Source organism: Rhamphochromis longiceps, linkage group LG10 (assembly GCF_057381845.1).
Source record: "Rhamphochromis longiceps isolate RC_006_pf linkage group LG10, R_longiceps_female_GT1.1, whole genome shotgun sequence".
In the NCBI taxonomy this organism is placed as follows: domain Eukaryota; kingdom Metazoa; phylum Chordata; class Actinopteri; order Cichliformes; family Cichlidae; genus Rhamphochromis; species Rhamphochromis longiceps.
Window position 1 is genome coordinate 35,625,054 of NC_140566.1, and position 69,433 is coordinate 35,694,486.

Here is a 69,433-nt window from a genome sequence, read left to right on the forward strand (position 1 = left end):
GAGCTCTGGCCTGTCTGTGATGTTTCTACACCAGCAGAGAGCACAAAGACAGCTGCAGGTGTTTGCGTCGTGCGATCTCCTGCGAGTGGATCAGGAAACATGCAGGCAGGGATTGTTAACGTTACCGTGGTGTTGGGGTTGCTGAGCTTCCTCTGTCAGGCGGACAAACACAGAAACTGCTGGTGTGTAAAGTTCTCGTGAGGACGTCCCGACCCGAGGAGGCACGCTGAGACACGAGCACGGCGTCATGGGGGTAATAACTGCTGCAAACAATAACAACGTGTCCCGCAGCTCCTGCAGACGCACACGTGGACAGGTGATTTATTAATGCAGCCGTTCAAAAGGAGCATCAAGACTCAGAGAGGGACGAAACAACGCTCCGCAGAGAGTCAGGCTGAAACAGAAACCAAAGGAGCGCCTGCCGTCATCGAGCCAATTCAATTCAATTCATAGTCGCCTGAAGGCACTTTATATTGTACAGTTGATCGTACAATAATAGATACAGAGATGAGTCCACTGTCAGAGGCCATAAGAAGATCATTTGTAACCTTCACTAAAGCTGTTTCTGTGCTGTGATGAGCTCTGAAACCTGACTGAAACTCTTCAAATAAACCTCTGCAGATGATCTGTTAGCTGTTTGACAACTACTCTTTCAAGGATGTTTGATATAAAGGAAGGTTGGAGATTGGCCTATAATTAGCTAAGACTGCTGGGTCTAGAGATGCTTTTTGAGTAAAGGTTTAACTACAGCCAGCTTGAAGGCCTGTGGTACATAGCCGATCATTAGAGATAGGTTGATCATATTTAAGATCGAAGAATTAATTAATGGCAGGACTTCTTTGAGCAGTTTTGTAGGAATGGGGTCTAAAAGACACGTTGATGGTTTGGAGGAAGTAATTATTGAAGTTAACTCAGAAAGATCAATTAGAGAAAAAGAGTCTAACTTAACATCAATGGTACTAAGAGTAGCTGTAGATAATATTACATCTGTGGGATGATTATTGGTCATTTTTTCTGTAATGATAAAAATTTTATTTGTGAAGAAGTTCATGAAGTCATTACTAGTTAAGGTTAAAGGGATGGTTGGCTCACAAGAGCTCTGACTGTTTGTCAGCCTGGCTACAGAGCTGAAGAGAAACCTGGGGTTGTTCTTATTTTCTTCAATCAGTGATGAATAGTAAGATGTTCTGGCTTTGTGGAGGGCTTTCTTATAAAGCAGCAAACTATTTCTCCAGGCTAAATGATGATCCTCTAAATTTGTGACACGCCATTTCCTCTCCAGATTACGAGTCATCTGCTTTAGGGTACGTGTTTGAGAATTATACCACGGAGTCAGGTACTTCTGATTAGAGACCTTAGAACTGACCTCCCAGCCCATTGTTCCTTCAGTGGGCTGGTTTCAGTCATTATGCAAATGTCCTGTTTATAAGGTTGGAACCTGCAGGGTTCTTTTACACTTTGACAGAAGCCGGTTGAGTCTAATAACAGATTAAATGCTGTGTTGAGGCACGTTGAGCTGACCGAGCGTGAAAACATTCCTGACAGTAATCAGCGATGATGTGGGGAAAAACAAAACGCTAATAATGAAACTGCTCCTGGTTTTAGCAGCCTCACTGGGTCATGACCATCTTTTATATACAGTCTGTGGCCACACTGACCCCACCGTGCTGGACGACCCCGGAGACGTGTCCGTCCTCCTGTTTCAGACCCGGCACGTGGCTCCGGGTCCAGCTCGCAGGTTAGATGCTGCAGGGTCACTGATGATGTAACAGCTGTGACATCATTTCCTGTCTCACCCTTTAATGTTTGTGCTTTTTAAACTTCAAATATTCATTTGATTCTTTCTTCAATTTCGATCAAATTTATTTGTATTTTTACTCATTTTTGGTCCTTTTGCTCGTTTCTGTGGATCAATGAGTGTGTTTATTGATTATTGGTGAGACGAGTCACTCATGTTGCTTCGCTGTCGCTCATCATCGATCTGCTGTAACAAACCAGGGCTGCATAAATAAGCAAAGCTGCTCCATATTGAACACAAACACTGTCTCTGTGCTGCAGTAACAGCCTCTGTGTGGCGCTGCTGCCCCCGTGTGGCTGCACCGCAGACCTGCAGCAGCTGAAACTGAGCCACATGTTCCAGATGTTTTCCCTGCACAGCTGTTTCACACTCAGCCTTAATTTACTGATTCATCAGATCGAAATATGACTGATCAATCGAGGTGATCGGATTTGTTTGTTTACCTTCAGCCGAATCACATCTCCATTTCTGACTAAGTGAAATCAAGCTCTGGTTTACTCACAACTTTCTTAAACTTAATGGCAATAAAACAGAATTCATTTTAACAGGCACCAGATCAAAACTGACCAAAGTCCCGACCAGAAGTCACTGATCACTCTGCTGTCACACCCTCCCCGCAGGTCCTGGTGTCATCCTCGACAGCACAGAAAAAACATCACTCAGCCTTCCTACTTTCATCTCCATAACATTGACCTCCTCCAATCAGTACACTATAAACATCTGGTCTGGATTTCTGTGATTTATGGTCCGTCTCATGAATCCCTCCATAAACTGCAGTTGGTTCAAAAACAGCTGCTCGTAATGTTTCCAGAGCTAGATCCACTGAACATAGAACAGCTGTTCATTGGTTCACCTCCGTGTCAATTCCAACATCCTCCATATTTATCTGATCTTCTCCACCCACCCCCTCGTACACGCCGCTCTTCTCCAGCCTTCTGTCTGCTCCACCTGCTCGCCTGAGCACCGCGGGACTCTTTGGCTGGTCTCCAGACCACAAACTCTCTCTCACCTTTAAATCACGTCTCAAACTCATCTGTTCAGAGCAGCGTACAGCTGATCTGTCTCGGTCCATCTTTACCATAGTTGTTGTTGTTTTGACCTTATGGCTAAATTTTATTTTGCCATGTTTATTATATTTTATTGCTGCTATTGTAAAATGACCTTGAGGTCTTAAAGGCGCCTGTGAATAACATGTGTTATTATTATTATAACAAAAACTGATTTTTGATCAGCACAGATCATCATCATCAGTATTCTTCTTGTTACACTTTAGCAGGTAAATAATACCTTAAAAAATGTCATAAAATTAGAAATTTTAACTATTACGAAGCTTTTATAACCTTTACATTTGATATTGTTTACATAATCAAACATGTTGTAATAATTTAACAATTAGAGAAAATATGTTGAACAATATAATTTTCAGTCCAGATTTTATGTAAAAAATAAAAATGTTGTAATAAATAATTTTTCGATCCTTTTGTTCAGCACGTATGTAAATATAATAACGACCTGTTTCGTTAAAGCTCCCGTTCGTGTTTCACAGGTAACGTTTCAAACAGCTGTTGTCAGGTCAGTGCATCCTTCATTGCCTCCTTTACCTGAGGAGACACTGAAGCCTCCTTTATGAAGGGGAGGAGGCGACGCGACCATCAAGATGTTTGTGCGGCTGCAGGAACGAGTTCAGACGCGTCACAGCGTTAACGACTTTAATAAGAAAAAACAAAAACATCTGTGAAACATCTGCCTTCACAGTCCTGATCACAGATCAATACATCGATCATACAGAAACATTTTTCACTCAAACATCAACATCGTTCTTTATCTGAAGTCTGGATTTAAAATTCTCCTGCTGGATTAGCCTAGCTTAGCACAAACACTGGCAGTGGATGGAAACTGTTAGCGCAGCTGGAGGAAGAACTGTTCCTTTGGGGGTGGGGCTTATGAAGGGGAGGCCGGGTGGGCTTCAGAGGGGTTTGGGCAGGCTGGAAACTTCCTGCAAGCACTCGTCATACGCTTCCTGGTACTCTTCATGAGGTTTGATGAGGATGACGCAGGTCGGCCTCTTCGAGCCCGCAGAGGAACCCAGATCCTGGAACAGAGTTTCACAATAAGAGTCAGGAAATGAAAAACACTTTAAAGCCAGAACTTTCACTGCTATGCTGATGACACCCAGCTCTATCTGTCCATGAAGCCAGATAACACACACCAATGAGTTAAACTGCAGGAATGTCTTAAAGACATAAAGACCTGGATGGCCGCTAACTTTCTGCTTCTTAATTCAGATAAAACTGAGGTTATTGTACTCGGCCCTGAAAAGCTTAGAAATATGGTATCTAACCAGATTCTTACTCTGGATGGCATTACCTTGGCCTCCAGTAACACTGTGAGGAACCTTGGAGTCATGTTTGACCAGGACATGTCCTTCAACGCACATATTAAACAAATATGTAAGACTGCTTTCTTCCATTTGTGCAACATCTCTAAAGTTAGAAATATCCTGTCTCAGAGTGACGCTGAAAAACTAGTTCATGCATTTATTACTTCCAGGCTGGACGACTGCAATTCATTATTATCAGGAAGTCCTAAAAACTCACTGAAACACCTGTTGTTGTGATTTGTTGCTGTATAAATAAAACTGAATTGGAAGCACACAGACTTTTCAAAATAAGAGAAATTATCCCAACACTAAAAGTCAGGAAATCACAAAAGATTTGAAAATAAGAGTCTGAAGCTGACGTGTGCTCACGTGTCACATGATCAGACGTTTGATTTGATTGATTGGCTGAAGCTCAGCCGGTCATCGACTAATCAGAAGGTTGGTGGTTTGATCTGCATGCAAGAAAGCTTTTCTACTGAAAACGTCTCGATGCACACTCGATCATCCAGGGAAGTAAATCTGCAAAAGTTGATTCTGTTCATCTGGATGTTTTCAATGGTGCTCATGGCCACTGATCAGCGGTCATGAGAATCTGCATAATTAAGATTAAGGAGCTGACCCCCCAGCCCGTTGTTCCTTCAGTGGGCTGGTTTCAGTCATTATGCAAATGTCCTGTTTATAAGATTGAAATCTGCAGTCAGCTGAGACTGAAGAAGCAGGGTTCATACGCCTTTTTCAGGGTCAAATTCAAGCACTTTTCAAGCACTTTCAAGGTCCCTTTTCAAGCTTTTCCAGCACCCCCCCCCCAAAAAAAAAGAATGCATGTTTCGATTCGCGTCACCTCAGTAAGACCATGTGAAAATGAAAACAAATCATCCCAGGTGAACTTAAACATCTTTGTTCACCTTTTGTTAAGAAACAGAAAAACAAACCACTGCAAAAGGAAACGGCCTTCTATACATCGTGTATAAACTCAAAATGCACCTTTCACTTAAAATTAAGTCAAATCAACTCGTTAGATATTCTTCTCCTGTTGACCCCCCCAAAAATAAATAAGTAAGTCTTCTCATCAGATATTGATGCTTCTTTCCTGTAGGAGACAGATGTTTGTTTGTTTTTTAAGTTAATTCCCAATAAAACCTTTTGCTAACTACGTCGCTGTCTGTATCATTGCTGAAGGCCTAAACGTCACCTTTGAAGTGTTTGTGCTGATAACATCATGCACAGTCAGACTGGAGAACAGCACTGACTGGGAGGCTCTGAACACATCACATACTTCAATTCAACATATAAGACTTTAAGGATGCACAAGCATCCACTTAAAATATTTAATTTATCATCTGTCATATTATTATGTACAAGTCCAGTGTATTTTGTTCATCTGCCTTAAATAAACAGGCAGCCTTACAGTATGAAATATTCATGTACAAACACACATAACTGTGTGAACTGTCTCAGCAGCTGATTGTGCCCCACAGGCCTCAGTGTGAGCTTAAAGACATTTATAATGTTGAAGTGGTTTAATGTGTCGGTGCTGACGATAAACACAGTTTGAATGAAACTGTGGTCGCACAGAAACAAGAGGCTATTCTTTGGATCAGTCATATCACCATCACTTCACCCAAAAGCACCAAGTTAATACTCAAAGAAGCTGCAGCTATACACACAAATATAAAGAGTACTTTTAGCCTCTGACCCTCTGGGTCCAGGGTTGATCTGTTCTCTATCTTTCACCTTTAAAAACTGTTTATCTTGCCAATCTGTTATTTTCTCATTTTGACAAACTGTTTCAGCACAATTGATCTAAATTCAGACAAAATTTAAAATACGAGTAGAAAGAGATATTACTGACTGCAAAACCCACAAACATGTTTACACTGCAGTCTGCTGTTGGTGGCTTTTTTGCAGCAACTGTGACGTTCACTACTAGAACTGACACACAAAACAACGACTACACACTAACTACAAAATGCAACACACTAACTTGAGACTCCAAACATGGCAAACGTCACAAACCTCCCTCTCTCTCTCGCTCACTCCTAAAACCTCCTCCTCTTCCCAAACAACCAGATGCCACATGTTGCCGTATCATTTTTTGATTGGTCCACACGTTAACATTTTTCCACCAATAGGGATGGAGTGTTTTTTCTTTTTCTTTTTTCACTCACAAGCAAAGCGTGCTTGCTGGCGCTCTCCTTAGAAAACGCTGTTTTTACCGTTTCTTCCCGGAGGAAACGCCACTGTTGTAACAAACAAACAAACATCGGTTTTACGTGGCCTATCAACACAGTTTAAACACTGATACATAGTTTGAAATCTGCACATTCGACCCAAGTTGAAATGGAGACTCTGGTCCCAGAGGGTTAACCAGAAAGCCTACGTTAGCTAGTTATGTATCAGGCTAATGTTTAAAGCTTTCACTGGAGTAAATGAACTCATATCACTGCTCAGTAATGTTAGCTAAGCTCACAGCATATCCCATAACAGCGCTGCCATACTGCATCACACTCAGTGCATCTCAATCATGTCTCCAGCGAGTTTGATAGCAAAATAATAATCACAATTTAAAAACAGCGTGTGTAACGTACACGTACTGGAAAATATTTACTAGCACTCACCTATCATGACTGGAGAGCACAAACTCCGCCATTGTTGTTTTCCATCAAACACTCATTAAAACAGCGACCTACAGGTATGTTAGCGCACTCATCCCCGACTGTCCGAGGGAGGGGCGGGGCCACACGGTGAAACAGATGCAAGGCAGCCAGGCGGGGAAAATTCGCGACTCATTTTATTTCTATCTGATAAGAAAACGATTCAATCAGTTATTTGTGGTGAATGAAACACAGCTACACTTTCAAGCACTTTTAAGCACCACATCTGAAATTCAAGCACTTTTCAAACCTTGAAAAGACAACATTAAAATTCAAGCATTTTCAAGGATTTCAAGCGAACGAACCCTGAAGGAGTCAGCTGATGATGACGAAACGTTTCTCCCACTGAAAACGTCCAGATGAACAGAATCGACTTTTGGAGCTTCAGCTGAAAAGTTTGTTTTGTGAGTCGTACAAAGTGTTGTACAAGAACCAATCAGCTTCTCCGACATCCTCACCAACTGTTTTCTACAAGACGTGAGGTCAAATGAGCGCCACAGCCACAGACGGTGCACGCTGTCCAAAGACAGAGTAAGAGCTGAACTCCTGATTGTATAATCTGCTGCCTGGGGAGCGCGGGCAGCCGGAGCGCGGGCAGCCGTGTCCACATGGTCAGAAACAGCAGGCAGAGACACGGACGCCTGCACACTCGTACGGACCGTCTGAGACGTCACATTCACACAGCGCTCTGAGACACACTCGTGTCGACTGTAACGTTTTCCTGCTGCGCTGAGGAAAGTGCAGCGAGCAGTGCACACACATGCTGTGTGAGCGGCGCTCTGCAAGCACAGACTGAGTTTCAGCCACGCCCATGACGCCTCCATCCAACCTTGACAGAGCGACGCGTTCAGAGCCCGCCCCCATCAGGTGACAGACCTTCAGCACACCTGTCCACTGTCACTCACCACTTTAGACGGGATGTAGGCGTACGGCAGGCTTCTGTCCTCACACATGACGGGCAGGTGGGAGTAGACGTCGATGGGCAGCGTGTCGCCCGCCATCACCACGATGCTGCAGACACATCAGAAACACATAAACACACCTGTGATCGTCACGAACACCTGGACACACCTGAGGACGCGCTGGAAGGTGCAGCAGCGGCTCACCCTTTCTCTCCTTTGTTGATGAACTTCTGAACTTCTTTGACTCCTCGTCGGATGTTCTTCACTTTGGCAGCTGGACGATAGAAACAGAGACACATTGAACCAGACTCCAGTCAAAAACCTGCAGTTTTAAGCTCAAGTGCAACATGAAGGATCTGCGCCTCCTTCAAGCCCAGTCCAGCTGCAAACTGCATTTAAAGTGAGGAGGAGCACATCTGGATGTTTAAAGCTCTAACATCTGCAGTGTGAACACATCGTTCACATGATTCCCGACAACAAAAGTTCCCTCACAAACCAAACTGTGAAGGAGATTTTCTCACATACTAAAAACACTTCAAAATAAAAGCACATGCTGCTGCCTTTTAAAACGCCCAGTGTAACCGGAAGCGGTTCTGACTGAACCTTTCACTGAGGATGACGCTGTACAAACAGCCGCTGATTTCTCACAGAAAATTACCAATAGATTAGAAACTGCATCTATAAACGACGTGTTTACGGCCGAATTAACCAGAAGCTTTAGACGACTCGAACACTTTCTTATTTAAAGTCCTACATCGACTCTAACAACTGCAGAGCAGAAAGAAACCGTTAAATTCGTGAATTTTTAAACAGAGTTCGGCGCCACCTCCACGAGAACAGCAATCTCCAACATTTCCCGGCCGTTATTCTTCTTCTTCTCACCTTTTTTCACGCATTTGTAGAGCTTCTTGCTGAGTTTTTTGGAGGCCAGCGGCTGAGCGATCGGGTTCAGGTGAGCGATCAGCTCCTGGTACGACCTGTCGGTGCCCCCGGTACCGGCTTCTTCACCCTCCTCCGAAACTTTCTCCTTCTTCACCTTCGTCATTTCTGATCGATAATCACTGGTGATCGATACCCGTTTAATTGTTTTCTGCTCGGACTCCTGCCTGCTGATCACAACACGCACACAGAAAAGACCCCACACGTGTTTCAAGACTCTTTCTCTGCCGTTTATGAAAATGCTGAACCACAGCGCCACCAGCGGCCCGGAGGGCAGCGGCAGCACCACCCTTCAAAATAAAATACCAAACTTCCTTTTTTAGGTTTAGTCAGAATTTTACTGACACGTCAGAAAATTTCCTCGTAAATATATATCTATATCTATGTCTATAAAGAGATAAATAATAACATTAAAAAAAGTGAAAGTTTAAGTGAAGAGTTTTGGATTCAGTAAGAAGGAAATAATTTCCCCCTAAAATCTAAAAACCAGCTTCACTGTGTGGACACTCGAATTTTCTTTCATTACAAGAAGCTAACAAACAAATTAATTACTGCTCATCAGAATAATCTGAAGAGAGTATGTTATTAATATTTTTCTTATAAACGTAATGATCAAGTTTTATTGCAAAGTGACACGACAGTAAAATGAAAAACTGCTAAATGAAAAGTAATGAACAGTATAAGACCTTTGATTCCACATACACATTACTCATAGTGTTTATTTCATTACATTTGATCGGGAAGAAATAAAAAAAAAGTTTAAATACAATTTCCATTTTTAAAGGTTTTTATTTTGTCAGTATTGAATTTGGCTAGAAGCCAAACCTGAATTGTGTAAAAACATTTAAATGATTTCATGTGAATTGGGAATCCTGAAATCACCTTCAAAGCTCACACAGACTGAATATTTGTGCAATGATTAAATATCAGATCTGAGCTTCTCTCCAGTCTCGATTCATCTTTAAGCTCAGTCACAAGCATGAATTTAATTTTAATGAATTTAAGCTAACAAACATCTAAATCGAGTAAACAGATGAGCAACATAACAAAAACTGGTTTGTTAAAAACAAATAACTGATAAACACAGTAAACACTGATGATTATTGATTTGTCCTGGTGCGGAGCTGGGCCACGACGGCCGGTCTGGAGCAATGACTTCACGCTGATGACATCATCACTGGCGGATGATGTCACTGCATGGTGGGGAGCTTCTGCTTCTTCATCTCGGTGGCCATTTGACACCAAACGCAGGGCAGACAGAAGGTGGAGCACAAACAGTCGGTGCAGAGGTTCCCCTGAAACAGGCAGAGTGAGCCACACTGACTAATGTTAGCTTAGCGGCTGCTAACTACAACCAAACGAGCGTCTCAGCGCCACCTCGTGGTCCTACTTTGATGCCGTAGCGCTGACGCAGCGACACCCTGATGGACATCGTGATGGGACGGACGCAGCCGAACACGTCCAGCAGGGGGAGACAGAGACACTGACCGAACTGTTGGGTGGTTCGACAGACGAAGCAGGGGCAGCACCAGAAGGCGAAGCAGCCTGAACGACAGACGACGACAAACAAACTGAATAACGACATGAAACAAAGTAACACAAAAAACTGAAAAAAACAAGAGCAACAAACTGCAAACTCTAAATAAAAATAAAAACAGCATCTTTATATTTGATTTAAAAAAAGTTCAATCATAAAATATGAATTGTTTCCTTTTGTTTAACAAATAAACGTATTGTTTACACTGTAGATGCTGCTTAGGTTCAGACCATGTTTTTGTTTTTTTAAAGATGCGAGTAAAACCAAACCTCAGCTGATGTTGTTAGCCTTTGGATGGATTCACACACTGATGATAATTTGACGCTTTTTGAATGGAGTTTGGTGCAGAGCCTCAGCATCTGCTCTGAATATGAACTCATCAAAGAACCAAAGAAGCTTTGTGTCTGATTCTGAACTTTGGGACATTTTTAGATTCAAACTGATTCAGTGTGAATGAACGAACATGTGACCTCAGTGCTGTTTATATTCTGATCTATTTAAAATGATAAACTTATTTAAAATCAAAGGAAAACAGATGACAGCTGATGTTTGTCTCTGTGGAAGCTGATAAATTAAAGAACGAGTGTTTGTTTATGTTCAATTAGATTCTTATAATAATTCTTATGAGCTGTTAAAGCGTCGGCTGCATGCCCGTGTCCAGCTGTTAGTCTGGTCCCGAGTGTCAGCGTGGGATCAGTGAAGTCCGCTCTGATTGAAGCGTGGTTGTTACTCTACATTGCTTCTTGTCGTCGCAGCAGTCGCAGATCCCTGAAGCCCAGTCAGCTTCCACCGAGGAAACGAAGAGCTGAGGCTGCGTCATCACCGGCCGGCTCATCGTTCACCTGACGACACACAAACACCTGCACTCAGTCACACCTGTGGTACCCAGTCGTTAGTGATCATTTATTAACAGATTCCATAATCATCACAAGTGTGCGTTAGAACAAGTTATTCACACGGGTCACTGCCTCCCTGAGTTAGCAGGGCAAAGGTCAAAGTTCATGACAGGACATGAGAAAAAGATTGAACCCTCTCCTAGAGTTAGGGTGAGGAGCTCCAACCTGAACCGCTGCGCCACATCGAGAGGAGCCAGTCGAGGAGGTTTGGGCTCCTGCTGGGCGTTTGAAGCATGTCGTACTGACGGAGGCCCCGGGACAGAGCCGGGACTCACGGACAGATCGCAGCTCCTGACTGGTGTGAGTGAGGGACCCTGGGCTTACAGCTGCTGGAAGAGTATAGCCTGGTTGGAAGAGCCGCCAGGCAGCTTGACTTAGGTTTGCAAAGCTGCACCTGAACTAACCACAAGAACCAAAGATCAGAGAGCTGTGCATGGATGCTGCGAGCCTCAATGACCTGCAGCTGTAAAGAAGAGTGGACCAAAACTCGCCCACAGAGATGTGACCCACAGAAACCAGCACCGAGACTTTATCTACAAACTGCACTGTCACAGGAATGCAGAGAGCCGTGTGAGCAACGGGAGAAACAATAACAAGAAACATCCGAGAACGTCGGCACTAACAGCACGACGCAGCCACAGAGGAGAGAAGACAAACCTCCACGGTCCAAAGAGTCAGGTCCACTTCCTGTGATCTTGAAAGGATCATGCAGCTGTCACGAGTTCAAGCTTTTACTTTGATATTTTACAAACAGGAAATATGAGGTTACATTAAACTATGTACACAAGTCACACAAACCACATTAAAAAGTCTTATCAAATCCAAATGTTGCTGATGATTTTTGAAAAAATATGAAGCTCGAGGTGAAACAGTTCTCATCACCGTCTACACCAGGACTCGAGTGTCCGTGATCCAGCACAGCTGATTTAAATGACTAAATTATCTCCTCAACATGTCCTGAGGTTCTCCAGAGGCCTGGTAATGAACTAATCATGTGATTCAGGTGTGTTGACCCAGGGTGAGCTCTATAGAGAATCCCCCATGTTTGTATCCTGTGGACGCAGTGAGGATGAATGAAAATACCAAATATTTCGTCACACGCTGTACAAGACTGTGATCAGTGGATATACACAGACACGGGTAAAATAAGACAATATTTGCATGGAGTTTGGTGTGGAGTTCTACCAGCTGCTCAGGGAACATTTTAAAGGTATAACAACAACATTCATGTGAGACAACGTGACAGGAATGTTAGAATAACTGTTTCAAACCATCGAAGAAGCAAAGAGCAGCAGACACACAAACCCACAATCCCAGCTGCTGCGACTAAAACCTGAACAATAATGAGATGATATAAAAGTGGGATCGTCTTACCTGTGTGACTGATGTGGTCGCTCTGATTGGAGAGGTGAAGGTTTCGGATAAACCTGATGGAGTTCAGGTGGGCGGAGCCTGCTGAACTCAGCTGCATACGAGGTCTCATCTCGTTCATTTAAAATGTGTTAAAAACAAGTTTGATTATTTATTTAAACTGGTTTCATTCAACTTTATAAAAATATATAAATGAAAATAAAACACTTTATATGTTCCAGTTTTTTTTTTTACCTGTATGTCAGATTGAGACATTTGCAATGCAGTTTAACATAAACTGGCTCATTTACAGTCAGTGCTGAGTGTAACGTGTTATCATCACTTGCTACGTTACTATAATCACATTACATTCTCAGTAATGCAGTAAAGTAATGCATTTAATCACTGCAGGACGGACAGCAGAGCAGCCACACAGCTGTGAACGTGACTTTTATGTCATTGCACAAAAGGATGAGAGCGTGACGGTAAAGTGGAGACGGCTCCAGGACAGAAGCAGCAGCACTGCTAACACAACTCGTGCTGTCCGATGGCTCTTCAGTCCAACACTGTATTTTAGTGTAATTTATCAATTCTGAATGTTTTGGGAAAACATTTTATTAAAAGCTTCGTTTGAATGTTTTTACTATGGAGAACACACCCGGACAAAAGTTTCAAATCTTTTGTCCTCCAGGCCTGCAGCTGTACACTCGCTGTCTTTGGATCTGTCCCCCCCCTTCCATATTTGACATAATAGTATGATCCTAGTGTGTCTTTGCATGTGATTGGCTGCATGGTGTGCCCGTCAGTACAAAGTACCGCCTGCCTGGACTCTCATCAGGGCTGAGCAGCAGGTGCTGAATAGCGATGATAAATTTGATTCTTTTTACTGAATCGAGTTTTAATGACTCACTCACCAAAGTGAATCGAATTTTTGAGTCATTTGAGTCACTGAGTCAGTTGACCAGAGAGTGCAAAAATGTACATTTTCACTCAAACTTAATTTGCTAAGATGAGTGATTGTAAAAGAAAACAACTATTTTATAGAGCAAAAAATAGCAAAAAAAATCTAAAGGGAACATTTATTTATTTTTCCTCAAATGTGTCAAATATATATTTTCTCATCTAAATGTCCACTGAGCTGTGAGCCAGGGGGCGGTAATGGACCTTAACATTGGTCGCCAACCAAGAAGAAGAAGAAGCTGTGAGCCAGGAGGGAGGGGGTGAGTAGCTCAGATGTGCTGTTAGCATGTTAGCAGAGCGATGCTACTGTGAACCGAGGAGCTATTGTCTTGATGTGAGCTTCTACTCAGGGTTTTTTCTTCCAGTTCAGAGCAGAAACGTTGTTGTTAAGATACTGGATGTTGTGTTTTTCTCCACAATTTTAATTATAAGCTAGACATATTTCTACTAATGGAATTAGTTTGCTAACAGCAACAGGGATGAGTCAGTGAGTCAGTTGGGCTTGTGAATCATGATTCACGAGTCAGTAAAATGATTCTCGAGTATTGAACGATTCGTTCATGATTCGCGCATCACTAGTGCTGAACATTCGGCTCTCCCTGAGGAGTCTGCTGTTATGAGCGACACATCACCATGCTAATGCTAAGCTAACGGTAAGCTAGCCACAGACTCAGTGATGTATGCAGACTCCAGCACAGCAGCCAGAGCCTGAACTTCACCAGGTAACAGTCAGGCTGCTGTTTCTACCTGCTCATGTCTCTACAGTAGAATCACCGTGGCGACCGCCTCTCTGTGCTGAGACATCCGGTGTGTCCTCACGAGGAGTTCATGACGGTGTGCTTAGCCTCAGGTTTACAGTATATTATGAGACCGTGTGTTTCAGGTCATTTTACAGAGACGTGAAAGTAACAAACATACTGCATTACATTTAAGAAAAGGAACAAGTAATGTGTAATAGATTACTTTTCTTTATAGTCACTCTGTAGTTTGAGTAAATGTGGAGTATGCAGTGGAAGGATCTGAATAATTGTAAGACATATTTAGATTTTAATGCATAAAACACAATAATATAATAAAGTTTTGTTATATTTGAGGAGCGAGGGAGAGCCAACATGTCAAAAACAACAAGAATGTTGTACTTTATACGAGATGTGCCACAAATTATTACTATGATTATAGTGATTAAGTCACTAACGGGCAGAGATGGGCAGTAACGCGTTACAAGTAACGCATTACTGTAATCCGATTACTTTTTCAATTAATGAGTAAAATAAGAGATTACCTTAGCAAAAGTGGTAATTAGATTACCGTTACTTTCCCGTAGGAACGCTGCGTTACTGCGTTACTAAAACTGTGATTTTTTGCGAGAATGTCTCATGACAGTGACGTAAGCGAGTGCGCCGTTCGTGACAACAGCTGTGTGCAGATCAATAATGGATCATATATCGAGAGAGTATGAGCGTGCAGCGTTTAAAGCGTGGAAGTACTGACCTTACTTTGAGTTTGATTCCATAAAAAGTGACAAAAACATTAGTGTCCGCTGTGCGTGGGAAGAAAACTTCTTTTTACAGCGAAAAAACCCCTAAACTTCCAACAAGCACCGAGTAGCTACGACGTAATGGGAAACTCACAGAGAAACTCGCGGCTTCTTCAACTGACCGCCACGGCACACCTGCACCAGGGTAAACCTCCGCCTACCCCACTCCTGCTTTACAGGTGAAAATAGAGCAACAGGACCGCTGAGTCTTTGACTTTATTTATTTTCTGCTGTGTTTTACTTGATTTTTAGAATAGAATAGAATAGAATAGAATAATCCTTTAATTGTCCCACAAGGGGAAATTTGTTTTGTGCATAAACACAAAAAAATATTTTATTTTATGTGCAGAAAATAGGTTTAAATGTTCAACAAACAGAGAAAATGTTTAAAGGATGAAAAACTAATAGCTATAAAAACTCTGATCAAAGAAGTTCAAAAAAATTTTCAAATATTTTATTAAATCTGAGAAAAACCTGAAATCATACCAGATCTTTCACAATAAGAGCTCATTTGTATTTACATGTTAGTCTGTTAACCACCTGCTGCCTACAGACCCTCCCACCTGAGGGAGATTTACCACCTGAAGCTCTCTGATTGGACAGAAATGAAGGCACAGCTCTGGCTCAAACTCCAGAAAGCCTGTTGTTATTCGTTATATCGTCTTCAGCCCCGGCAGCTGAGTGGGCGGAGCCTCAGAGCTGCAGAGGTAGTTCTCGTATACGCCTTCGCTGCCGCTGATGTGGTACACGGCGTCCCCGGCGGAGCTTTTGCTGTGAAGCTGCACAGCAGACGACGTGGAGCTGAAGCGGGCCGAGGTGTCGAACTGCTGAAACTTCTGAGGGCTGAGACACGAGAGCCGAGAGTCAGCAGCTTTAATTATTATTAAATGTCTTCATAGTTACTTCCTGTACAGAATAAAAGACTTCCTGTGGAGACGTTCTAGACTCATTTGTAGGATTCTTTAAAGCTGCTGAACTTTCAGGGAAATTTGTAGAAACTATGTTGACTTGAAATTGGAAAATAAACTGCAGATAAATGATCAGCGGAGTGACCGTTAAAATAACGAGCGGGCTGCAGCTTCATGAGGATGCTTAAAGGGTCTGAAGCTCGCTGCTCAGTTTCCGCTCGTTTGAAATTGGCTGTGTGGTTTGTGGTTTTGGACACATCTGGTTTCAGTCTGAGCGTGTGTGAAGACGTTATGATGAAGCTGTATCGACAGACTGAAGGCTGAGAAATCGTGAAAAGCTCATAGATGTCGTCCTTCAGTGCCGTCGATGATCGAGGCGCTGAGCCGCGTCATTTATTCAGGAGACACAAAGAAGAAGTCCATGATCATACTCACCGTCTGCAGAGCAGCTTCAGGCCTCCTGCTGCAGAGACACAGAGGACAGACAGACGTGAGCTGTGGGCGACCTCGTGCCCCTGTAAACATTTGAAACCCTGTTGCAGCCGCCATCTACAAACCACAGAGCTGCCGGGACACGCACACCGTGACCGAGCTTCAGCTGGGCGAGCTGCTCTGCAGATATGAGCTTCTGATCATTACAGTTACTTTGATGGGAAGTTAGAAGGCGTCATAAATGGAGTCACGAGTGCTGAAACTGAACAGGATGGATGTTTATCTGGATCCCATCCTGGCACCAAACGAAGGTGGAAACACATCAGGCTCAGTGCAGAACTAAAGCTTTGTTTTGGCTTCAGAGTTTCACACTCACTGGATGTGAAACTTCAGACAATAACAGAACTGAAAGGTTTTCCATCTCTGATCATCTGAAGTTAGGTCGTGACTGCGTGAGGGCGTCACTCGCAGCATTCAGTGTGGAGGTGAGGTTCTGACAGTCGTCTTTGATCAGTAACATGAGAAACAGCAGTGGGTCAAACATGTAACGCAGCTGTGGCGAGCTGAAGAACTCACCGATGAGGAGCAGCAACACCGAACCCAGCAGCACGTAGAACACAACGCCCGTCAGAGCTCCGCCCTCCTGCTTCTGCAGACACACAAACACACAGCGGCGGTTTAACACGTCACACGTCTGTGCAGATTAGCAACACGTGAGCAGCAGACTGAGCTGATCCAAGACAACAAAAAGGCAAAGAAACAAAATCCAGAGCAGGAACTGAGGGGCGGGACTATTTATACACACACCGGGTAATCAGGACGTTCACGCTAATAATATAATCACATGGGAGTAAAAGCAACCATTAGACCAGGCTACGTCCATAATGAAGTCTCTGGAGATCGACCGTCGGTGGCTCGTACCGCGGGGGGTGACGGGCAGTACTAACGGTAACATCGATAACAAAATTATAACCAGAACCAAAGACTCAAAGCACTGAACGTCCAAACCCAACCAATCAAAAGCATCAAACAATCAACGAGCACCAAACTCTTAGCCTGCCGTCCTCTGCCTCCGTTTTCCAGCCCCTGATGACAGGATGCGAAAGGATTCAGTGCTGCTGTTTCATTTAAGGACCTTTCATTAGTGCATGTGTAGTTGGACCACAGACACCCTGAAGCCACAGCTGTTTGTGCACATCACTCCGTCCTTTGGGGACGCTCACATGGATCCTGCTGCTGGTACTCAGAGGAGAGACTTCTACAAACAGCTTCAGTCTCCAACATTAGACACGCCTGACATCAATAGAACAGGTTACTCATTGTGTTTCTCACAGGATCTCTCACCTCACTGCTGCTCGTCACACTGTGGGAGGAAGTCAGCAGGCTTTCTGTGGAGGTCAGGTGACCTGCAGGATGAGGAAGTGAAAGCAACCGCTTTAAAGGGAGTTTCATCAGCAGCCCGACGCTCTAGCGCAGGGGTGTCAAACTCAAATACACAGTGGGCCAAAATTCAAAACTGGAACAAAGTCGCGGGCTAACGTTAATATTTATTGAAATATATTTATTCCTCCAGATATAAGAATGAATCTTTTCTTATGGACACGTTTTGCTGGAAAACTGAATATGGAACAAGCAAAGCTTAATACTAAACAATACATATATTAGCTGTATAATAGCAGTAGGCCAGCTCTGATAGTCATTTGGTGTGGCTTCGCGGGCCAGAGTCTGACACCTACGCTCTAGAGCTTCACTTTAACCTGCTGATGCTGTATCGCAGACACACTGGGAGCCTGATGTCACAGCATCACTGGGACCATCAATCTGACAAATCAGGAGCTGCTGCTGTAAATATGTGACGACTAATAAAGTTTACTCCACAGAAATGCTGTTGTTTGTTTGTGTGTCACTGAGGAAATGATGGGTTTAAGCTGAAAGACCTGGTTTCATGTGCAGATTTGCTGTGAGCAGGACGAGTGTGCAGCGCGTTATAAACTACACACAGCTTTGGATCGGTCACCTGCAGTCTGAGAGGCCGCGGTGGTCTTTGTCGTCCAGGCTGTTGATGTGTGAATTTGTGGAGCTGAAACAAACACGAACTCGTTACCATCATGAACATAAAAGTTCAGGCAGACAGTTTAAACGCACGAGTGGATTCTGCTGTTTGATCCTCAGCTGCAGACTCACCTGGGACAACGGTCAGGTCGATGTGATGCTTCTCATCGTTGAACGGCCCGGGTATATGCACCCTGCAGCCGTATCGTCCAGCGTCTCCCTCTGTCAGGCTCTTTATGGTCAGAGACACGTCTCCGTCCTCCAGTCGGCCCAGCAGCTCATACCTGCTGGAAGCTCTGGTTAACACTTTGTCTCCATCTGTGGAGATCAGCTGATTGGAGCACTTGTTGAGCGGTATTTCTTCTCGCTGCCAGCACACTTCCACGGCGCCGTGATATTTCCTGTCATATTTACAGGGCAGAGTGACGTCCTGACCTGTGTGACCTTTGACCCTGCTGTCACATTCACAGACTGGAAACAGAAACACAGGAAAACGTTGTTACATCAGATCCAAACTCTGCTCAGGTCAGCGTCTCGTCATCTTCACTGGTTTCACTGGTTCCAGTAGACTCAGCTGTGCAGCCTGGGACATCTCACACAGCTCCATGAAGTCGTCCCATCAAACACTTACAAACCCTCCCAGACCAGTTCAGGCTGCAGACTGGGATGAAACCAGGTTTGATGTGTGTGTTCATGTACAGGTGACCCGGGTCTGTCCAAGTCACAACATGACCACACGCTTGTGTCTATAACCCAGCTGTGCAGCTGAGACTGAACAACTAAACTCCAACAGCAGACTGACCTCTGACCCTAACACGCTCTGCAGCCGTGTTTGTCCTGACAGACACATCAGCAGGCGAGACTCGCGCTCGTTTCTGTAAAAGCATTTTCATTCAGACTGAGCTCGACCGCTCTGCACACAGAGTCACGTAGCGAGCGCTCCTCTGTGGTGCCAGCCCCCCGTCAGCTTCACTGACCTACACAGAGCAGAGAGCAGCACAGACCTGATGATGGGCTCTGCTTTAATGCTGCTCACAGTCAGAGACTCTTAGAGATCTGCTCATCTGGATTTAAGGTTTTACAGACAAAACTGAAGCAGAGGAAAGACACACACACACACACACACACACACACACACACAGCAGTTACCTGAGAGCAGAGCGAGCAGCAGCCTGAGCTTCATGACGGAGCTGAATGCGCCTCAGAGCAGCTCCAACAGCTGCTGACAGCCACCACAGCTGCACGCTGCAAGAAATGAAGTGACGCGTAAAAACCAGCACCACACGCCCTGCTGCTGCGGCAGGAGCATCACACACACACACACACACACACAGCAGGCAGGGACCAATCAGAGAGCAGCTCTCTGTTTACACGCACACAATAATGTCACGAAAGTACATTTTAAAAAGGGCTCTGTAAACATGGCCGATCACTTTCATTCTGATGATCTGCAGAAAAATCTGGACACGAAAAGCTGCAGACGTGACTACATACAGTGCAGACAGCCTGGACCCTCTGTGGGATCTGATCTCTGAATAGCTGCAGACCAAACTGTGGTTTGTTTACTTCCACAGCACGTCTCGTAGACATAGAGCAGAGAGCAGTCCTATCTCAGGTCTGAGAACAGAAGACAGGAAAAGATCAGGAAAGAAACAACTTCCCCAAACCAAAGCACCAATGAAACGAACGGTAACACAGGCTGATCGAGAGTAGCCTGATTAATATAAATGTGACTGACAAAAGCCAAAATAATTCCCGCTGATGTCTTTGTGTCCATCAGCTCCTTTTCTAGACATTTCTATCCAACCAAATTTGTCGCAGTCTGTGGTGGCAGACCGTGGGTGTGTGGGGAAGTAGGACCCAAAATGCAGGACTCTTCAATGCAAGCAATGCGTTGTGCCTCAGCTGCACGCTGCAAGAAATGAAGTGACGTGATAGGGTTGGGTAGGTTTGACAACGAGCTCACCCGAAACCTTGGCTGATTGTGACCCACACCTGTGTTCACACCTTGGCTCATGTGATTGGTCTGGGCTCTTATCGAGTAACTGCTAGTGATGATAAATTTGATTCTTTTTACTGAATCGAGTTTTAATGAGTCACTCACCGAAGTGAATCGGGTTTTTTGAGTCACTGTGTCAGTTATCCAGAGAGTGCAAAAATGTACATTTTCACTCAAACTTAATTTGCTTCTCTTTTCATGTAAATCCTACTGCTAAGACGAGTGATTGTAAAAGAAAACAACTATTTTATAGAGCAAAAACATTAAAACATTCTAAAGGAAATATTTATTTTTATTTTTTTTATTAGTATTTTCCTCAAATGTGTCAAATATATATTTTCTCATCTAAATGTCCACTGAGCTGTGAGCCAGGGGGCGGTAATGGACCTTAACATTGGTCGCCAACCAAGAAGAAGAAGCTGTGAGCCAGGAGGGAGGGGGTGAGTGAGTCAAATGCAGTGTTGCCAACTTAGCAACTTTGTCGCTATATTTAGCGAGTTTTCAGACCCCTTAGCGACTTTTTTTTAAAAAAAGACGTGAAAGCTCGTATCGCTTTTACTCTCAACAAGCAGCGGGTGCTGTAACGCAGTCAGTTCTTCTTTTACTCTTATGCTGTTTTGTGGATCACAAGGTTTAAAACTACTTATACACACACACACACAAAGTAACTCCACCAGAGCGCCTATTTCGGGTCACTTTTGCCGGTCCAAGCCCGGGTAAAGGAGCAGGGTTGGAATTGTGTCATTAAAAAAACAATAATTGCTAAAAGAAATTTAATTTGTAGTTCTAAATAAACTCTAAATGCATTTAGGACGTTTTTTACTGACTTTATGTCTCTTCCACGATGTTATTTCTCTCTCCAACAACATAGGTTACAATTACATTAGCATGACCAATTATGCAAATTAGGCGATGACGTCATTTAGCGACTTTTAGGACAACCAATAGCGATTTTCCTTACTGAGGAGTTTGCAACACTGGTCAAATGTGCTGTTAGCAGAGCGATGCTACTGTGAACCGAGGAGCTATTGTCTTGATGTGAGCTTCTACTCAGGGTTTTTTCTTCCAGTTCAGAGCAGAAACGTTTTTGTTGAGATACTGGATGTTGTGTTTTTTTCTCCACAATTTTAATTATAAGCTAGACATATTTCTACTAATGGAATTAGTTTGCTAATTTCAGTTGACCCTAGAACTGAAGAAGCTTCTCGGATGAGAGGTGAAACGTCTTCAAGTAACTTAAAGGAGTCCATCGGCCTCAGTGATTGCGATGGTTCCAGTACTCACTGACAGGTTCTGGGCACTTTTTGCGTGTCTCTGGCCAGCCTGACTGGATGATGCGTTTGAGGGTAGAGAGTTGTTCGTTTTGGGCCGTGGCGGTTTTGATGCATTCCAGTTTCTCTGTGCTCACTGGTGCTGTCTGGATGATTGTGTGTACTTGTGTTTCCATTTCCTCACTTAGTGAGCTGTTACTGTCGTCTATTGACTTTCTTGATAGCGTGTCTGCTACTGGGATCTCTTTTCCAGGCCTGTGGACAAGTGTTATGCTGTACTTCTGAAGCGCAAGCAGCGTACGTTGTAGTCCAGGCGGTGCAGTGATGTAGTGATGAAATCTTTTACAGCCATAGAGGACGGCGTAGAGTTCTTTCTCTCTTTGGGCGTAGTTTTGCTCTGTTTTGTTGAGCGGTTTCGACGCGTATGTGACCGGCCTTCCTTCTTTTTTTTTAGAAGCGTCTATTTGTAGTGTTACCTCCTTTTGAGGGTTGAAATATGCAAGCACTGGCCCTGGTTCGGCAGTAAGGGTGTCTTGGATTTGCTGGAAAGCACGCACGTGTTCTTCTTCCCATTTGAACAGCATGTCTTGGCGCAGCAGCAGTCTGAGTGGTGCGCTCATTTCTGCCAGGTGAATTAATCTGGCGAGATAATTCACCATATCTAGGATTGTCTCCAGCTCTGCAGCGTTTTCTGGAGGTTTCATGTTTTTGATAGCTTTTACCTTGAGTGGGTCTGGTTTCAGCCCGTTGTTTGTGGGCTTATGTCCGGAAAAGCTCACCTCTGTAACACAGATGCGGCACTAAACCTCTCTCTCTTGTGCGGTTGAGCATGGCTTTGAGGTTCTTGTCGTGTTCCTCTTTTGTTTTCCCGAACACAATGATGTCGTCCACGATGCCTGCCACTCCTTCCAGGCCTTCATACGTCTCGTCAATCCTCCTCTGGAACTCATCTTGAGCAGACACAATGTCAAAGGGGAGTCTGAGGAAACGGTGTCTGCCGAAGATTGTGTTGAAAGTAGTCAGAAAGGACGACTCTTCACTTAGCTTGATGGGCCAATAGCCGGAACGTGTGTCGAGGATGCTGAAAAACTTTGCACCTGTAGGCTTGTATGTCACATCCTCAAGAGTGGGGAGTGGATAGTGTGGTCTCATTATGGCTTTGTTTAGAGGTCTTGGGTCCAGGCACAGCCGGAGTTTGGGTCTTTTCGGGTTCTCGCAGATTACAAGAACGTTGACCCATTTGGTGGCCTCTGTCACTTTCTGGACAATCTTGTCTCTTCCCATATTGTTCAGCTCTGATTTGACCCGATCTGTGAGGACAAAAGGCACTATTTTTGGTGGGCACACGACTGGTGCGACAGTCGGGTCCACTGTGAAGCTGCACTCACCTTGGAATTCCTCAATGCCTTTGAAAACGTCAGAATATTCGCCCATGATGTCTGGTGCTTTGGTGGGCTGCTCTGCTTCCATGCTCTCCGTTACTGCGTACTACAGATGGCACGATACCACTTTTTTATGTCCGATACCGATATGAATCCGATATAGTGTGTTTTAATAAATAAAACTGTTTTTTAAATATCTTTCTGCATTTTGTATAAGTTCAAACTCAACTTTAAATAAACAACAACACTAAAGCTATCCTGTTATACCTGTATGCAAAAAATACACTGCACCCAAAATATTTCATAGTTCAGCAAAACTGATCAATCTAATAAACTTAAACCTGCTCAATCCTCCTATTCTGGTATTTTAAAGAGTAAGCAACCAAACTAATAGGTTTGCCAACTCCCAGCAAAAAAGGTTTATGTGGAACATAAACAAGCGGACACGCGATGGTCTTACCATCGTTGTTGCTAATGACAACGCATAAAAACAGGCGCTTGTCCGTCCGTAGTGTGGTTATATTAAATATAAGAGAAAGAGAGAACTTTAATAAATGAACATAGCCACTACAGCGACCATCAGAACGATGAAAAACATTATCGTAAACAGTTTATTTTACGACACCACGAAACAAACGATAGCGTAAAATGAAACGATAGATGTTTTTATATCGTCATCCGATATATATGGTTATATGAACAGCCCTACTATAACCTAGTAAAGTATAAAGAGTAAATGTACTTAGTTACCTTCCACCACTGAAAAGCTTAATTTCCAGGTTACTTAGTTCTTCTAATTTAAGCAACTCAAGTTTAGTCTGCTTAATTTTTCTAACTAAGCAGAAGTTCGTTATTGATGTAAACAGCAGTGCAGGTGAGGGTGCTGAGCCTGAGCTCCAAACAGATAAACAAGCTTCATCCTTACACGACCGCCACGTGTCACAGTCAGGAGGGCGTGCTGAGCCAACCAGAGGAGAAGAGAGCCATTGTTACCACATCAGGTATGCACGGTCAATTGCTGGGTGCCGAACAGCACGCAAGTAGTTTCAGTGACAACTTTTATTTTCACCACAAGTGTTCACAACTGGAATGTGAGTTTCACAAATGCTAAATACAACAACTAAACCATAGAGGTTTATGCAGCCTGAGCTAAGTGAGCAATCTGGTCATTCGTCAGTGGAAAACAGCTGCTCCGAGGATTGGGCTGGAGGGAGAGTCAACCTGGGTCCGGGGAAAGGGTCAGAGTCACTGAATATAGACGTTCAGGTAGGGTTCGGGAGGAATATGGGCAAGCTGTGAGTTAGCGCAGGTGGTCTGTAGTGGCGTGGGGGGGTGAGTGGTCTGGGTTAGTGGTCCGAAATTCCTGGCGTTGAGGCAGGCAGGTGAACGGGGTGAACAACCCGTGGGACTGGCAGGTGGTCCAGCGTCCAGATGGGAGCTCTTCGGCAGAGATTTGCGTCCAGCAACTTGATGCATGGAAGGGTTAGCTGAGAATCTGCCGAAGAGAGGTTGCGTACGCTGGCCTTATGAGTCCCCGGCTTAATCACCCACAGGTGCGAGCAATCAGCAGAACACAGAGGCCCCTCCCAGCGGTGGAGATGCCGGCTCAGAGGGAGACGCACTAGCACACCCCCGGACCATGACACGCACAAAACACACCTGCACCTGCAGCACAGAGTCCTCCAGCCGGGGTGTAGCTTTGAGCCTGTGGCCTGATGGGAGTTGTAGTTCTTTCACAGGGTCTTCTCTCTTAATCAGAGAATCAGTGATCTGAGGAGGAGGCTCCATCTGTGAAGATAGCTGATCACTAAGGTGGTGGAGGAAAAAATCCAGCAGTACAGAGCCGTTCTCCTCCTGCAGGGGGTGCTGTGGTGTCTTCAGCCTGAGCGGGTGGAGCAGGAGAGCTGGAGATGAACTTCCTGAGTGAGCTGCTGGGCATGAAGGTGGTGCTGCTGCTGGAGCAGAGAGTCTTTACAGGAGAGACAGGGGGAGGGCGCCGCCATGATGGTGATGTTGGTGTAACGCCATCATGGATGAAATAAAGCTCGTGTGCTTTTTTCTGACATGTCAACTTTTTTTCCCCTTTCAGAAACAAAGACGTCACATCTGAGCTGGATCAAAGGAACAAATAACATTTATTACTGTCGTCATAGCGATCTTACAAAATTGCATCTTTACCCTAGTACAGGTGTGGGGTTCTCACGCGTAACTCCGCCCCCATGGCTGTGATTAGAGATATTACAGAGTCTTTTTTAATCATAGTCAGTCCATCAAACAGCCTGAGCTCACAGCACAGCTGAGTCTGTGTAGCTGCAGGTCATCTGTCCGGCCAGCAGGTGGAAGCAGCGTGCAGAAGAAGAACTGAGCGCCCAGGTTACCAGTCAGAGGTAAACGTGTTTCAAGGAACAGAAGAAGAGTTCAAACCAACCTTTAAAAGTCCTCCAAACATTTTATTAAATTAAATCTGAAAAGCCAGGAAACCTCACCAAACCTTTCACAATAAAAGCTCTTTACATCTTTATTTACATGTTAGCACCTGCTGTCTGCAAACCTTCAGCCTGAAGGCGGGGTTAGTCACCTGGGACCACAGCTGTAGCTCTCTGATTGGACGCTTTCAAAGCAAAGCGTGAGAGCAAGGCTATCTTCCTAAAATACTGGAGGCTTCTCAGGGCAAAGCTGTTGTCTCGTCTGTCCGCGACAGAGCTCGTCATCGTCCTGCCTCCAGACTCTGCGGATGAGTGGGTGGAGCCTCAGAGCTCAGGGGCAATTCTCGTATACGCCTCCCTCACCACCATCCATCTGGTAGATGTTGTCCACGGCGGCGGGCTGAGCGTGCAGCTGCAGAGTCGACGACGTGGGGTTGAACCGCACCGAGTCGCTGATATGCCGATGCTGCCGAGGACTGAGACATGAGAGCGAGAGTGTTAGTCAGCTGACCTTTGGCTATAGAAACATTAATGAGATTACTCTGACTGCAGGAGATTATAACATCCTGCAGAGAAGCTCCAAAATAAAACGATTTGCTGCTTCTGTCACATTTTATTATAAACCAAATATTAAAAAATATGATTTAATTTTATCCACACATCTAAAACTCTAAGCTGCTGATTGAATCTGTTTCCTGCTTCCATCCTCATCATGACTCAGATTTTCCAAAGTAAAAGCCTCAGACTTGACTCAAAGCAGTGTGAAAGGTCACTTCCTGTTCGTGACTCTGATTATGCTGCAGTTCAAATGAAGCATTAACGAGCAGTCGTGTTAATGATGATGATGAAGGACCTTCCTCCCCATGCTCTGAGGCTCCAGTGCAGCAGTGATGGAGCTGGAAACACTGAGGCTGTGGATCACCCACACCCACTCGTGCTGGAGCAGCTCTGATGGACTCGGCTCACAGTCGCTGAATCACAAACCAAAGATCGAGACAACCCGTCCCTGTAAACGGCAGAGCTTTGGTAGTGTCGCGCTTGTTCTTGAGTTTGGACGCCATAATGGCGGACTGTGTTCAGGGCTTTTATGGACGGTGTTTCTAGTAGCGGAGGGGTGGAGGGTGTGGTGCTGCTGTGGGTGAACATGAGGCTCTGACACAGGCGTCAGCTCTAAATGATTCCACTCTGATGGGCCTTAAAGGTCGAGCGAGCCGCCGTTGGCTGGTTTGAACTCTGTGGTTGTCTCACCTCTCAGTTTCAGTCTGAACACGCGATGAAGGCTGAGAGATGATGAGTCACGACTTCTCAGCAGCGTCCGCGATGGTCGAGGTGCGGAGACACGTTAGTTACTCAGAAACACAAAGATAAGGATCGTGCACTCACACTGTGTGGAGGAGCTTCAGTCTTCTCACTGCAGAGACACAAAACAGCAGAAACATGTTAATGACGAGACGTTTGTGACATAAAAAGAACAAAGCACACAAATCAGCACCAAGCCGAGCGACCGAGCCCGACGCGACAAACACAAAGACCAACGCACTGAGACACGCTCCTGATGATCGATGACCTCGCCTGAAACATCCAGACACCGTCGCTCTGTGAGGGCGGCGAGGTCAACGCTGCAGACGCCATGTTGGGTCCAGATCACAGCTCACGAAGAGCTGAATGAGCGCAGAACGTCGTTCAGTTTCTTTATTTTAACGTTGTTTCCTGTCTTACATGCGCACACAGCAGCAGACTGCAGCTAGCTTCATGCATGCAGCAGATGCTTCGGCCCCGTGGGAGGACCAGAGGAGGCCCTGACACGCACCTTCATCTGGACTTTAACATGATTCACTGCAGAAATGATGAGTCACGTCACACGGACGTGTTCGCTAATGCAGCTCAGCGTTTCCATCAGAGCTGCTGCTACAGAGCGGGGGCGCTGACGTCAGCACGAGGGTCTACCGCACGATTCTCAGTAATGATGAGCGATCCAGCCCACGCGCTCGCTCTGCGGCGACACAGACCCGAACATCTGGTTCTCAGGAGAAGGCGGAGCTCCTCGGGCGTGTCTGCAGAGGTGAAGCTCGGGAACAAACTGTTGAAATGTTCACACCTTCAGCTCGGCCTCCGCACCATTTCAGCGGTCTCGCCTCCTGCAGGGGGCGCTGTGGTGTCTCTAAGCTTCCCTCTCACTGGAGCTCAATGTTTGTGTTAAACAGTCTGGTTTCAGCGCACTCTCTTGTCTCCGAGACATCTCCACGCCTTCACAGGTGTGCAACACCTGTCCACTCCTCATCCTCTTGTCCTTTTGCAAGGCTCCATTAAATATCCAACGATTATTGTACAAAAATAAAAACAATCAGCTGATCTGAGAGGACCTGACCAGGATGCGTCCCTGTTTATTAAACCGCGCTGCGTCACATGACCTCCATGTTTCCTGTCTGGCTCAGCTAAAAACACCAGATCATGGACGGGGAACTTCCTCTTTGTCCTCCTTTACTTTGTGCTTCTCTGCTCTGGCTTCCAGTTTCCTACAGGATCAAACTTTTAGCCGAGCCCCTTCATACCTGTCTGAGCTCCTTTCATGCTCCAGAAAAAGCAGGAGGTCCAGCTCAGGATGAATTAGTCTGTCCCTCGGACTAAACTCAAATCTCGTGGCGATAGAGCCTTCTCTCTGGCAGGTCCCAGACTTTGGAGTAGTTTCCCCCTGAATATTTAAATCACTTCTAAAGACACATTTTTATACTCTGTTCTTTAACACACTATGACCATTTGGTCTTATTCAGTAGTCTTAGGTTTTGTTTTATTCTCTTATTGTCCCTTTATGTTTATTGTTTTACATTGTTTCTGTTTTAATGGCATCATTGTTGGGCACTTTGTGCAGCACGAGCTGTCTGGAAATGTGTATAGACAAACTTGACCTTGTCACTGTGAGGACAGTTTGACTAAACTCACCCAGGAGTCCTACGATGGCGAGCAGAGACACCAGCCCCAGCAGGACGCAGACGACCACCACCATCAGCTGACCGCCGTCCTCGCCCTGTAAACCCAGAAAAACACCACATGACTCTGTCACAGGGAAGCTTCACCTTCTGTAATGCAATCAGCAGAGAGTTCGTCTGTTTGACTGACTACTCTTTGGTCTCACAGCATTTATTCAGATAACACTTTTATATTTGGTGCCTTCTTTCCCAGCATGCATTTGGCTGCCACAGTGAAGTCAGTGCGATGGCTTTAAAAAGCTCAACAACACAATGAACTCGTATTGATCCACACAAAGTTCAGTGTATTTCCCATTTAGCCTCCTTACCCCTCAGAGACTGAGCACAAAATCACTACAAGCTCATGTCCACCTGCTGCCCCTGGACAGGTGTGGTAAAAGGTGTGACTCCACCTGTGTCGTGTTATTCAGTATCTGTGGTGTATAAATAGCCCTGCTGCTTCTCTGATTATCAGGTGGTCAGTGGGTTGGTCTTGTTTGTGGTTTTCTGGTCTCACTCTCTTGTTGTCTAAACTGCTTTTGTTTCCTCTTGTTCTTGTTGCAATTATAATCATTGCATATTAGGACCATATCACCCTATTAGAGACCTTGTAGTACCATATCACCCTATTAGAGCACTTCGCTCTCGCTCTGCAGGCCTACTTGTTGTTCCTAGAGTATTTAAAAGTAGAATGGGAGGCAGAGCCTTCAGTTTTCAGGCCCCTCTTCTGTGGAACCAGCTTCCAGTTTGGATTCAGGAGACAGACACTATCTCTACTTTCAAGATTAGGCTTCAAACTTTCCTTTTTGCTAAAGCATATAGTTAGGGCTGGACCAGGTGACCCTGAATCCTCCCTTAGTTATGCTGCAATAGACGTAGGCTGCCGGGGATTCCCATGATGCATTGAGTTTTTCCTTTCCAGTCACCTTTCTCACTCACTATGTATTAACAGACCTCTCTGCACTGAATCATATCTGTTATTAACCTCTGTCTCTCTTCCACAGCATGTCTTTATCCTGTCTTCCTTCTCTCACCCCAACCAATCACAGCAGATGGCCCCGCCCCTCCCTGAGCCTGGTTCTGCTGGAGGTTTGTTCCTGTTAAAAGGGAGTTTTTCCTTCCCACTGTCGCCAAAGTGCTTGTTCATAGGGGGTCATATGATTGTTGGGTTTATCTCTGTGCGTATTATTGTACGATCTACTGTATGATTAAAGCGCCTTGAGGCGACTGTTGTTGTGATTTGAGGCTGTATAAATAGTTTTTATCAGCTTGTCAGTTATCTTTAAGTCGCTCTAATCTTTACAAATACTGTGTGTGTGTGAAAAAATAATTAATTTTATATATAAAGAACCAAGAAATACTTTTTTATCTCAGGTTCTGGTTTGGACTGTCCAATCACACGAGGCCGCGTTAGCAGCAGTGTGAGGTGCAGACAATCCAAATAACGTGATCAGAAACATTTAACACACAAGCTGACATGAATACAATTTACTGCTTTTTAAGATATAATGTGAGACGTAAGGACCCACAGACACCTGGGAGCTGTTTATTCATGTAACTCGATGAGGGTCGCTCACATGGATCCTGCTGCTGGATGTAACTCTGTGAACCTGCAGGGATTTCATACACTCAGAGGAAAGACTTCTACAAACAGCTGGAAGCGTGCAGGATTATTGTTAGGATGATTCTCACTGTTCACATCCTCAGTATGAAATATGTGGGGTGATGGTAACAGCAGCAGGTTTGACACAGCTAAGGGAGGACGTAACTCCATTAGGTTTAGCGGTTATAGATCGCAGTGACTGCAGTGTTTTTAATGTGAAACTGTCTTTAAGGATGTGAAAGTCCCGACACCCTGACTTTGGTCGTTCTCAGCGACTTCATGTTTTCATGGTGTTTTTCTTTCCTCACCTCGCTGCTGTTTGTCATGGTGGAGGGCGAAGTCAGGAGGCTTTCTGCGGAGGTCATGAGACCTGCAGCATGAGGAAGCGAAAGCAGAAGATTTTAAGACAGCTGTGTCAGCAGCAGCATGATGTCATGATGATTTAATTTTAGCCTCTGATTCTTTATTCCAGAAACGCACTGAGTCTGAGATCAAACAGTTCCTGTCACTTTCAGTCTGATTGGACAAAAATCAGGAAGCGATGCTATAATTATGTGACGACTAATAAAGTTTGTTCCACAGAAATGTAAACGATCCTCTTTCCTGTCATCTGTGTTTGGTCCTGACAATCATGTGTTACTTCATTTCTGTCATCAGCTGATTAATCACAGGTCACCTTCAGAGGCTGCCGTCGGCTCTGTGGGCGTCTCTGAGTTTGGCGCCGTCCATGTGGGAGTTTGTGGCGCTGAAACAGATCATTGACATGACGTCAGCACACTCTGCTTCAGATGAGTCTTTGTAATGAGAGGATCAGCAGGTGAGAGCAGTTAAATGGACACGTCTTCAGAGAGCTGCAGCTTCCTCGTGATGCTATTATCAGGAAACTAAAGCTAAACAGAGATTTCTTTATTTAAACACGACTCGAGTCACGACTTCATGATGCTCAAATGAAAAGAGGAAAAGGAAACAGCCCCGAGGTTAGACCTGGTCGACGTGCTGATTTCTGAACAAGGACAACTGTGTGAGGAAGACTCTGCTCACTGTGTAGACTGAGACGAAGCTGTAGTTGCTATGATACCAGAGTCCGATGGTTCTGGTGTTGTAATAATTCCTCACCTGTGGCGACGCTCAAGTCAAAGTGATGCTTCTCATCGTTGAACCAGCCGGGTATCTCCACCCTGCAGCCGTATCGTCCAGCGTCTCCCTCTGTGAGGTTCATGATGGTCAGAGACACGTCTCCGTCCTCCAGTCGGCCCAGCAGCTCATACCTGCTGGAAGCTCTGGTTGACACTCTGAGTCCATCTGTGGAGATCAGCGGATTGGAGCAGCCTCTGGTTGGTATTTCTCCTCGCTGCCAGCACGCTGACAGAGCGCCGTGATATTTCCTGTCATATTTACAGGGCAGAGTGACGTCCTGACCTGTGTGACCTTTGACCCTGCTGCTGTCACATTCACAGACTGGAAACAGAAACACAGGAAAGCTTTGTTACATCAGATCCAAACTCTGCTCAGGGCTCAGATCAGGTCAATGTCATATCATCTTCACTGGTTTTACTGGTTTAACTGGGTCTGAGAGAGTAATTTCGAAACGGGGATCAATAAAGAATAGATTATTATCATTATTAAACTGGCGTTTTAATCGATACCAGTGCCTGATCAGTTTTATAGATTCTGCTTGTTTGGCAGTTTGATGTCAAAGTTTAAAAGAGAAGGTCAAAGGAGCTTGCAAAGAAAAGCGTCTGGACTTCTTTAAGTTGCTTGAAGACGTTTTAACTCTCATCCGAGAAGCTTCTTCAGTTCTAAAACCAGAAGTTTAGTTCAAAAATCATCCCCTATGTAGCCGGTGTATCAGAGAAACTCAGGAGAGTCTTCTCCAAGCACGACATCCTGGTTTCAGACCCAGCAACACGCTCAGACACAAACTGGTTCATCCCAAAGATTACAAGACGAACTCCCAACTCTTGAGCCACGATCGCCCTTTCGCCTCCTTTATCTTAGTGTCCTCGATTACTTTCAACTCTGTCTTGTTACCCTTATGTTTCCTTGCTCTCGGATCACCTGCTGCTTCCATTTAAAGCTTCAGTTTGTTTCTGTTCTCTGTATGTTCCCTTTGTTCCTTCGGTCTTTAGGTATTCAGACTCTGCTCTTTGTGTGTTATTGGAGTTATTAAAGGTTAGTTTTGTCTTTGACCTCCAAGACTCAAAAACAACACATAAGGATGAGAATCATGGAAAACAAACCCAGATGATGTTTGCGAAGCCTCAACATGAACATTTCCATCGTCACCATGGAAACCAGACATGAGAAGCAGGAGGTGGATGAGACTGAAACAACTTGTCAGTCACAGGTTTTTAGCCAATGAGCATTTCCAGGATAATCCTCCTCTCCGACACATGGAGTGACCAAAATCTACAAACTACACGTTAAATTAGATTAAATGTGAAAACAGTGACTGAGTTCACACTCATCAGGTCGGGGATCAGCCCCAGGCCCCCTGCTGGTCATTAGAAGAATGCAGGTTTAAGACACATTTGGCTTCACTTTTTAGAAATCCAAGCTCCGTCCAGCTTTGCTCTCTGTCAGCTCACCCAGGCTCAGCGCCAGAGAGACTTTGACCTTTAGATGAATTCTCACACAGCTACAGATATGACAGAGAGAAGAAGACGTTTATCCACCGTAACCCTGGAGAGGACGGCAGTGAGGTTTAGACCGCCACTGACCCTGTCCCCCCGAGGTTGTGACAAAATCACTGCTTTTTGTTCATCAGTGAAGAGACGTCAGAGATCAGTTTCAGTAAAAAAAAGACCTTTGGGGTCATCTGAGGTTAAAAGGAAGCACACGGTGAACCAGCTGTTATCGCTGGGTAACATGACGGTTAACAGGTTTTCATTCTCGTTGTTAGCCAACCCTTCAGGAAACCCAGCTGTGCTGACGGGGAATCGAGTTTTCACACAACTATAGATCACATCCACCATGTGAGGCAGAGAGATAAAAAACAGCAAAGTTTCACCAGCAGCACAGCTGAGGGGGATCACGCGTTTTCAGTGATGATGAAGGTTAAATAAAGACACCAGACAAATAAATCTCAGGATCAGAGACAGTGGAAAGGTGCAGGTTACCTGTGAGCAGCGCCAGCAGCAGCACGACCTTCATGACGAAGCCCGAGTGACTCGTCAGAGCTCGCCAACACGTTTAAACAGCTGCTGACAGCCTGCGAGTCATCACAGCTGCACGCTGCAAAAAATGATCCTGAAACCACAAAAACAGAGAGGCGGGGCTCCTGACACAATCTTTACTCAAACAGTTAATCCACGGATTCGACTCCAGATTATTTCCTTTACAGTTCAGCGTTTTGTTGACATTTAGCTCCCTCTGTTATCATCCTCACCCCCTCGTGTCCTCCATGTTTTCTTCCTTTACGTTTTATAGTTTGTTTTTTTCTGGAGGTCTCATGTTTTGTAGCGCTGTGGTTCTTGTTGTACTTGAGTTTATGATTGATGCACTCTGTTCAGTGTAGCCTGTGTAGTATTTATTCTTGGAGTCATTTCCTGTTTTATTTTGGTAGTTGGCTTTCTTCTGTCTTGTGCTTAGTTTTACTTCCTCCCCCGTCTGTCGCCCTCCTGATCACCCCAGGTGTATAAATAGTCCTTCCCTCAGTCTTTGGTTCAGTTTGTTGCCTTCGTTGGACTGTTATTGGGCCGGGCCGTTAACCAGATTAACCAGTCAGGAGCAGATTATAGAGCAGAGATGGTGGTTTCGCAGCACAGCGACCCCTGAAAGCTGAGCTGAGAACGGTCACAGACAACAACAATAAAGAAACAAAAATAGTTTTGAGTTCAGTTTAAGTCCAGAGTCTTTGTGTCCGTCCCTCTCGTCTTATGCACATAGAACAAACGTCTGAAGGTTGACGTAGGCATGAAGGTGGTGCTGCTGTTCAGATGAAGCTGACCTCAGACGTTTGCTTCTGTCTGCTCTCAGAACTGAAGCCACAGTAGACGCCAGACTGAAGCTTTGAATCCTCAGAGTTAAACCAGCAGCATCGTTTCGCTTAGATTAATCAAAAACAGCTATTTACTAGAAATGAAACCTTCAGAGCTCACCAGGGGCCGCAGGCCACGCTTTGTGAACCACTGATGTGAAAAACATTAAATATGATATTTCAGTCATTACAAAACATGTATTATAGTATTTAATTAATAGCTGCAGTATTTATTGTGTATTAAACTATTTTATTGTCTACAGAGAACATTTAATATCTATTCTGTGTACATTTGTAATATTTTATGCGTAATTATGGTTTATTTACAGTATTTTCTTGCATCTTTCAGTGTTTCTGCAGCTGAGCAGGCAGAGCTGAGCTGCAGTCACTACTTTCATGGTTAAGTTACTAAACTTCCGCCTCACAGACAGCAGGATGACTACGAGGGGGAAGTTTTCCCCCACAGCACAGCTGAGTCTGTTCAGCTGCAGTTCATCGATCAGCCACACGGTGGAGGCAACGAGCATTAAACAGGAGTGAGAAACACAAGAAGAAGAACTCACAGTGAGGAAAAAAAGGTGAGTTCCAACCGACCATTAAAACAATTAAATTTGCAGACTCATTTGTACTGTTGAAAGTGATTATTTAACACATCAAGCCTTAAATAAAGGATTGTTTAAGGCTTCCAAGCTTGAGGTCCATACGGTACATCTCAAGGAATCAATTTTCTCACTTAACGAGATTATAAAAGATGCCAGAACTGAATATTTTGCTTATCTAACAGCTTCAAAAAAGAAAAATCCCAGAGTATTGTTTGAAACAATTAAAAACATTGTCTCTCGTGATATTCCTCATGTACCAGTCTATACTAAATCTCATTGTAATGACTTTATTTTAATTGAATTGATTGATTTACCTTTATTAGTCCCACAAGGGGAAATTTCATAAGGCTGCCGACCTATTGCACGCAATGGCGGCGCCATCTTACCCTCCGACCATACATACATGACACAAAACATCACATGGGGAAGACAGGTCAGAGAGGTATAACAATGGAAAATGCACCACATGAGGAAAGATAAGGAGAAAAAAATAACTCCCCCCAGACTGAGCTCCAACAGGGAGATCAGTTTGAGAACAGAAAAAAACACCTCTGCACATGAAACAACTCTTAATACACCAAAGAAACACATGACAAGTAACAGGGGCGGGTAAAGGGTGAGAGACCGCCGATTTAGACAGCACATCCGGGCCTGCAGCCTGTGCGCTGGTCTCCTTGATCCACCGTCAACATCGGAGGGGAATAAGCGTCGAAGGCGTTTGGAAAGGGAGGGGGGAGGAGTGTGTGCATATCAGTGTATATGTATGTGTGTGCGTGTGTGTGTGTGTGTGAATGTGTGTGTGTATGTGTGTGTGTGTGTGTGTGTGTGCGTGTCCAGAGTTCAGCTGAGACAGTGTCCTTCGTCCTGCCAGGCTAAGTAAACAGTCTGCCAGCCAACCCAGGTGGCCTTGCATAGAATGGGGGGAACAGTCTAAACACAGTCGTTATCAGGGTGTTGTTGTTCAGCTCCAGCCTTGAGACCACAGCTGGCGCCAAAGGGATAGCCGCATGAAGTGATGGTGGTTTTTACTTAAGTGCGAACAGCTCATATGAATTTCAAAGCAGTTCTAGAGTCCAACACTGGTCTCTCAGTCTCCCGTTGGAGAGCCGCGAGCTTCACCATACTTGCGTTCTGTGATGTTGTCATTTCTTGTGCTCAAGGAGCCGATTCTGAGAACTCGCAGCAGTGAGCCTCCCCGAGATGTATCCAGTCTGCAGTCAGAGATCTTATTCTGAGTATTCACAGCAGCCGTAGCCTCTCCAAGATCTTCTCCGTGCTGAGTCAATGAGCCCATTTTGAGAAACTCACGCCTCGTCCCATCGTTTCAATCCCAGCGGGCAGCCTTGGGGGGGTTTCAACAGCCGGTTCCGCTTTCTTAATTCTCCGATAAGTCAGGGCCAAGCCAGCTCCGATCAGCCAGAACCCTGTTATCATGGTTCATAGGTAGATATCTTCAGCACTCAGGCTCACCCGAGCCCAGACTTCTTGTTGACAAGGGGGTGTCAATTGCATTCAGAGACCAGTTGATCAAATCCATAATTCCTCTTTTAGGTTTTAGAGACAGACTGTGAGAGAGTGTTCCAGGGAAAAGTAATACAAAAAACATGAGTCTAGGTAAGGGAGAGGAGGAGGAGAAAAGTGCGACCGCCTTCATCAAGAGCAAGAGCAGTGTTCTTAAACTATTCTGTTAATAAGGTCGCTGCTGTCAGGTCTAATATTTCTCCATCCTCCTCCCAGTATCACACTGACACGTTGCTGATACCTGCTCCTCTGTTACTCCTGTCACCTTACAGGACGTCAGTGTCTGCTTGGTCAGATGAAACTGACTTCAAGCCACCTCGATGTACGTCCTCCATCATTTTTCATTAGTGTGTTTGACTCTATTGGCCTCTGTATTCTGGAAATAATGAATACTTCTCTTCATACTGGCTCAGTTTCCAGCTATTGTAATCAAACTCTTGTTGAACCAATATTAAAGAAACCAAATGTGGACCCATCTCTTTACAGTTACAGGCCAATATCAAAATGACTGTTGGTGTCAGAGATCTTGGAAAAAACAGCTGCAGAACAACTTAACAACTTTTTGGAGAAGAACAATGTTCTGGACATTTGCACTCCACTGAAACCGCTTTGCTTAAAGCGTGTGGGGACACTCTGATGGCAGCAGACTCTGGAGAGTACATCGTTCTGGTTCTGTTGATCACAGCATCCTGATAAATAGGCTGAAGGACTTGTTTGGGATTACTGGTGTTGTTTAAAATGGTTTATGTCGCATCTATCTGAGAGATCCTTTACTGTCTGTATGAATCAGGTGCTGTCTGAAGCATCAGTTCTGCCTTCTGGGGCACCTCAAGGATCTGTTTTAGGTCCGATTCTCTTTTTGCTGTATATACTTCCTCTAGGCCACATTATCAGACATTACAATAACATTTCTTATCATCTCAATGCTGATGACATTCAGTTGTACTGTTCTTTCAAAGCTTCTGAGTTTGATAAATTGTCATGTTTCAATAATTGTCTGTCAGAAATCAAACAATGGTTAAATGACAGTTTCCTCCAGTTAAATGCAGATAAAACAGAAACTTTGATTATTGCACCTGATCACATGCTCTCAGAAATTAAGCAGCAGATCAGTTTTTTCAGTCAGAAACTTTATATATAATATATATTATATATTTGACAGTTCGACGTCTCGGGAGAAACACTCTAAACAACTTGTTGAACTGTTTTTATCATCTGAAACATTTCTAAACTCAGACTGGTGTCAAAGGCAGAACTTGAGATGATTCGTGCTTTTATCTCTTCTCGTTTGGATTATTGTAACGGTCTTTTTACGTGTCTCAACAAATCAGCTCTGGATCGCCTTCAGTCTGTTCAGAATGCAGCGGCAAGACTTTAACTGGTACAAACAAGAGGTCACACATTGCTCCGGTTTCGGCTTCTCTTCATTGGGTAAATTTTAGTTGTAACTTTTAGAGCTCTGCACGGTGAAGCTCCCCAGTACATCTCTGACCTGCTGAAACCTCATGCTTCATCCCGAGCACTCAGGTCTTCAGGTCAGAGGTTACTGGTGGTCCCACGTACCAGGTTTAAAACACGTGGGGATCGAGCTTTTCTGTCTAGACTCTGCTGACTCCTTTAAAAAGCAGCTGAAGACATTTTTATACAAACGGGCTTTTAATTCATTTAACTTGTATGTCTGATCTTATTGTGAAGCACTTTGTGATTTCTATCTGTGAAATGTGCCATATAAATACATTTTACTTACTTACATCACTGAAGCTTAATTAAAAATAGCCCCTCCCACTGTCAGCGATGTCACAGAGGAGACACACACGAGAAATGTTTTCCATATTTAGAAAGCCATGTTTACGTCGCTCTGATGTCCTAAACTCAGAGCTGAGGCACCTTCAACAAGCTGCTGCAGAAAACTGACCATCAGATTTACATCACAAGGAGCTCCGCCCATCCGTGACGTGCTTCGTCTGATTGGCTCCAGCGGGGAGCTTCAGAGATCAGGACGCGACTCGCCGTGTGAGGACAGACTGAAATAGCCAAATCTGAACAATTTCACTCATTTTTCATGCTTTTATTGTTTAAACAACATCAGGAAACATATTGATCAATAAGAAAACAGATGATTGGTGCCGTGTGACAAGCACGTCACATGACCTTATGTGTGTTTGTCACAATAAAAATCTGACGAACGTCTTCAGTTTGACGGCTTCAGGTCACGTGTCAGACAGGACGTGTTGTCACGAGTCCCTCGCTTGTCACATGACAAGACATCAAACAAAACTTTAAAACTTTACAGGGAACTTTCGTGGGTGTCTAAAGGGGCGGGGTCACCTGTGTCACTGTGGATACTTATAGGTTAACTCTGAAAAAACAACCTATCAGAATAAAAGCTCGCTGTATCTGTAGGCAGCAACTACACCTGCTGCACACCCGGAGCTCTGTGATTGGACGCTTTCAAAGCAAAGTGTCCAATCAGAGATACGCTCCTGCTTCCTGTTATCATCCTGCCTCCAGGCGGGTGGGTGGGACCTCAGGGGCAGTACTCATAGTCTCCCCCATCTTCTCCTCTACCTCCATCACCGCCGCCGCCATCGCTACTGCCACCATCGCTACTGCCACCATCGCCGCCATCGCCGCCATCACCGTCGCTCTCCATCTGGTAGATGTTGTCCACGGTGGAGCTCTGCAGCTGCAGAGTGGACGCCGTGGAGCTGAACTGGACCTGCTGACCCGGGCCGACCTTCTCCTGAGGGCTGAGACAGGAGAGCATCAGTTTCATCATCACAGCGACTTCCTGTGGACAGTGAAAGACTTCCTGTAGAGAAGCTCCAGCTTCTCATTAGACATGTCAGCTTTAAAACCTTTGAGATGAATTTGAATAAAAAACGATGACTGATCATATGGTAACCATGGCAGCCGATCGACTGTGTCGGACACGTTTGATCATAAACTGGTGACCTGACACTGTCGGCGATGATCGTTTATATTTCTGCTGCGTGGATCCGTTTCCTGCTTCATCACGAGTTTGATTTTCCAAAGTAAAAGCCTCAAACTTTAAAAACGAGTCCCAGCAGACTCTGAAAGGTCACAGAGTTACGCTGGTTACGCCGTGCTTCAGGCTGAGCGGTCATGTGACCCTCTAATTCAGGCTGTGACATTTCAGCGCGGGGCGCTCGGCCGGGCGAGGATGAGGAGGAGGCAGGGTGTAAACCTCAGAGCTTCCTCTCCTCGCTCGCAGCTTCTGGTAAGCCGAGCAGCAGGGAACCGAAACTCTTGCGGTTGGTGGGCGGAGTCTGCAGCGGGCTCACGGGTGGAGCTCCTGATGCTGGTCGTACGTCACCCGGACCCCAGGAGATGTGAAGAGCGTTGCTATGGAAACGATGATGAACGACGAGCTCAGGTGTTCTGCAGATGTGCCGCAGCTGTGCGCTCCACCTGCCTCACTTACACGTATTTAAAGTTTATTTAAAGTTTTTATGACTGCACGACCACAACCTCAACTTCCTGTTTCCTGTCGTCTGGTCACCGTTCATGACTGTCACACGTGCATAAAACATCCTCGAGTTCCTCTTTCTGCTGCGACCCTGCGACTGCGCTGGAACATGGCTGCCAGCCCGCTGCACACAGCCTCGGCCGTGACGCTCCGCCTTTCTGCTCCAGCGCTGTGACAGCAGCGTGGACACATCTGGGCCCGTGGGCCTGCGTGCTGGGCTTTAACGATCAGGCTGCTTCGTTCTCGCTCAGCATCTCAACGCCACCTGAAACCTCCTGCTCAGCTCGCCTTCGTTTGAAATCGCCCGCGTGGTTTGTGGGTTTCTTTATCTGTGAGTTTCAGTCTGAGCGCGCTCAGTCGTGAGAAGACGCTGCCAAGATGATCGCAGCGCGCCGAAGGCCCGCGAGCCGAGACCCCACGAAGGTCAAACCTGACTCAGGGTTCATCAGCGGCGATCGAGGCGCTCAGACACGGCGTTTATTCAGAAAACAGGAAGTTCACTCACGTGCTGACGAGCTGCTTCAGTCTTCTCACTGCAGAGACACAAACGACGTGATGAGGAGCTCGCCGTGCGTCACAGAGTAAAACACAGTTCAAACTAATAAATGTTTCCTGCATCACTGACGCTCAGGGCGGGATTAAGAACCCGCTGCCACACCGACCACGGTCGCCGTCCTCGATGTTTCGAGGCCGTGAGAACAGACGGGTTTATTCTCGTACTCACCGGCGACGACGAGTCCACCGAGCGTGAGCAGAAACACGAAGACCAGCAGGACGGCGATCAGAGGCGCCATCGTCTGCGAACCCTGAAAAACACGACATCACCGTCACAGCGAGGCCCGCGGTCTGCTCAAACACTGACACTTTATTAGGAACAGCCAATCACTGCTCAGACTGATGTTCAAAACCTACAAAGAAACTGTCAGAGCGAGACATCAAGTCATAATCTGACTTCATCATCTTCATCATCATCAGGGTCTATAAACAGTCTGGTTTTACTTCCTGTTTAACTTATCTGCTGATATCGATCCACCAATCACAGTGAGGGTGCACTGTGCAGTCTGTTCAAATAATATTTTCATTGCTCAGAACATCAGTGTGGCGCTCGTGCTGAGCTTCGTCTTCGTGTGGCGGTGGCGTCACGTCTCACGTTTCACAGCGTTCGTTCGTTTTCTCACCTCGTGGCTGCGCTTCACCCCGGAGGAGGCCGTCAGGGGGCTTTCTGTGGAGGTCACATGACCTGCGGGACGTGAAAGCAGACATTTTTAGGACAGCGTGTCAGCAGCAGGATGATGTCATAGCGCTCTCATTTGACCCTGACACGTCTGACTGTACGAAACCCACGAGACACAAACACAGAGGTCGTCCACTGCGGCGTCGTCGATGTTCAAGTGTCCAATAAAGTTAACTGAAAACTTTACACCTGCACTTCCTCTGACTGACACAGACGCTGCTGGTCTCTGTAGGTCATCGTCACCTTCATCACCCGTTCACCTCAGAGCTCCTGACTGGATTATCTGAGTTCATTTGAATTTCTCCTTTTTCCTGCTTTCAGATTCTGTCGCTACATCAAACAGATTCACGGCAGCTCTGTCGTCACCTTCAGTCGGAGAGGACGACGTCGACTCTGTGGGCGTGTCTGTCGTGCGGGCCGTGGGAGCGTCTGAAACAGATCAATGACATGAACACAACGAGCATCAGAGCTGACTCCGCGTCTGATCAGCTGTGAATCAACATCTGGATCTCACAGATGTGTTTCTCTGGGCTGCTGTCAGCGACATGAACGAGTCGTCCTCAGAGAGCCGCTGATGGTTCAGGACGATGATCCCGACACGTGAGCTCGGTCGAACCTGCAGACTCACCTGTGGCGACGCTCAGGTCAAAGTGATGCTTCTCATCGTTGAACCAGCCGGGTATCTCCACCCTGCAGCCGTATCGTCCAGCGTCTCCCTCTGTCAGGTTCATGATGGTCAGAGAGACGTCTCTGTCCTCCAGTCGGCCCAGCAGCTCATACCTGCTGGAAGCTCTGGTTGACACTCTGAGTCCATCTGTGGAGATCAGCGGATTGGAGCAGCGACTGGCTGGTATTTCTCCTCGCTGCCAGCACGCTGACAGAGCGCCGTGATATTTCCTGTCATATTTACAGGGCAGAGTGACGTTCTGACCTGTGTGACCTTTGACCCTGCTGCCGTCACATTCACAGACTGGAAACAGAAACACAGGAAAGCTTTGTTACATCAGATCCAAACTCTGCTCAGATCAGGTCAGACTATCGGAGAGGTCACCTCTGACCTGAACTCTGACCCTCGCTGACCTCAGCCTGTAAGCCTGCAGGAGGTCAGCGGGAACGAGCCCACGTTACAGCTGTTACAACACCAGCAGCTCGTCCTCAGACCTCTGCACGTCTCTACCACAGAGACTCAGCCCTGTCACGAGTAATAACCACAGCAGCTCCTCGTCTTTACTCGCTGCAGTCTGAACAAGACTCATCCTGCAAACTCAGGCTAAAGCTACAAAAGTGCAGAAGAAGAACGCAGCAGTGACATCAGAGCGGCTAAAGTTTCTGTGTTTACAGAGTTTCAGAGGAAGAGAGCCAGCAGTTACCTGAGAGCAGGGCGAGCAGCAGCCTGAGCTTCATGACGGAGCTGAATGCGCCTCAGAGCAGCTCCAACAGCTGCTGACAGCCACCACAGCTGCACGCTGCAAGAAATGAAGTGACGCGTAAAAACCAGCACCACACGCCCTGCTGCGGCAGGAGCATCACACACACACACACAGCAGGCAGGGACCAATCAGAGAGCAGCTCTCGGTTTACTGTGCTCAGTCAGACGAGTCTGTTTTTACTCTGATTACTTACACTACTTTGGCTTTTACAGATCATATGTGATGATTTATGATCACATGACTGTCGTTACTCGTGTTTATTTCATTGTTTTATAACCTGATGACGTTTTTATCTGCTGAACTAAAATAATAATTCTGGTTTATTCATCATCAATAACATGCAGCTCGTGTTCTCTCGTGACTCCTTCCTAAAAACCTTCACCTTTTACAGATATGATGATTCCACGCCGTGGGCGGGGCTTGGAGGTAAACTGCGGCGGTTCAGCGACGACAGAGTTTAACCCACAGCTCAGTGTTTGCTCCCGCAGGTCTTTCATCACCGATCACGTTCATAGTGTTGAATATCACATTTCATATCAAATATAAAGCCCGAGTCATGTGACCTGTTATTGTAATGACAGAGAATTTGAAACATCCCAGTTTCCTTGAGAGTGATTTGTGTTCACACGGTAACAGGATCAGGACGACTACACACTGAGGCCACGTCCACACCGGCCGGATAGATCTGAAAACGGCGTCCACGCTAGCGTTTCCAGTCGTTTTCACAGAGCCGTGCGTCCACATTGAAACGGTCCAAAGCACAAACTCAAGTGAGAATTAAAGATTTGAAGGAAAGCTGTCTGCAGCACAGATCTGTAACAGGGCCGTCAAAGCTGAGAGCAAACAAAACAGCTGCTGTGTAGTGTCCTCCGTTTGATTTGGTCACGTGACTGCATCACATGACTAAAATGCATCATCGTTTTAGAAAGTCTGCGTGTTCGAGTGTCCACACTGCGACGACAGCTCCGTTTTGAAATGTACTCGTTTTCAAAACGCTGCGTTTCTCCTTGAGGAAAACGCCGTCTCAGTGTGGACAGGAGGCCAAACGTTGCGTTTTTAAACAGAAACGTGTTTCATTGTGGACGTAGCCTCAGCCACAGAGTCTGCAAACAGTCCAGAACTACTGGAGAGACACTTGTGGGAGGTTTAGTCCTAAAGAAGACGTCACTGAACCGTGGACAGGAACAAACTGAGAGGTCTCAGGTGAGCTGGACAGACGCCTGCAGCCAGACTGAAGGACGAGCAGGACAAAGGTCCTGCAGGCTGAAGCGTCCTTCGGCCAGACGAGCTGAGACGCTGCTCGTGGTTGGAGGAAGACGGCAGAGGCCACGCCCCCGCAGTGAAGCACGGTGGTGGCAGCATTCTGACTCATCGGGGTGTTTGTGCTTTCATGTCTGGTTTTAGCATCAGCACAGTGTGATTACACCCTGGATGCTTTCACTTCCCTTTTTCACCTCTGACAGCCCGCTGTAAGAAATATCTGCAGCTGGACTCATGACACATATTTTAAAGAAAGATTTTTTCAGCCTCCAGAAATGAAAAAAGGAAATAATTTGCTTCATTTTTATGTTTCATTAAAATAAAAACATTTTCCTGTGGGAGGTCGTAGCTAGGGGTGGGTTTTTATAATCGATTCATCGATTAAAATCGATTCTGGCTTGGATAACGTAAAATCGATTCATTAAAATCCTGAATCGATTTTTTAATATAAATTTATTTTGCCCGAAATGCCAGAATCTCTGGTGACATCTCACAAAATTTCAACAACCACCAAACAGCTAAGACAGTAAATGAGAGCAGGAACACGGATTCTGCACAAAGACTTAGACACACAGCGCGACCCGCGGATCAGAATCAGTGAGATGTCACCTTTCTCACAGCTCGCTGATTCTGATCTGTCGGCGCTTTGTGTTCACGCCCTTTATGCGCTGATTCTAAAGCTGTTAGTTTGATGTCTCTCCAAACAATATTGACCGAACCAGCAGCAAAAGAAGATCCAAACTAAGCTTCACATAAACATCGTCATGAATTCACTCTGACTTTTACTGTTTTGCTTCCACCGCGATGCACAGCTCTCTCTCTCTCTCTCTCTCTGTACTTCAAGAACAGTTTCCCTTTCTTCATTATTCGTTTGCTTGTTACGCACAAGTCCGGGACCAATAAAGTACACTTTCTTTCTTTTCTTTCTAAATGTACTGATCTGAATTATAATATTTCTGACTGTCAAAATTTCCCAGATTTAAATCGAATAGAATCGAATTAAATCGAATTAAATCGAATCGTGGATCGAATCGATTCGGGACCTTGTGAATCGGAATTAAATCGATTCTAGAAATCAGTGACGATACCCAGCCCTAGTCGTAGCGTCTCACACACTGCAGTACCACCTTTGACCACAGCAGGGAACCCCGGCGCTGTTGTTACGTTTCTCAGGTCCGCGCCGGGTTCACGTCTGGGTCTAAAATGTGTTCTGGTCACTGAGTTACGACGTGGATCTGACACAGAGGGATCATTCATGTGAGACGTGTCTGTCACTGATAAATTCCAACCTGCACAGCTGCCTGTCAGGGAATCAAACCCCCGTCTATACGTGACACACACGAGGTTTAGGGCTGGCCAATAACAGCAGGTCTGACTTGATCCAGCTTCATAAAGTCTGCGCTCAGCTTCGCAGCCTGATGCTCGTTTTTTTCCACTTGTTCCGTCACGTTACACAAAACGTGCTGCCTGAGAACGTCTGCCCCCGTCCCTTCTTCAGCCCGCAGGCCGTACGTTTGACATCTCTGCCCACCCGTCAATCTGAGTAACCCTCTTCACTCAGGCCACTCCCACACAGTCAGGGAATCGAACCCCCGTCTCCCACGTGACCGGCGGGAAGACTCATCACTAACGTTCCCTCTAAGCTGCGCGCAGTTGCAGTCACGTACTGTTGCACGGTCTCTGCGCACAAAAACCGAACCTGCATTGAAATGAAAATAAACACGTAAAAAGTCTGTTTTGCAGTGTGAGTCAGTGAGTGACCGGCTGCTCCAGCCAATCACGCGATTCACATTCGTATATACGCAGCTAATCCACGTCGTTGACGGGCTCTGACAGCGTCCTCATGTGCCGACGCCGGCGTTTTAGCAAAGCGGCTGATGTGGAGTGAAGCCACGTTAATGACAACGTTTTAGGAGTGACGGCGGTGTTACGATGTGCCGGGAGTCCGCTGTTCTCGACCTCGCTGTCTGCTGTGGAGCTGGCGGGTCACAGACGTCTCTGAAAACATCGGAGCGCGTTTGGAAATATGTGATATCTTGATAAATCGAGCAGATATGTGAAGTTTACACAGCTACATTCTCGCTTGAAAATAACTTAAAAGCTTATTTTGTGACCCAGAAATATTTAAGAGTTTTTAGCCTCGCTCGTCCACCATTGCAGCGTTTGAGTTTTTGGATGAAATGCATTCTGGGATATTTAGCTGTACCAAGTCCACACAAGTCACCAGTAGGTGGCAGGTGAAGTGTCTTGCCCAAGGACACAACGACCCAGACTGTCCGAGCCGGGGCTCGAACAGTCAACCTTCCGATTACAAGACGAACTCTCAACTCTTGAGCCACGACCGCCCACAGCAGCGGTGAGTGTTCCCACCTCCTGCTCTTTGTAACTTAACGCCATCTTTCCGTTTTTGAGTTTTGGACATGATTGTGGAGGATATCTTTGCAGCAAGTAAAGCTACCGGAAATGTACAACCCCACGCCCAGCCTCAAACCAGGAAGTTAGCATTTTCTCGTGCACAGGGTCTATTTATACATAAAGTTTCAGCTGCGCTCTGATCAGCTGATCTGAAAAAGACTCAAATGAAAACACTGAACATCTCCAATGAAATCTTAAATTTATCATTTTCAAATCATCCAGAAAAGAAATTGAAGAAGAAGATCCAGAGCGTCCACAACACAAAGACTGTCACAGTTTGTGGCATTCAGGTGTCACATAGTACAAGCTCCAAGCAGCTGTGATGGAGATGCCGCACTTCCTGAGACACAGTTTGATGCCCTGAACAATACACAAGCGAAGAAAGCCACGCCCCCCACCACCGACCAGACCATCTGTCTGCCTGCAGCGTGAGATCTCTCACTGCTGCTGGACCAGACAACATCCCAGGTCGCGTGCCGAGAGACCGCGCTGATCAGCTGGCCGATGTCAGACATTTTCAACTCATCACTGAGCCAGATGATCGTCCAGCGTGCTTCAAGTCCACCACCACAGTGCCAAAGACATCCTCAGGATCCTGCCTGAATGATTACCCGTCGCCCTGACCCCCATCATCATGAAGTGCTTCGACAGACTTGTCATGGCACATGTGAAGAGCGACCTGCTCCGCTCTGGACCCGCTGCAGTCTGCACACCAGCCCAACAGGTCGACGAGGATGCTGTTTCCACTGCACTTCACCTCCGCCTCAGTCCGTCCGAATCGTCAGGCTGAGCACAGGAGCTCCTCAGGGCTGTGTTCTCAGCCCTCTGTTGTTCACCCTCCTCGACTGCGCCGCCCTACACAGCTCCAGCTACATCAACAAGTTCGCTGGCGACACAGCCGTGGTTGGTCTCATCAGCAACAACGACGAGTCAGTGTACAGATGTGCGGTTCAGCAGCTGGCGCTCTGGTGCAGTGAAAACAACCTAACACTGAATGTGAACAAAAGCAAGGAGATGATCGTCGGCTTCAGGAAGACTCGCTCCACCCACACACCGCTCAGCATCCACGGTTCCACGGTAGAGACTGTTAACAGCACTCACACGGACTCCTTTCCCTCCTCCCATCCAGGGGGCCCGATCATCCAGACTGCGAGACAGCTTTTTCCCACAAGCCATCAGCATCATGAACTCACCACCAGCTCTCCTGCTCCCCCACCACACACACACACACACACACACACACACACACACACACACACTCCCACACACACACACACACACACACACACAGACACACACACTCACACACACACAGACACACACACTCCCACACACACACTCTCCCACACACACACACACACACACACACACACACACACACACTCCCACACACACACACACACACACACACACAGACACACACACTCACACACACACAGACACACACACTCCCACACACACACTCTCCCACACACACACACACACAGACACACACACACACACACACACACACTCCCACACACACACACACACACACACACACACACACACACACACACACACACACACACCCACACACACACACACACACACACACACACACTCCGTTAGCTGAGTCTATGTGCTCCACACCACTGCTTCTGTGAGACGAATGCTGCTCTGTGGACAGGCTGCTGCACTGGTCACTTTAAACCACTGTTAACTGTAAATGTTAAATTATAATTTCTCTCAGTCCTCTTAGTCTGAAGTGTATATTTATTTTCTTCTTTTATTTCTGTTTATTGTTGTTTTTTGTCCTGATGTAACCGGATACAGCAGAGATGACAATAAAGTTTGACTTGAAATGATAAAGAAATTATTAGTTGATGAGTTTGTGATCGATCATTAAGTGCTGATTATTTTGACCTCATTCTGATTTCTGTGTGGTTTCACTTTTATGTTGTTTTATTATTCTTATAAAGTATAATGAACTCGTTTATTTTACTCTGTGAAGCCAATTTTATTCTAACATAGTTTTTCACTGACTTTTCTTTCAGTGATTAACTGTATGTTATTTTCTCCACCTGGTGTTTCTGTTTCTCCTGCTGTCTAATGCTGGGCTACACTGCGCGATTTTTTTCAGTCGTGTTATTCAGCTTCTGCTCAAACTGCACGATTGACTCGCAGGGGTTAGAAGTTCATAGGTCACGATGCTCTGATGCGACCCGAGTCACACTGTGCGTCCATAACATGAAGCTTATCGCTCTCCCTCTCTGTCTCTCACACACACACACACACACACACACACACACACACACACACACACACACACACACACACACCACCAGCTTTGCTAAATTGCTGATGAAAAACATGATCAGCTGTGATTGAGCAGCGATGTAGATCCAACTATTTTCACGGTCGTTGTGGTCGTGATCATTTTGTGAGGCCACAAAAGTTGTGCCTCCGTCGCTTGTGTCCCGATCACAGGCTGCACCGCTGCTCCGTCTTTTTCGCTGACACTTGTGTTTGCGCGTGCGCAGTGTGAGAAGCTGCGCTGACACCCTCACGACGGTCGCGAGGATTTCAAATCAAGCCATTGATGATCGGGAGCTGGTCGTGAGGTGTTAATCGCGTCTCGTTACCCCACGTATACGACACGACGCACGATGAAGGCCAAAATCGGGCCGATCGCCAAAACGGTCGCACGACTCAAAACGGGCCAAACGTCGCACAGTGTCTGCCCAGCATTACGCGGAGCTTCCACAGTGTGTTTGTCCAATAAAAACAAGAGCCTGTTCTGGTCTGTATGTGTGAATCACGGAGGTGAAAAAGATTTTCTCCCCGTCGGGGAATCGAACCCCGGTCTCCCGCGTGACAGGCGGGGATACTCACCACTATACTAACGAGGAGTAATTCTTTTCCTAATCCTGCAGTACTCGTTTTATCCACAACGTGTCTTACCTGAAAGTGACCATGACATAACTACGATGGTCGGCCTGCCCCCTGCTGTCTGACAGCAGTACTACAGCTGATCACAGCAGGAGGGGACATTTCGACAGTTTAGAAATCGTTTCACTTATTAAGAAACCAAACAAACAAAAACAAAAAAGCAAACATGCAACCTCATAAAAAAATAACGGAAGTGAATAAAAACAATAAAACATGTAAAACTAACAGGTGTTTTCTGTACCTCGTGCCTGACGTGGACAGGTGTCTGCAGCCTGCATGGCCATGAGGCTGAGAGCTGTGCTGCTAACAGGCTCAAATAATATGAGATCAGAGCGTGGGGCAGACACCTCAAACACTCCACCCTCTCCGACTGACCCACAGCTGTCCTGCTGATGCTGACAATGGAGGCTCTCCTGCACACTCTGGTATTGGAGCTGCTGCTGTGACATGCTCCTCTCACAGGGAGCTGCTGCTCACTGGAGATTTCCTCATGTTGGACCATTCCCAGTAAACCCTGGAGCTGAAAACCCCAGCACAGCAGCCTGCGTGACGTCAACAAACCTGTTCAGCCATCTTTGTCCTGATGGTCGCTCTGAGCTCCACATGAGCTGCTGCTGCTGTGGGACAGGTGTACCTAATAAAGTGACAGCTCAGCGTGGTGAGACCTGAGCCAACGTTTTTACTGTTATCAGCAGCTTCCTTACAAAGTTCTGCAAACTGTGTGAAGCACAAGAACAAGGAAACAGGCAGAGCAGCCACTTTATTGGGTACACCGTTAGTCCAAATATTTAATCAGCCAATCACAGGCCTGCTCTCAGCATTTAGGCGGGTAGACATGTGGAGATGACCTGCTGGAGCTCAGACCGAGCATGAGGCTAAAAGCTGACTGAAGGTACGTTGTTGATGATGTCAGACAGGCGGAGTCAGTTACCTGAGTTACACTGAGTGACTTCTTCACTGTTTACATGAAAACTTTATTAAACACATTAAGCACAGTCTGACGATGGAGTTTATTAACAAACATCGCTCCTGTCACAGCTCACAGAGGACACGTGTCACTCAGGGGCGAGGGCGTCCACCTGTGACGTGAGTGACATCACTCCTGAGGTGAGTGCAGCAGATTTATTTTGCTTCTTGTGCAGAGAACGTTCGACTGAGGCTTTCCGAGATGTTCCAGATGGGAATTCAAACACTTTCATAATCAGGTCGGTGTCACACAGCGCTGCTCTCCTCCTCCTTCTCTGATTGGTCTGGCCTCCTCTTTGCTTCCTGTTTGGACCTCCAGACTCCTGCAGGAACACAAACACACTTCCTGTCACAGATCCAGGCTTTCTCTGAGTTCAACAAAAACTAAACCTCAGTCAGAGATAACGGGGTCAGGGGTCAGGGTGGTGGTTGTCAGCTTTCAGGCCCTGAATGAATGTGATTGGCTGAACAGGTGTGACAGTGTGTAAATGATCAACGATGAGCCCGAGCTGACCCAGTGTTAGTCTCAGCAGTTATGCAGATGGAGTGTTTATAATGTTGGAAACCTGCAGTCAGCTGAGTCATGAACACAGAAGTGTCTATGCTCATGTCTCGACAAAGCAGCAGCTTTACAAGAGTCAATAATGGAGGTGAAGAACATCACGCCTCCCGGTCGGGGAATCGAACCCCGGTCTCCCGCGGGGATACTCATACTGTGCAGTACCAGCTGTGACCACTAAATGACTGCATGTATGTGGGTGGCGCTGTTTACCACTTCTCCACAGTGAAGGTTTATTGTGACCACAGCTGCAGTACCGCTTTCAACCACAACGTGAACGTATAGGAGAGTGGCGCTGTTTCACAGGTTCGACAAAAACGAAAAGAGAAAAACATCAAAAACTGTTTTTAAATGTGTGCAAGCAGTGTGTGTGTGTGTGTGTGTGTGTGTGTGTGTGTGTGTGTGTGTGTGTGTGTGTGTGTGTGTGTACTGACTGTAAGCTGCGGTCAGCAGCAGAGCTGGGATGAAGACGAGGGAGGAAGCTCTCACTGTGTTTCCAACAAACGTCTGCAGAACGTTTACCTGCTGCTCAGCTGACTGTCAACAAACAAACAAATACAAATAAAAACAAACAAAGAAACACATAACACATCAACACATAAACATGAAGTGTTTGTACCTGAACCAGAGCCACCACTGGCTGCGTGGTGTCGTCTCCTGTGATGTCACTTCCTGCCTCCTGGGCGATGTGACCTGGCCAACAGATGATGCTTGTTTACGTCTGACTTGACCGCACTTTGTGTTCAGATTTAAAGATGCTGAACATGAGGACGTGTTTGTGTGACGCTCACAGGGTCACGGCTGTGACCTCACGTTAGCAACAGCTGCAGGGTAACGCCGCGTCACACAAACAGCTTCCTGTACTGACAGCATGAAGCATCAGCGAGCAGCTTCTTGAAGCTCCAAACGAACACTAAAATATAATTTCTCTTCCTTCTCTTTCTTTAAGTCCGAACTGTGTCTTATGTCTTATTCTTTTATGATTGTGTAAACTGCTGGCTTTTATGTTGCTTTTTTCATTACTGTGTACAGTGACTTTGAGTGCTCTGAAAGGCACTTTCAAATAAAATGTATTATTATTATTATTATTATTATTATTATTAATGACCAGCAGGGGGCGACTCTTCTATGAGTGTAAAGACATGCAGTGAGAAAGAGAACGGTACCTGTGGTGGTGTGCGGTGCGTTCAGGTCCCCGTCTGAGAGCTCAGTGTTTTCTGTTACGGCCACAGAGCGAGCTGCAGGCGAAAGACAAACAAACACTTTGAGGTTTTCATGTTGTTTTCAGCGCTCTGAACAGGCGTGTGTGGACGTACGGCTGCTGAGGATGATGAGGTGGACAGTGAAGGTCTGGTCGTTGAAGAGTCCGGGCACCTGAACTCTGCAGTGGTAGAAACCCGAGTCTGACGGCTGTGAGTGGAAGATGGACAGAGAGGAGGAGGAGGCAGACACAGAGTACCTGCACAGGAGGGACGAAGGCCGGTTTTACTCCACGTGCTGACAGGAAGCTACAGTCTGCTCTGATGGGACGCACACCTGCGCTCACCTCTGTGACTTCCTGTAGGTGATGCGGGCTGCAGCGCTGTTGATCACAGCGTTGTGGCAGGTGAACAGTGAAGGTTTGCCCCGCCCCCAGCACACCTCCACTCCGCCCTGTTTGCCCGCCCCTGTGCGACACGGCAGCATCACCTTTGTCCCGACGTGGCCCACCACTGTCTCCATGGTGACCGCTGACACACAGGTCAGCGCTGACAGGAAGACAAACACAGGAGTGAGTTAAAAAGACACCTGATGATGTCAGAGCGGACAGCCGATACTGGAAACCATCATCACCAGTCTGACTGAAGCTGCTGCTCCAGCAGACACGATGTCACGGCTCGCCGCTGAGCGCCGAGGCTTCCAGACGAGCTGCAAACACTGAGAGTCAGCCCCAGAAATCAGAAACGGTTTAAAAACGAACAGCAGGAAGAAAGAATGTGAGCCGTGTTTTTTTGAACTCTTATTCATGAATATTCAGAGCACGCAGCGGCAAACCGAGCGAGCTTTCAGACAGGTAAATGGCCTGCATTTGTATAGCGCTTTACTCAGTCCCCAAGGACCCCAAAGCGCTTTACACTACATTCAGTCATCCACACACTGGTGATGGCAGCTACAGTGTAGCCACAGCCACCGGGCCCTCTGACCACCACCAGTAGGCAAACATGGGGTTAGTATCTTGGCCAAGGACATTTGGCATGCAGCCAGGAGGCAGCCTGGGATCGAACCACCGACCTTCTGATTAGTGGCTGACCTGCTCTGCCACCTGAGCTACAGCCAGCCATGCTGTGACAGGTGCGTCACGTTCTTCTGTCAGGTAATGATCACGGAGCCGTTTTACCGCAAACACACAGAAAACGTATCATCTGCAGATACGAAGACCTCACGGCGACCTGAGGAGGCGGGGTCGTGACCTTTCAAAGCTTTGTGGTCTAATTTGTCTGCTTCACTCATTTTAGGGTCAGAGACAGAAATCTGTTTTCCTGGCTGCTGATGGTAACGTGAGGCTGCTGTGGAGAAACATTCAAACGTGTCAATCTGAGAAACCTCACTTTCATACTCAGGACCTTTGATCACTCATAATTACAGGAGATGTTAGCATGAACACATTTAAGCTCAGCTTAACACTGACAGCAAGGCCACGCCCCTTTACATCCAGGAGGATTTTTTTTCTATCCGGTTGTTCAGTCTGACGTCACTAGCCGTGTCTGGGCCTAAACTCCGCTGCAGGTCCATATATCAAACGATCACTATGGCATTACTGAGAGTTGAAAAACTGTCTAAAGTCTTTCATCTTTAATAAAATGATCAGCGTTCTGCTCTACCAGGTGTAACAATCGAGTTTAACATCCAGGCATCCATGAAAACGGAATTTATGACATTTACCGGTAACGGAGTTAGAAGTTAGCAGGGAGTTAGCTCGCTAGCTTCTATCTAAATACAATATAGCATGTCCTGACTGCGGGGTTTTGGAAACAAATTCAAACGTACAGCTCTGTTATCACTTCCAACATAAATGCAGACAGAAAACTAAACAGCAGTGACGTTTGTAGGGTTACTGAAGTTGGGCTAGCTGGTATATAATGATGTGCTACGTGACCGCTAGCGACACAGCTATGTTAGCATAATATAAACAAGCTAACTTTTTTTCCACTCGATAAAAGTTAACGTGAGTGTTCTCGGTGGTCAGGAACAAATGTAATCGCATGGCAGGATGCTGTAAAAGGACCAAACTTCAGCCAGGAGAACAACTGAGATAATCCATCCACAATACGAGGTTAGTCATTCATATACTGCTGCATGGGCTGGGCTGTAGCTACATCCTAAGGTTTTAAAAACTGAGCTTAAATAAATGATTAGCGGTAATAAAAGCCGAGGGAGGTCAACAGTGATCACTGACTGTTTTAGGAGCTTTTTGAGATCAAATAGAAGAAAATACAAAACATTAAACATGTTAACAACACAAAAGCCATATTAAACGCAGGCTACTTTAGGCCCGGAAGTAGGATTCGTCGCGTCATCACTTAACGACCGGATAACAAACTTAGAGGTTTGATTTGACCAATCCGAGGACAGCTTTGGGATCATTTCAAATCATCAATGGTTTTATTGGCTCTCTCACCCCAACCAATCACAGCAGATGGCCCCGCCCCTCCCTGAGCCTGGTTCTGTTGGAGGTTTCTTCCTGTTAAAAGGGAGTTTTTCCTTCCCACTGTCGCCAAAGTGCTGCTCACAGGGGGTCATATGATTGTTGGGTTTTTCTCTGTATCTATTATTGTACGAGCTACTGTGCAATATAAAGCACCTCGAGGTGACTGTTGTTGTGATTTGGTGCTGTATAATTAAAGCTGAACTGAACTGATTCAAGCGTGTCCACTGACGACCTGCAGGTGTGAGGTGTTTGTGGTCCGTCCAGCGCTCTGTCTGTGGTCTCATCTTTCCCACAGTCTGGAGTTTCTCTTGGTAAAACTTTAACACTTCGAGTTTTCCAAACAACAAAAAGTCCTGACAGCACCAGGTCCTCCTTAAATGACTGCTGTGGCCTCCGTCTGTAAACTCACTGCTTTCAAGAAGCGTCCGTGTCGCGTTGGACACATGAAAAGTTTGATCCTGACAGATTTTCTCCTCGGCTGCTTTAATTCCAGACTCTGACTTTTCTGTGAGGATCCAGGTCCAGCAGTCTCAGACAAACATCCACAGCCCAGAGGAGCTCTGAGCGACCCTGACCTACAGGTTACACTCACCTGAGAGGACGCAGACAGCGTGCAGCGGCGGCAGCATGGTGGTGTTGTTCCTGCTGCAGACAGACAAATGGATGAGCAGTCAGATGAGTCAGTTGTCGCTCTGACTTCCTCTTTCCACTCAGTTATTCATAGAGTCGTCTCGCCGGCACAAAACAGGCCGGAGGTCAGCAAACATGTTTGAGATGAGCCGTCGCACCATCAGAGCTCCACGTCGCTCCACCCCATGTCTCCATGTCAGAGCGTGCTCACGGCAATACTACGGACAGCATGGTCAGCAGGTTAAAGCTCACCTGACAATGACCTTTCACCTTTCATCAAACAAATGTCAGTTTTGTTTTTTGTATCTTTATTCTGAACAACAACAGAGAAAAAAAGACAAACAAACAAAGTCAAACAATAATCACAAATAACTCAGCAGGAAGAAGCATCGGCTTATTTAACCCCACCCCCCTGTTTCCTAACTAACAGTAAGTAGTAGTCGACACTTTTTCTTCCTGTTACGTCCATCAGAAATATATTTATTTAAAACAACTTAAAGATATATATACACTCATGTAAACATACTCACACACTGGTGATGGCAGCTACATTGTAGCCACAGCCACCCTGGGGCGCACTGACAGAGGCGAGGCTGCCGGACACTGGCGCCACCGGGCCCTCTGACCACCACCAGTAGGCAACGGGTGAAGTGTTTTGCCCAAGGACACAACGACCGAGACTGTCCAAGCCGGGGCTCGAACTGGCAACCTTCCGACTACACGGCAAACTCCCAACTCTTGAGCCACGATTGCCCCGTATAAGTTGCAGTAAGTTGCAGATGTATGTCAGTGGCTCTGAGATTCCTTCTATGACCTTCTTTACAATCAGTGCATGTTTTATATTTACATGTTTACAGTCTCAATGATTCCTTTTCCCACTGCTGTGAGGAACATTTCTCTGCTGATGGCAGTGACTCAGGAATTCGTTCTGTCAGATTTGGTCCAATATTTGCAGAATCATTATTAAAGCTTTGACAGCATCAGCAGCTTTTTCCATTATGTTGCCAATATCAGTAAAATATTGTTTGCAGTGAGCTGTAACTCTGCTGGCCTGGTTTCGCATTCTGTTTAGAGTTTAAAGATGTTTCCTGTCAGTTTATTTCTGCTGCTGTTGATCAATAATCAATCTATCAATAACAGTGAATTATTTTTAAGGTGGAACTTTAAACATTTGGACCTGAGCAGCATCATCAGGTGTAATGTGCTGTACTATTCCTTGTTGCTTCATGGCAGCCACACTTGGTTGTGATTTCTGTGCTCTTGAGCAAAGAACCAGTTTTAAATGGTCTTTAGGCTCAGTGTTAGCAGCTGGGGCCCGTTCTTCGTACCTCGCTAAGTAGGTTAGCCGGATTAGATTGTTGACGATTTCGCGTGATCCTGGATCAGTCGGTTCCCCGAAGCTCATCCGGGACTTGCTGTCATAGCAACAGAGCCGTAAGCGTAAACCTGCTCGGGAGCAGGTTTACTTTATGTAAACAGGATTAGATCGCGGCCACGCAGGTATGTCCGCTTCATTTATACGAAAGCAACAGCGATAAATAAATAACATCAATGTAACTGAAGATAATGCAGCACCTGATCCTTTTATTGATGTCACACAGATACATACAGGTCATTTCCTAAAAAAGGGAAATGTACTATTAACATTCTATTACATGTATGTGATTATTACAGATGTAATTCATATTTCAGAGTAGTAATTGTAAATTACTTCGTGTAATCAAGATGAGAGACCACGGCTATAAAAGCCAAGGTGGATTTGGGAAGTCTGTCGCAGCCATGTCCTGTCCGTTTACGCGAGCAACCCATTGCGGAAGGTGCAAGATTGATAAGGAGAGTCCTCAGAATTCAGCGTATATTGCAGGACAGACAGGATCCTTTAGCTCAGCGCGACAGTGTGCTCATAGAGAGATATCGATTTTCCCGTGAGGATATTATTTACTTAACCAACTTGTTGACGAGGGGGTGCAGGACCACCACCTGTCTTTTTTTTTTGCTCTGCCCTTTTCTTGGTTGCTGTTATAAACAAACAAACAGATTATTTCAGGGTCTCTTTCCAAGAGACGAAAAGCAATATAAGTGATAAATATTACCATTCTGTAGAATATTCTTATATTTCACTTTTACTTGTTCCCATGTTCTAGTGGGTCCTGTTGTGGCTCTAATGTGAAAGAGGATATAATATAACAATATAATATAATGTAATATAATATTGGATAATATAGTGTAATATAATAAATCTACCCTACCGCCTACTGGTGTTGGCCAGAGGGGCCGATGGCGCAATATGGCAGCCTGGCTTCTGTCAGTCTGCCCCAGGGCAGCTGTGGCTACAACCGTAGCTGCCTCCACCAGTGTGTGAATGTGAGAGTGAATGAATAGTGGCATTGTAAAGCGCTTTGGGTGCCTTGAAAAGCGCTATATAAATCCAATATATTATTATTATTATTATTAAATTACTTACGAGTTTAATTTGTCAGCAACTTCCTGCCAGCCCTCGCTCCTTGCTTTTGCAGCCTTTGCAGTGTTCCCTTGCGTTCTGATTAAACTCTGAAACTCCTGAAATCCCTCACTCAAGAGTTCTTGCTCTGCTGCCGAAAAATACCGAGCCGAGCGCGCTCCTTCGACATTTTCGCCGACCAATCAGAGGGTTGCCGATCAATGTTTCTACTATCGATGCGTAGCCCCTTTTATGACACCCAGTGATGTCACATTACTGCGTCCAGCTGTACTAATCGTCAACAGCAGGTGTGTTCGGGGAACCGGATTAGCGAGCTCACGGTTAGCGCGATGATTTGATCTTGGATGTGTCATTTGATCTTGGATGTAGTAAGCGACGTACGAAGAACGGGCCCCAGGTCCACCTGAGTTATGGCTCAGATTTACAACAAAACTCCCCAGCTAGCTTAGCTATTCATTAGAAAGCTAATGCGCTAACAGCTAACATGTTAGCATTAAGCAAAGTAAGAAGAAGCTCTTGAGCTAGCTAGCTTAGTCCAAGCTAGCTCGCCCACACACCTTGTCTTACCTTCAGTCTGGTGTGTTGCAGGTGAAGGAAGTCACAAATTGATGACAACGCAAAGCCACGAAGCGAACGCAAGTGAGACGCAGCGAGCTTTAGAGTTTGTTTGTTTTGTTTCCTTTTAGTTGTTGTTTAGGTTTTTATTTTGTTTATTAGCTTGAAGGTTTTTAGTTTGGAGTTTATTGGTTTGAGTTGTTGCATACCTGCAGTGGGAGTCGAACCCACGCTGTGATGCTGACGCTCCGGGCTGGATGTAGCGTTGTTCCCTCGTGGACCATCTTCAGCGCTGATGAATCCGCAGCAGGATGAAGCCTGATGCAGAAAACAGACTCGGGTCCTTCACTACACACCTGCACACAGTCTGAGCAGGAAAACAAGCCTCAGCACAGAAACTGAGCATGAAGGCTGCGTCACCTGTGGAGGAGGAGTCCATGTTTGGTGCTGGTATGAGGACCAATCAGAGCCTCTGAGGTGACGTGCAGCTCTCTGTGGTTCACACTGCTGTTAGCTCAGGTTCAGGCTGGACTGAAGTCTTCAGTGGCTCAGCAGGTAAAGCAGCTCCCCCTGCAGTCATGAGACCACAGGTTCAACTCTCACAGCTCCCTGTTCTCTTCATGTGGTGACGTGTCCAGGTGTGCTCCGCCTCTCGCCCTGCTGGGTGAGGGTCGTGTTACGTTCACTGAACTCCAAACTCTGCAGGATTCATTGACGATGCGCTCCCGCCTCCTCCGCCCGCAGTCATCTCCGTGTTACCCAGCAGGTGGAGGCTCGCCTCTCGCGCTCAGCCGCAGCTCAGATTTAATTCATGCTGCCGAGACGTTCACAACAACAACACGCCGCCTGCTGAGGAGGAGAGGGAGGTCAGAGCCTCGTTAACCCGGCGGAGACAGAGGGAAATCAGGTCGACCTCGTTACCCGCTGATGTCACTTTATTGGTGGTTGCCATGACTGCGACGATGATGGAAGCAGCATGTTTGTTTCTTTCAGTGTCTGAGACGAGGAGACGACACGTCCGTCTCCATCCGACCTGCTGATTCTGCAGCTGCTGCCATTAAACACCAAAGAAGAAGACGCACGGGGACGTGATGTCATTAAAAAAGCTCCAATGAAACACTTTGCACAACAAATGAACTCTTTAACCTCAAAAAGCAACGCGTGAGAGAGTTAATCTGATATGAATCGTGTCAAAGGTCACGACCCGAGAGGAATTCAAACCCACAACCCGACCACGGCCTGAAACCTGGAGCAGGAAACCAGCATCGACCACAAAGACCAGACCAGGAAGCAGAGACAGAGAATGAAACTGTGATGAATGAATGTGCCTGAAACTCTGAGCTCCCTGCTGCTGATCACAGATCAGCTTTAAAACTGAGTCAAATGCTGCGCGTGCGTTCAGGTTAAAGCCGTCTCTGACCCGTGAGCGAGCTGGCGTCCAGAGGCAGGCTCTCAGCTTAATGAGCACGAGATTAGCATCGGCGTCGACGCCGTGAGCTAATGTGAGCACGGCGTCTGTGTCAGGCGTTTCTATGACAGCAGGTGTGAGTGAAGAGCGTGCAGCCGCACTCATTATGTCTTTATGAGACACCATTAGCACATAATCAGTGTACACGACCCCACAGAGTACTCTGATTACACTCTGTTCCCACAGAGCAAATGGAAGAAACAAACCGAACAGTGACGTCTGTGGTAGCTGTGAGCTGCACTCAGACCTGCTGGATCCAAGGTCAACGTATCAGGATATCTTTAATGATCTGGCTTCACTGACAGTGTGACGCCGAGGTTCATCCTGCTGCCTCGGGGTCGAAGGTCACAGGGTTCAGGTTTCGCTCTGACCCTTTCTGCTCTGTCTGTAAGACTGATGAGGACAGGCTGCATTACTCCACCTGTCCGGTTGTTCTCTCCTCTCGGAGGCGATGGTGTGCGCTCTGTGATGTAGGACGATGCAGTCCTCGCCCAGGCAGACTTTAAATGGACGGACGTGGGAACAAACATCCACCTCCGCTGCGAGCAACCACGCTATCCCGCCTCGCCCTGGTATTCCTGGACCAGGAGGCGGAGCTCGGCGTTCTTCCTCCTTCCCGGGGTCAGAGCTGCAGATGGTCCCAGCGGGTTTGTTTGGCATCCGCCTTCTTTCATAAAAGTTTTGTTTTGACGGGATGATCGACTCCACCTCCAGCATCGTTTGGACATGAGGATGAAGATGTGAACGCCTGCACAGAAGACGAAAAAGGAAACGTCCCCCGTTAATGAGGTGGTTGATGCGTGCACGTGTTTGCACTGTGACCATGCACGGGGAGGCCCCGCCCACTCACACTGCTACAGGGACCAGAGAGTCAGTCAGGATGTTCCTGAGCTAAGAGCTAAAGGGCGGCGTTGCCATAATGAGCCTCGTCCCGCCCCCTGATGTGGAGCACTGCTCATAACATGGAGTCTGTTTACGTGTCACAGCTGACATGACCCTGAGCCTGACTGTAACCCTAAAAACACGGTTTGAGTCTCAAACTGTTGGTCCCCACAGAGATATGAAAACACGCACACGCACACATCAGAGGCCTGCTGTAGGAGGGAACAGCTTCAGGATGTAGAAGATGAGTCTCTATTTTTCGCTCTTCACCCACAGACTTCCTGCAGGAACATTTGAGAGTTTGGCGGTTTGAGTGTTTCAGGTGGGGGCGATAAGACTGCAACACGATTCAAACCCACGCACACACAGACACACACACACAGACACACACACGCTGAGGGATGAAGATGTCCTAAAACTGCTACAGAGTAGGAGTACTGCAAACACACACAGACAGTAATGCTGGACGGGTTCAATAAAAACAATCTGATAGTAATAAAGTTTATTTACTCAGGCTGTCCCTGCACACACAACAGTCACTGATTTTACTCATTAATTGGAATCAGTGTGTGACGTCATCAAACAGTCCCGATCAAAAGTTCTGAAAATGTCAAAACATCCTGTTTTGCATGTTTGGATATTCACAAGGTTGCAACTCGAGCTGCAACATGAAACAAGAAGAACCGAGAGTGAGCCAGAGCAACGCTTACACTGAAGCTGGCTGTTTTACAGCTGATGCCTTTAAAAGGCCAAATCTGTGCAAAAATGTGGCTTCGTTGTCCTTTCCTGTCAGGATGCTCCCTGTTTGAACGTGGTCAGGTTGTTGAACCGCATGAGCTGAGGTGTTTTCTACACTCCACAGTGGAGGGGGTGGTTTTTCCTTCAGTGGAACATCAGGAGGTGCAGGGCTGTCAAACAGCTGCTGGCTGTGTCCAGATGTTGCAGAGAACATCCCTCCTGACCTGGCCCTCATCTGTGTGGTAACCACTGGGTTTATCAACGGGACAACGCTACGACTTCTTCCAGGAGAATAACATCACTCTGTTGGACCATCCTGCGTGCTCCCTGATCTAAACCCAACTGAGAACCTTCAGGGATGGCTGGTGAGCGAAGTTTACAGAAATGGACGACAGCTCCAGACAGTAGATGCCTTCATGCAGCCCTCTTCACCATTTGGAGAAATGTTCAATTCAATTCAGTTCAATTTTATTTATATAGCGCCAAATCACAACAAAAGTCGCTTCAAGGCGCTTCATATCGTACAGTAGATCGTACAATAATAGATACAGAGAAAAACCCACCAATCATATGACCCCCTATGAGCAAGCACTTTGGCGACAGTGGGAAGGAAAAACTCCCTTTTAACAGGAAGAAACCTCCTGCAGAACCAGGCTCAGGGAGGGGCGGGGCCATCTGCTGTGATTGGTTGGGGTGAGAGAAGGAAGACAGGATAAAGACATGCTGTGGAAGAGAGACAGAGGTTAATAACAGATATGATTCAATGCAGAGAGGTCTGTTAATACAGTGAGTGAAGAAGAAACACCCAATGCATCATGGGAATCCCCGGCAGCCTACGTCTATTGCAGCATAACTAAGGGAGGATTCAGGGTCACCTGGTCCAGCCCTAACTATATGCTTTAGCAAAAAGGAAAGTTTGAAGCCTAATCTTGAAAGTAGAGATAGTGTCTGTCTCCTGAATCCAAACTGGAAGCTGGTTCCACAGAAGAGGGGCCTGAAAACTGAAGGCTCTGCCTCCCATTCTACTTTTAAATACTCTAGGAACAACAAGTAGGCCTGCAGAGCGAGAGCGAAGTGCTCTAATAGGGTGATATGGTACTACAAGGTCATTAAGATAAGATGGGGCCTGATTATTTAAGACCTTGTATGTGAGGAGCAGGATTTTGAATTCTGGATTTAACAGGAAGCCAAAACAGGAGAAATCTGCTCTCTCTTTCTAGTCCCTGTCAGGACTCTTGCTGCAGCATTTTGGATTAGCTGAAGGCTTTTCAGGGAGTTTTTAGGACTTCCTGATAATAATGAATCACAGTCGTCCAGCCTGGAAGTAATAAATGCATGAACTAGTTTTTCAGCGTCACTCTGAGACAGGATATTTCTAACTTTAGAGATGTTGCACAAATGGAAGAACGCAGTCTTACATATTTGTTTAATATGTGCGTTGAAGGACATGTCCTGGTCAAACATGACTCCAAGGTTCCTCACAGTGTTACTGGAGGCCAAGGTAATGCCATCCAGAGTAAGAATCTGCTTAGATACCATATTTCTAAGCTTTTCAGGGCCGAGTACAATAACCTCAGTTTGATCTGAATTAAGAAGCAGAAAGTTAGCGGCCATCCAGGTCTTTATGTCTTTAAGACATAAAGGTGATGTTCCCATCACCTCGTGGAAACGCTCGCATCGAGTATACTGCAACGAGTTTTTGCAGTGGTCACCAATAATGTGGAGCTCCTCATTACTGAGTTCATGTTTGGAGCTTTGGTTTCTGTTTTCGGGGCGACCGTGGCTCAGGGGGTTGGGAAGCATATCTGTAACCGGAAGGTCGCCGGTTCGATCCCCGGGCTCTCTGTCCTGATCGTTGTGTCCTTGAGCAAGACACTTCACCTGCCGCCTACTGGTGTTGGCCAGAGGGCCCGATGGTGCGATACGGCAGCCTCGCCTCTGTCAGTCTGCCCCAGGGCAGCTGTGGTGAACCAGTGTGTGAGAGTGAATGAATAGTGGCATTGTAAACCGCTCCATTATTATTTTGGTTTATTTGGAGGTGTGGTCCTAAACGTCTGATCAGCTGTAAAACAGCCAGTTTGTAAGCGTTGCTCTGTCTCACTCTCGTTTCTTCTTGTTTCATGTGTTTAAATCACATCAGTAACACAAACGATGTTCTCTTTTTTCACACAGTAAAAAAAGTTCTTCCCTTCTTACAGTGGAGGCGCCGTGCTGTGGTTTCGTCACAGCGCTGTTTCCTTATAATGTGGAAAAACTGACTCGTGGTTAAAATGTCCCTTTTTCCCAAAGACGTCTCAGAGATGAACGTTTCACATCAGGGCGGGTCACAGGGTGGAGGCGTGCCTGCTCTCACCTGCTCAGGTGAAGCAGCAGCAGAGCAGAGGAACTGAGCAGTCCACAGGCCACGCCCCCAAAATAAGAAACATTTTTTAGTCGCTAACAAAAACCAAATATATAAATCAAATGTAAATATTTGATCCTTTACATCGATGTTGTGTTAGATTTTCACCCTCAGCACTTCCTGTGTCTGGACTCGGGGTGATGTCATCACTGAGGAGGAGCTCGGTGAGAGACACCTGGACCGCGCACCATGATCCATGGGCGGGGCTTCAGATACCACACGTGGCCTTGTCCCTTACAGGTCACCAGAGATGGGCAGTAATGCATTACTGTAATCGATTACTTTTTTCAAGTAACGAGTAAAGTACGAGATTACTATTGCAAAAAACGGTAATTAGATTACTGTTACTTTCCCATAAGCACGCTGCGTTACTGCGTTACTAAAACCGTGATTTCATTTGCGAGAGTGTCTCCTGACAGTGACGTAACCGAGTGCGACGTTCGTGGCAACAGCTGTGTGCAGATCAACAATGGATCACATATCGAGTGCAGAGAGAGTATGAGCGTGCAGCGTTTAAAGCGTGGAAGTACTCACATTACTTTGAGTTTGAGTCCATAAAAAGTGACAAAAACACTAGCGTCCTGCGTGGGAAGAAAACTTCTTTTTACAACGAAAAACCCCTAAACCTCCGAGCGAGCACCGAGTGCGCTGCCACGGGAGTGTGACACAGAGAAACTCCCGGACCCTCCCACTGATGGCTGCGGCTCACCTGCACCGGGGCAAACATCCGGCTGTCCAATCAGAGGATGTTGTGTATAGTCTAACTTTTGCTTGATGCATAAAGTTAAAAGATTCAAACTAATAAAACAAGTTTTAAACAGAGACGTTTTCATTTGATTACATGTATATGATGGATGATGCAGAAACAGTAGAACTGGGCTGAAAGATCTATCACTCTGTTACCTATTCAGGTTGTAAAAAAGTAACTAAGTAACTAAATAACTAAGTAACTAATTTCTTTTGAAAAAAAGTAATTAGTTACTGATTACTTTTTTCAAGTAACTTGACCAATACTACAGGTGACCTCCATCATTGGCTGCCTGAGACTCGGGTGGAGTTCAGGTGTGTCGGCACCTGTGAGGACTCACATAGGTCACGGCCGTCTACCTGCTCTTCCTGGTCCACCTCCCTCTGATGGGTCAGGCCCCGCCGCTCATATCAAACGCATCGATTGATTGGATGTCAGCGTGTATCTTTGTTGCCTGGCAACATCGTGACATTCCACAGTTCCCTTGTTAATCTGTGTGTTTCCGTCCAATCACAGCCTTCAGGCGTTCTAACCTCGTGTCGTGGCCGATAAACAAACTGAGCCCGTCTGTCAGACGGAGCTTGTTAACATCAGAGTCTGGCAGAGAAGCATCGACGTCATTCTGAGGACGGAGCTCACAGTTGTTTCCAATCAGAGCTCCTCTGAGGTCGGAGCCCGCCGCCGCCGCTCGCCGTCTCTGGGTTTGCTGGTCAGCACTTTGTTTCTGGCTGGAGACCAAGTGAAACCAACAGAGACGCTGTTTCATTCTCTGCATTCACTTTCCTTTGAAGGACAAACTGCTGAGACGTGCAGACAGCGGGGTCCTCAGAGACCTCCACTCAGTCATTCCTGAAACCACAGTCGGCCCGAGCGCTCACAGCTCTGATTCGATGCAAGTTTGAAGAACAACAAACACAAGTTTCTGTCTGAGGCTCACTTCCTTCCACTTCCCAGCGTTCATCCCGGTCCTGGTGCAACGTTTACAGTCGGCACGGTCGGCTTTTCGATTGTTTTTACCTTAAACAATAAAACCTCATTTCAACACTGCTGACATCAGTTTTTCGTTCAGTTACAGACTTCCATGGAAGCAGACGGAGGACCACGGGTGGTGTAAGACACGGGCGTAGTTACTACATGACCTGTTTTAAAGCCTCAAGATGACGTTTTTTGGTGTTTTCAAACTAATTGTGACGAGTGCATGTTTATTGGCTGTCAGCCATACGTCGAGAGCCAATGAGTGACAAAGGTCAGGGCAAAGTGGGCGGAGGTCTCAGTTGTCAGCCTGCTGTCAGCCCCCCCCCCCCACGATGTCACTTCCAGGTTAATGTAACTTTGGAAGATTTGCACAACCAAATTGACTGATGCTTACGACCAACAGGAGGCGCTAAGCGTCTCTGACAACACGCTGAACAAACTGTGGGCTCATTCTTTGAAGAGCAGGAGATAATTCAGTGATGTCACGTTTAAAGGCAGCGGGGGCGGGGCTTGTTTTTAAGAAGGAGCGGTTTGAGATGATTTACAGAGCAGTGATAAGGAGGGCACGCCGCTGTAAAGTTCTCAAACGTCTCAGCAGGGATTAAAAATAGTCTGCAGTTATGCTGTTATGCTAATTCCAGCATACAGACCACTCGTCAGGCGATCAAAACCGGTTCTGAAGCAGGTGAAAACCTGGCCAGCAGGAGCCATCTCTGCTCTTCAGGACTGTTTTGAGAGCACTGACTGGAACATGTTTAGAGAGGCTGCAACTTACGGCGACTTCACTGACTTGGAGGAGTACACATCATCAGTGTCCAGCTATATCAACAAGTGCACCGATGACGTCACTGTCTCCAAGATCATCATCTCACGACCCAACCAGAAACCGTGGATTACTGCGGAAGTGCGTGCACTTCTAAGGACCCGAGACTCTGCCTTCAAAGAGGGAGATAAGGTGGCGCTTAGAAGAGCGAGGGCTGAACTTTCTCGGGCCATCAGAGAGGCGAAGCGCGCACACGCCCAGAGAATCCACAACCACTTTAAGGACAGCGGCGACACACGACGCATGTGGCAGGGCTTACAAGCCATCGCTAACTACAGGACGACACCACCTGCCTGTGACAGTGACGGCTCCCTCCCAGATGTGCTTAACAACTTCTATGCTCGGTTCGACAGGCAGAACGACGTGGCGGCGAGGAAGACCACCCCTCCTCCGAACGACCAGGTCCTGTGTCTCACTACAGCTGAGGTGAGGAAAACTCTACGCAGAGTCAATCCACGTAAAGCTGCTGGACCAGACAACATCCCAGGCAGAGTGCTCAGAGAATGTGCTGATCAGCTGGCAGATGTTCTCACCGACATCTTCAACATCTCTCTGAGCAGTGCCGTTGTCCCCACGTGCTTCAAGGCCACCACCATCGTCCCCGTGCCCAAGAAGTCTTCTGTGTCCAGTCTCAATGACTACCGCCCTATCGCACTTACACCCACCATCATGAAGTGCTTCGAACGGCTCGTCATGAGACACATCAAGACCCTGCTGCCCCCCTCACTGGACCCAATGCAATTTGCATACCGCCATAACCGCTCAACGGACGACGCCATCTCCACTGCACTCCATCTTGCCCTGACACACTTGGACAAGAAGGACTCACACGTCCGAATGCTGTACATAGATTTCAGCTCAGCATTTAACACGATCATCCCCCAACAACTGATCGGAAAGCTGAGCCTGTTAGGCCTGAACACCTCCCTCTGCAACTGGATCCTGGACTTTCTGACCGGAAGGCCTCAGTCAGTACGGATCGGGAACTGCACCTCCAGCACCACCACACTGAGCACTGGGGCCCCACAAGGCTGTGTGCTCAGTCCTCTGCTGTTCACACTGCTGACTCATGACTGTGTAGCAACACACAGTTCAAATCACATCATTAAATTCGCTGATGACACGACCGTGGTGGGTCTCATTAGCAAGAACGACGAGTCAGCGTACAGAGAGGAAGTGCAGAGACTAACGGACTGGTGTAAGGACAACAACCTGTCTCTGAATGTTGACAAGACAAAAGAGATGGTTGTTGACTTTAGGAGGACACGAGGCGACCACTCACCGCTGAGCATCAACGGCTCCTCTGTGGAGATCGTTCACAGCACCAAATTCCTGGGCGTACACCTGGAGAAGGACCTCGGCTGGTCCCTCAACACCAGCTCCCTGCACAAGAAAGCCCAACAGCGTCTCTTCTTTCTGAGAAGACTGAGAAAGGCCCGGCTTCCACCACCGATCCTGACCACCTTCTATAGAGGAACTATTGAGAGCATCCTGAGCGGCTGCATCACTGTCTGGTTTGGGAACTGTGCCATATCGGACCGCAAGACCCTACAGCGGATAGTGGGAACAGCAGAGAAGATCATCGGGGTCTCTCTACCCTCTATTGAGGACATCTACACCACACGCTGCATTCGCAAAGCCACCAGCATTGTGGCTGATCGGACACACCCCTCTCACACACTCTTTACACTCCTGCCATCTGGAAAAAGGTACCGAAGCATTCGGGCACACACATCCAGACTGTGCAACAGCTTTTTTCCACAAGCCATCCGTCTCCTCAGCAAAAAGGGACTGACTGATAAACACACACACACACACATACACTAACATTATCACTCAGCTTAACTCAAATACCTCAAAACATTGAGACTGGACTGACTAACCAACACAAAGCGCAAACACACTGACCTACACCACCAAACCATCGCACACACCAACCTGTAAATGCTCTTTTGCACAATATTATTACTAGATATATTATATATATATATATTTTTTTTTTTGCACTAACTTGTCTTGTAGCACCTTGGTTCCTGGAGGAACGTTGTTTCGCCTCACTGTGTATTTTTAAACTGTATATGGTTGAAGTGACAATAAAGTTGAACTTGGAACTTGGAAACTTGGATAAACACAGAGTGTGTGTGTGCGCTCGCATGACTGTCTTTGTGAGGACCTGGTACACTGTCAGACATTGTGAGGACACAGAGTGGACAGTGATGACGCTTCATTGGGTCCTGACTGTGAGATAAACCCTCAACGACCTGTTTGATATCTCAGGTCTTCTGTAAGACCCAGCTCCAGGTTTGTGTCTGGGAATGCTGGGAATGCTGGGAATGCTGGGAATGCCATGATGGTCCTCACAGACAGAAAGGCAGAAATCTGTGTCTGCAAAGAATCAAGAGAAAAAAGAGAGATTTATCGTCTGCTGTCAGACTCCAGCTGCACCTCATCTTCATCATCACCATGCTCACCCTCCGCCTCGTCATCTGAACTGCACCTGCTGCTCACCACCACCACCACCACCATCTTCATCTTCCTCACTAAATCTGTTCTCTCTTTCTCTGCTGAATCACCCGGTTATGTAACAACAGTTTGCTCAACTTTGAGAGGAACAAAACTCAGAACAAGACTCTCACATCCACCCATCCATCCATCCATCCATCCATCCATCCCTCCATCCATCCATCCATCCATCCATCCATCCATCCCTCCATCCATCCATCCACCCACCCATCCATCCATCCACCCATCCATCCCTCCCTCCCTCCACCCATCCATCCATCCATCCATCCATCCGTCCATCCATCCATCCGTCCATCCATCCATCCAGCCAGCCAGCCAGCCATCCATCCATCCATCCATCCATCCATCCCTCCATCCCTCCATCCATCCATCCACCCATCCACCCATCCCTCCATCCATCCATTCAGCCAGCCATCCAGCCATCCATCCCTCCAACCATCCATCCAGCCATCCATCCCTCCACCCACCCACCCACCCACCCATCCATCCCTCCCTCCCTCCACCCATCCACCCATCCATCCAGCCATCCATCCACCCATCCCTCCCTCTCTCCCTCCCTCCCTCCCTCCCTCCCTCCACCCATCCACCCACCCCTCCATCCATCCCTATATAAGTGATGGACGCTGTGATGTCACCACAGATCACACTCCTTCCTTTTACAGTCACAGTGACAGTTAGGACAGATGAAATGCATCATGGGTAAAAATACCACAGATGTTATTTTGATAAAATATCGTATTTGTCAATTATAGGTTATCATAATGATTATTTATGTTTTTAACGAGAGGGAACGCGACTTAAGAACTTCCTGCAGGTGTAGTTGGGTCAGGATGGTCACATGGGATTAACAGTACCACTCTAAAGCTGACTGAGCTCCACGCCGTGACACTTCCTCGGCCTGTGTCAGTCGCGCTGTAGCAAACATGAAGGCTGTTTGCAGATTGTGCTCATGCTGCAGCGGCGTCCAAACGGGAAGTGACAACGACGACCAGCGACCGCAGAAAGTTAATGACGTGCACTGAGCTCAGTTTGTGGTGAACAACTGAAGCGAGCGCCAATAAGGGAAGCACGCCTCTGATTCATTAGAGGGTTGCCGAGGCAACAAAATGTCAACACAGTGACTGAATCACTTCCTGTGTGGACACGAAGGACAGGGCTGGTT

General features: G+C 46.4%; 6 protein-coding genes and 1 non-coding gene across 8 annotated transcripts; all 7 read right to left on the minus strand.

The window, feature by feature from the left end:
• Positions 1 to 3,746: 3,746 nt before the first annotated feature.
• On the minus strand, positions 3,747 to 8,916 carry nhp2 (NHP2 ribonucleoprotein homolog (yeast)). The gene is made up of 4 exons (XM_085421565.1): positions 8,617 to 8,916; positions 7,939 to 8,008; positions 7,738 to 7,843; positions 3,747 to 3,890 (listed from the first exon to the last, which is right to left on the minus strand). Exons 1-4 carry the CDS (start codon positions 8,777 to 8,779, stop codon positions 3,765 to 3,767), a joined length of 465 nt encoding a protein of 154 aa, XP_085277691.1. The 5' UTR covers positions 8,780 to 8,916; the 3' UTR covers positions 3,747 to 3,764.
• Positions 8,917 to 9,032: 116 nt separating this feature from the next.
• Positions 9,033 to 11,060, minus strand: LOC146661381 (cornifelin homolog B-like). The gene is made up of 3 exons (XM_085421572.1): positions 10,946 to 11,060; positions 10,064 to 10,218; positions 9,033 to 9,968 (listed from the first exon to the last, which is right to left on the minus strand). The coding sequence occupies exons 1-3, from the start codon at positions 11,043 to 11,045 to the stop codon at positions 9,864 to 9,866; spliced, it is 360 nt and encodes a 119-aa protein (XP_085277698.1). The 5' UTR covers positions 11,046 to 11,060; the 3' UTR covers positions 9,033 to 9,863.
• A 4,438-nt stretch (positions 11,061 to 15,498) lies between these two features.
• LOC146661382 (hepatitis A virus cellular receptor 2 homolog) lies at positions 15,499 to 19,766 on the minus strand. 2 transcript variants are annotated; one of them, XM_085421552.1, is made up of 7 exons: positions 19,495 to 19,766; positions 18,478 to 18,816; positions 18,311 to 18,373; positions 17,638 to 17,699; positions 16,870 to 16,942; positions 16,297 to 16,324; positions 15,499 to 15,796 (listed from the first exon to the last, which is right to left on the minus strand). In XM_085421552.1, exons 1-7 carry the CDS (start codon positions 19,526 to 19,528, stop codon positions 15,607 to 15,609), a joined length of 789 nt encoding a protein of 262 aa, XP_085277678.1. In that variant the 5' UTR covers positions 19,529 to 19,766; the 3' UTR covers positions 15,499 to 15,606. The 2 variants fall into 2 exon arrangements, with proteins under 2 accessions (XP_085277678.1, XP_085277679.1); XM_085421553.1 differs by lacking the exon at positions 16,297 to 16,324.
• A 5,414-nt stretch (positions 19,767 to 25,180) lies between these two features.
• LOC146661383 (hepatitis A virus cellular receptor 2 homolog) lies at positions 25,181 to 33,227 on the minus strand. The gene is made up of 7 exons (XM_085421590.1): positions 33,112 to 33,227; positions 31,109 to 31,450; positions 30,669 to 30,737; positions 30,301 to 30,362; positions 28,364 to 28,448; positions 26,807 to 26,834; positions 25,181 to 25,899 (listed from the first exon to the last, which is right to left on the minus strand). Exons 1-7 carry the CDS (start codon positions 33,143 to 33,145, stop codon positions 25,755 to 25,757), a joined length of 765 nt encoding a protein of 254 aa, XP_085277716.1. The 5' UTR covers positions 33,146 to 33,227; the 3' UTR covers positions 25,181 to 25,754.
• A 4,932-nt stretch (positions 33,228 to 38,159) lies between these two features.
• On the minus strand, positions 38,160 to 43,343 carry LOC146661384 (CMRF35-like molecule 2). The gene is made up of 8 exons (XM_085421539.1): positions 42,631 to 43,343; positions 42,189 to 42,284; positions 41,447 to 41,788; positions 41,185 to 41,247; positions 40,763 to 40,824; positions 40,309 to 40,390; positions 40,090 to 40,117; positions 38,160 to 38,844 (listed from the first exon to the last, which is right to left on the minus strand). The coding sequence occupies exons 2-8, from the start codon at positions 42,220 to 42,222 to the stop codon at positions 38,622 to 38,624; spliced, it is 834 nt and encodes a 277-aa protein (XP_085277665.1). The 5' UTR covers positions 42,223 to 42,284; positions 42,631 to 43,343; the 3' UTR covers positions 38,160 to 38,621.
• A 5,399-nt stretch (positions 43,344 to 48,742) lies between these two features.
• On the minus strand, positions 48,743 to 48,814 carry trnad-guc (transfer RNA aspartic acid (anticodon GUC)). The gene has a single exon. It is a non-coding gene; the product is annotated as a tRNA-Asp (tRNA).
• A 916-nt stretch (positions 48,815 to 49,730) lies between these two features.
• On the minus strand, positions 49,731 to 55,377 carry LOC146661386 (hepatitis A virus cellular receptor 2 homolog). Its single transcript, XM_085421555.1, has 7 exons — positions 54,660 to 55,377; positions 51,926 to 52,127; positions 51,696 to 51,838; positions 51,546 to 51,617; positions 50,999 to 51,072; positions 50,814 to 50,916; positions 49,731 to 50,143 (listed from the first exon to the last, which is right to left on the minus strand). The coding sequence occupies exons 1-7, from the start codon at positions 54,694 to 54,696 to the stop codon at positions 50,067 to 50,069; spliced, it is 708 nt and encodes a 235-aa protein (XP_085277681.1). The 5' UTR covers positions 54,697 to 55,377; the 3' UTR covers positions 49,731 to 50,066.
• Positions 55,378 to 69,433: the final 14,056 nt, after the last annotated feature.

Bases quoted from the DNA above. Each gene is read 5' to 3' on its own strand.
- nhp2 (XM_085421565.1), bottom strand. From the start codon at position 8,779: ATGACGAAGGTGAAGAAGGAGAAAGTTTCGGAGGAGGGTGAAGAAGCC. The intron at 8,009-8,616 runs GTGAGAAGAAGA...TCTATCGTCCAG, and splicing joins CTACAAATGCGTGAAAAAAG to CTGCCAAAGTGAAGAACATC. The intron at 3,891-7,737 runs GTGAGTGACAGT...ACTCTGTTCCAG, and splicing joins CCTACATCCCGTCTAAAGTG to GATCTGGGTTCCTCTGCGGG.
- LOC146661381 (XM_085421572.1), bottom strand. From the start codon at position 11,045: ATGAGCCGGCCGGTGATGACGCAGCCTCAGCTCTTCGTTTCCTCGGTG. The intron at 10,219-10,945 runs GTAGAGTAACAA...TCTGTCGTTCAG, and splicing joins CTGCGACGACAAGAAGCAAT to GCTGCTTCGCCTTCTGGTGC. The intron at 9,969-10,063 runs GTAGGACCACGA...TGCCTGTTTCAG, and splicing joins GTCAGCGCTACGGCATCAAA to GGGAACCTCTGCACCGACTG.
- LOC146661382 (XM_085421552.1), bottom strand. From the start codon at position 19,528: ATGAAGCTCAGGCTGCTGCTCGCTCTGCTCTCAG. The intron at 18,374-18,477 runs GTGAGTCTGCAG...TGTTTGTTTCAG, and splicing joins CGACCTGACCGTTGTCCCAG to CTCCACAAATTCACACATCA. The intron at 16,325-16,869 runs GTGAGTTCTTCA...GTGTCTCTGCAG, and splicing joins GGTGTTGCTGCTCCTCATCG to CAGGAGGCCTGAAGCTGCTC.
- LOC146661383 (XM_085421590.1), bottom strand. From the start codon at position 33,145: ATGAAGGTCGTGCTGCTGCTGGCGCTGCTCACAG. The intron at 31,451-33,111 runs GTAACCTGCACC...TTCTGTTTCCAG, and splicing joins GCTGCTGGCGCTGCTCACAG to TCTGTGAATGTGACAGCAGC. The intron at 30,363-30,668 runs GTGACCTGTGAT...CTCATGCTGCAG, and splicing joins GCCGACGGCAGCCTCTGAAG to GTCTCATGACCTCCGCAGAA.
- LOC146661384 (XM_085421539.1), bottom strand. From the start codon at position 42,222: ATGAAGCTCAGGCTGCTGCTCGCCCTGCTCTCAG. The intron at 41,789-42,188 runs GTAACTGCTGGC...TTCTGTTTCCAG, and splicing joins GCTGCTCGCCCTGCTCTCAG to TCTGTGAATGTGACGGCAGC. The intron at 40,825-41,184 runs GTGACGACAGAG...CACGTCCCGCAG, and splicing joins GTCGTCCTCTCCGACTGAAG to GTCATGTGACCTCCACAGAA.
- LOC146661386 (XM_085421555.1), bottom strand. From the start codon at position 54,696: ATGCTGCCGCCGCTGCACGCTGTCTGCGTCCTCTCAG. The intron at 51,839-51,925 runs GTGAGCGCAGGT...CCTCCTGTGCAG, and splicing joins ACCTACAGGAAGTCACAGAG to GTACTCTGTGTCTGCCTCCT. The intron at 50,144-50,813 runs GTCAGTACACAC...GTGTTCCTGCAG, and splicing joins GCTGCTGACCGCAGCTTACA to GAGTCTGGAGGTCCAAACAG.